At 35.5% G+C, this 72,089-nt stretch overlaps 3 protein-coding genes across 4 annotated transcripts; 2 read left to right on the top strand and 1 right to left on the bottom strand.

Moving 5' to 3' along the window:
- Positions 1-354: 354 nt before the first annotated feature.
- Positions 355-4,727, bottom strand: LOC122000872 (zinc finger MYM-type protein 1-like). The gene is made up of 5 exons (XM_042555361.1): positions 4,616-4,727; positions 1,502-2,383; positions 1,208-1,393; positions 1,002-1,087; positions 355-900 (listed from the first exon to the last, which is right to left on the bottom strand). The coding sequence occupies exons 1-5, from the start codon at positions 4,725-4,727 to the stop codon at positions 355-357; spliced, it is 1,812 nt and encodes a 603-aa protein (XP_042411295.1).
- Positions 4,728-7,437: 2,710 nt separating this feature from the next.
- LOC122027718 (ATP-dependent RNA helicase DEAH12, chloroplastic-like) lies at positions 7,438-20,643 on the top strand. Its single transcript, XM_042586723.1, has 3 exons — positions 7,438-8,457; positions 17,215-17,948; positions 20,064-20,643. The coding sequence occupies exons 1-3, from the start codon at positions 8,056-8,058 to the stop codon at positions 20,446-20,448; spliced, it is 1,521 nt and encodes a 506-aa protein (XP_042442657.1). The 5' UTR covers positions 7,438-8,055; the 3' UTR covers positions 20,449-20,643.
- Positions 20,644-23,872: 3,229 nt separating this feature from the next.
- LOC122027726 (glycerol-3-phosphate acyltransferase 9-like) lies at positions 23,873-36,258 on the top strand. Of its 2 annotated transcripts, none has more exons than XM_042586735.1 (13): positions 23,873-24,104; positions 24,336-24,455; positions 24,544-24,601; positions 25,292-25,410; positions 27,920-28,019; positions 29,197-29,292; positions 29,372-29,468; positions 29,558-29,645; positions 29,725-29,821; positions 35,067-35,152; positions 35,271-35,390; positions 35,487-35,585; positions 35,946-36,258. In XM_042586735.1, the coding sequence occupies exons 2-13, from the start codon at positions 24,349-24,351 to the stop codon at positions 35,992-35,994; spliced, it is 1,116 nt and encodes a 371-aa protein (XP_042442669.1). In that variant the 5' UTR covers positions 23,873-24,104; positions 24,336-24,348; the 3' UTR covers positions 35,995-36,258. The 2 variants fall into 2 exon arrangements, with proteins under 2 accessions (XP_042442669.1, XP_042442677.1); XM_042586743.1 differs by lacking the exon at positions 23,873-24,104 and adding an exon at positions 24,112-24,165.
- Positions 36,259-72,089: the final 35,831 nt, after the last annotated feature.

Raw genomic sequence — 72,089 nt, forward strand, 5'->3', positions numbered from 1 at the left:
CCCCAAGCGAGCGGAAGACTCGGTCTAAGGCGAACGGAGCCGGAGCAGAAGACCTCGGCTGAAAAAGTCATCGGGGTTGACTTTCCCAGCCGGGGCGCCTGGAACCCTTTAGGGCGCTCGAAGTTGACTTTTTGACCAGATTACGTCAATTGCGATCTGAACGTTGGTGCAGTGGCGGATCTAGGAATTTAATCATGGAGGGGCGGCCGCGATTTGAGCATGACGAATTTTTTTTAACAGTTAATAACTTCTATGTAATTAAAAAACAATTTAAATAACTTGGCATACAAGAGAAAAAGATATAATATTATGAAAAAAACTCATACAATAATATTAAAATATTAAAGCAGTTTACTAACGAATACATAACAATTGCATTCTTCGAGACTCCATGTTCTGAAAACGCTGTAAAATTAGCTCATTGTCGACAGTATTAAAAACATCTTTCTCGATATAGACTACTAAACTATCATTCATCCATTCATCTCCAATCCTGTTTCGCAAATCTATTTTGACAATATTCATTGCCGAAAACACTCTTTCAACGGTTGTAGTAGCAACTGGAATAAGTAAGGCTAGCTCAATCATCCGATAAACCAAAGGAAACACACGGTTCTTCATTATTTCAATCATTTTCTTTGCAAGAGCTCCCAAATCTGAAATGCCTTCAAATCGTTCATCTGATCTGACGTTATCAATATATGTTTCAAGCTCTTGTTCAACCAACATACGCTCATTCCAAGAAAAATCATCCTCATAAAAATGAGCCAGACGCACTAACTTTTGTGCATCAAATCTAGAGAACGAGTTCCTAGGATCAAGGCATGACATATTAATCAACAAATCTGTAGTTGTTTCAGAAAAACGGCTATCCATCTCCTGTAGAATAATATCGATAACCTACAATTTAAAAATCAAACAACAAAAGTAAAAATTAATAAATATGCTACTGTTTAAAAGAATTTAATTGACGGTAAACAAAAAAAGAATTATGAAATTACCTCACAAAAGATTTCAACATGGTAGTAGTGATACAAATTAACATTTTTTCCATCTCTCTTCAAACGACTACGGCTATTGATGTTATCTGTCATATTAATTATTTCAATGGAATGAGTGTTACAAAACTTCTTCACATCCTCAAGTAAAATATCTCATCCAGAATCTCTCAACTTTTGCAATTTGCATTTCACATTATTGATCAAACGCATCACATTCACAATATTTTGATCTTTCTCTTGTAGAACGGTTGACAAATGATTTGTGATTGCCAATATACGTTTCATCAATAGTAGAATAAACACAAATTCATACCTCTCCATTCTTTCAACCAAAGTTCTACTTAAACCCTTAGAAGAACGATCACTATCATCAATCAAATTTTGAAGAACCTCTATAACAGATGGCCACATTTGTTCAATATGACATAAAGTTGAATGATGAGACCCTCATCGTGTATCTCCAGGTCTAGCTAGACTAGTTTCTTGGTTTAGTCCTCTACCAGAACTAATCTCTCCTCTTTCAAGAAATTTAACTTTTCTGTCATGTTCAAGTTGTCGAAGTTTGTCGGCCCTTTTGCAAGATGATGTAGATGTATTCACAATCGAACCAACAATCCACATGAAATCACAAACATATTGATTTGCTTGAGCAATAGCTACAACCACTAGCTGGAGTTGATGAGCAAAACAATGAACATACAATGCATACGGATTTTCTTTCATTATCAGTGACTTTAATCCATTAAATTCTCCAGACATATTTGAAGCACCATCATATCCTTGACCCCTCAATCTCGCCACTGACAAACCATACTTAGCAAATAAAGAGTCGATTGCCTCCTTCAAACAAGCAGCTGTAGTTGTTGCAACATGAACTACAGCCATAAATCGTTCAATCACCTCTCCATATTTGTTCACATATCTAATAATAACTGCCATTTGCTCTTTTACTGAACAGTCACGAGCCTCATCAAGTAGTAAAGTGAACCACCTATCTCCAAGATCAGCTAGAATAGCATTTGTGGTCTCAACTGCACAAGCATGCACCAATTGCTTCTGAATTTTTGGGGCAATCATTTGATTATTTCCAGGTGCATTCATTCCAACAACTGCCGCAACTTCTGGACACTCTGAGCTATACCATTTGAGCAATTCTAAAAAATTTCCTCTATTGGATGATGTCGAAGACTCATCATGCCCCCGAAAAGGCAATCCTTGTAACAACAAAAATCGAATTACTTTTAAAATGGAAGTCAAGCGTTTGCGATAAGCAACTTCAAGCTCATGTTTCCTCGATGAAAATGAATACTCCACACTTTGTCTTTGATTCTTGAAACCTTCAAATTGTATTCTTGCCTCATTGTGCGCACTACCAACTCCACCTACATGCTCATTGAATTTTTCAATTGCTTTTTTCCAATTTATGAAACCAGATCTTGTAAACACATCATCTCCTCCAAACCCTATATTACTAGGTCTAAAAAGATAACACCAGAAACAAAAGGCTGCATCCTTTGAAACACTATACTCCAACCAATCACGGTCTTTAAACCAAATCTCTCTGAAACATCTATTGTCTTTACCCATTTTTTTTCTTGGAAAATTATAGCCTCGAGGTTGACAAGGGCCCATAGCAACATATTCTTTTCGAATACGATCTCTAGCACCAACATCATACTCTTCAATCAATTTTCGTAAACCAGGATCAGCAACAATTTCTACTTCACTATTCAGGTTTTCAATATTTTCAAATAAAATTTGCGGAGGAGGAGGAGGTGGTGGTAGTTGTGGTGCAGGAGTAGATTTGTCATCCAGAACACTAGACGATTCAATTGAACTCCTAGGCCTCTTTGCAAAATATTTCAACATTTTCTACAAATTATAATGTATGGGAAAAAATTATCAATATAAAATGATGTAAACAATTTAACAATAACACAATTAAATTATTTAATATCATTCGACACAATTCTTTTAAAAAATAAAATTAATTTAACATAAATTATCAATATTCACAAATTACAATTAACTAACAACTAATAAAAAAACTAATTACATATTTAGAGTTTATACAAAAACTAAATTACAAATTATCCAACCATTAAATATAAAAAATTTAAATTTTTAATTATCCAATAATCAAATATAAAAAACAACTAAGCATTTAAACAATCAAAATTTTAACTTGTTAATTGTATCATACATTGTAATCAAGAAACAATCAAACAATTATTAATAAAATAAAATAAAATCTACTTACCTGAATGAAGGCTGAAGGCGTTTGGACTTTGGCGCAAGTAAGAAGATGGATCAGAAAGGGTTCCTCTTTTGTCGGCACTCGGCAGAGAGAAAAAGGCGCAAGAATATGGATCTGGAAAGGTTTCTCCTTTGATCGGCACTCGGCAGAGAGAAAAAAAGTTTTGGGCGCAGGGCTTTCAGTTTCAACTTTGCCGCTTTGATCGGCGCTCGGCGGAGAGAAAAAACAAAGGGCAAATCGCAAATCATAAGCTTCTGTGAGAGATAAATAAAAACATCAAAAATATAAAAAATAAATTGAGGAAACGTGTCAACATGACAACATGCTTCACAATTAACAAAACGGAGGAGAGAAATAAAAATATTAAAAATAAAACCTTTATATATGGAATTATGGAAACGTGTCAACATGGACGTGGACCACGTGGTTCACAATTAAAAAAAAAGGAATCGGCTTTGACTCTTCGTTTTCTTCGCTAATCGCTCGACGGCCGACGCTCGTGTTTTTTCTCCGGCTGGCGGCTGCTGCGGCCTACCGCCTGCTTGTGAAGAGTTTCTTACCTCCCCTGCTCCCCAATTTTTTTTTCTCCGCAGGTAAGGGGGGGCGACCGCCGACGCCGCCCCCCCCCCCGGTAAATCCGCCCCTGCGTTGGGGGATAAAGTTTTATCACCCCAGGGTGCCCGGAACTCCTTCGGGGCGTCCCGACCAAGATTATAAATACAGCCTTGGTCCAAAAGCTTTTCATCAATCAGAACTCAAGCAATTCTTTCAACACTTGTGTATTTCGTCTATAGTTTAGCTTCTTTTTTTGCGCTTCATTGTTGTATGAGACTTCTTCGCCTGAAGGAGTTTTTAGTGTGATCATCTTCCTTGGATTAACAACCTCCCCGGTTGTAACCAAGTCAATCTCGGTGTGCCTCGTCTTTTCTGATTTACTTTCTGTTTAGTTAATTTATGCAAGTGTTAGTTTAAGAGTTCAAGAAGGGTTGAGGTTTTATTTTTAGGCTATTCAACCCCCCTTCTAGCCGGCCGCAACGGTCCAACAAATACAAACGGAAACACTGTTTCTGTCAGGAAAACTTATTATAAAAATTTAATTTCCGTTGGAAAATATTACTACGAAATTTAGATTTCGTCGGTGTATACTGATGAAATCTAAATTGTGACGGTAAAATCATTTCCGACCCTTACAAACTATTTTTCATTGTAATTTCATCACTAAACTATTGCATCGATGGAATTACGATTGATTATTCTGTCGATAATTTCTTTTTTTTAGTGTCGAGTCCATTGAGCTTCTTATCAAGTCCAATGCAATAACCCAATCTTAAAAAAATACCTTAATCTCAACCTCAACTCTTAACTCCACTAAGCTCCTTGTTGAGCTCCAATGCACCAATTCCATCCAATTCAAGTTGGACGCAATAAGCTCCATAAGCTTTAGCATCAAATACCCAATCGAAGCACATCCTTGCACACATTTGATGCACACATCAAAAAACACATAAAACATCTAATTATCTATATTGTTAATACATAAAAGATATGATAAGATACTGAATAGGGGTGGCAAGTTTGAAGGCCCGACAAGGGTTGATGACATAGGTCAACCTCATTGGAACTCAACATAATTTAGGAGTGACGCATGCTAAAGTTATGCGGTCACCATTAAAAAAATGAAAAATAATAATAATAAAAAGTAGATTTACATTTTTAACTAAATATAGAGTAGACTACACATATCAAATCAAACATATAATAAGATCCATTTGCTTGAAATAAAATAAATTCACCAATATAAAATACTTACCATAAAAATATTTTTCTTTATTTAGCATGATACAATAAATACATGCCTTCCTTTTAATTGTTTTTAAAGAGAGTCCTTTTGAGTTTTGACTAAGAATCCTTTTACCTATTGCCAATATAAATATTTTCCACCTATTAAATGGGCTTAGTTGTGTTATATTATAAATGAAGTAGGTCTTGATTAGGACAAGATGAATTGCCGTCATCCTCATTTCCACTAAAAGTCTCAAATTGTTTTTATCAATTAAAAAAAAGTTTTTCCACGGTTTCTCAAACGTTAAAAAAAAGTATCTCAAAGAATATATTTTCCTTGAAATTTCCAAACCAACAAGTTTAATTATTTTTCCAAATTGATAATCCTTTCATAATTTTCAACTTTGAATTAAAAAACATCATGTGCTAATTTTAAATTTATTCAAAGCTTCCTCAAACTCAAATGAAGTTGGATAATAACCCGAAATGTTGTTGACCAAATCCAAACTATATATATACACACGGACGTGCAAAATTAATATCCTGCTATACTCTTTCCTTCGCTCTGTACGCAATTGAGGCACGTCGAATCTTTTCGAATCGATTTGGCAGCAATTTTTTTTTTTTTGTTTGTTTAACTTTTTTAAAGCAGATTTTACGGTTAGAGTTCAAGGATTAGATTATAGTGTTGAAATAAGGATTTAGTATTTAGAGTATAGTATTTTAGGATGCATAATTTTTAATTTTTTTTAGTTTAAGATTTAGAATTTAGGATTTAAAATTTAAAAAATTTAATATTTTAAATAATAAAAAAAGGAATGCTTGAGATGTTTGATGCCAAAAGTCACGCGGGACCTTACACAACATACTCTATGCATATTTGAATTTTTTTTTTATACTATAACCCCTTAAATCCTAAAAATAAAATTTTATTGGCACAATCGGAAGCTTAAAAAAGTAAATAAATAAAATTAAAAATTTTATATATGATCTTGATACAATGCTCCGTGCGTGATGTTCATGGTCATGGACGACTGAGTTACTTGTGGTTAAGTCATTTAGAATTTTACTTTTAAAATTTGGAGGTTGGATTATAGTATTAAGTACAAATAAAAATTTAAAATAAAAAAAATTAGGTGCTCACGAGATATGTAGGATAAAGTGTACAAGATCATAAATATATATATATATATATATATATATATACACGAGGTGTTCTGCCACTCACCTCGTATGTGTGTCAACCTACACATGCTGCCCACGTGGCTGCGTTCGATCAACAATGACACATGGGCAACATCTTTTAGTTGTGCAAGGGGCATGGATAGAGTGGTGGGCAGCAAGACACCACCTCCCCTCTCCCTCTCTCTATATATAATTGTGAACAACATTCAACGTGGATGGTTTGACGTGACTAAAAATATTTTTTTATTCTTTTATTTGCATGTAATTCTCTTTCATTTCTTACATGCAAGTCTCTCTCCTACATGCAAGGTGATATTGAGCTTTAAAGACCAACACCAATGTTGATTTAAAACCAGCATCAGGCAACATTAGATGGGTATTGGTCTTACAGACTAGCACCAGTGTTAGTACTGGTCTTTAAAGACCGACACCAACACTAGTTTGAAACCAGCACCAACGTGATGCTAATTTACGCAAATCAACACCAACATGGTACTGATTTACATAAATCAACACTAACGTGGTGCTGGTTTGTAGTTTTATACACATTAGTGTTGGTTTGCGCAAACAATCATCAACATGTGTAAATCAACATGACATTGGTGTTGATTTAAAGTTTTTACAAACAAGCACTAACATGTGCAAACTAGTACTAGTACAAATCAGTATCAACAATGTACAAATCAGTGTTAACACAAACTAGCACTAATATATTAGATCGGAAGATTACTCTTCATAAAAAAAAAATATTTTTTTTTCTTTTACATGAAATGTTTAATTTTATATATGCTTAGTTAATTGATGTGTTAAGCATGTGCCTTACAAAATATTATTTCTTGTCATCGTACTAAATTATCCACATCAATAAAATTTAGATTTATTTTAGTTTACTTTTATGCATAAATTAATCAAGCCACTTCCTTTTTTTAAACTACCACTTCCCACGTCCTCATCAAATAAATAAGAAAAAAATTCCCTTGCGCACCCTGATATTTTTGTATTTTAAGAAACCTCCCTTGATTTTAAATTATTATGTTTTCATTCTTAATTGTTAGATCATTAGCCAGTAATTAACTCTAATAACAAGAGTTAAAAATTTAAGGTGTATTTTGTGATTCAAAAATTTTAGGGACATTTAAAAAAAAGGAATTGCCTGAGAGCCGAAATGAAATGTTCTTATTGAATAATTGCTTCAGTTTTAGCTTTAACGCCAACCTCGCATTAATGATTCCTTTGCCTCTTCTCCTCTTTCTCCTGCCGCTCGTTGCTGTTGCTTCCGTGCTTAGCCTCGCCTCCGCTTCCATCGGCACCTGCGATTCCGCCCAATTGACAAAGGAGGAACCAAGGATCCTTAACGGGGTTGTACAATTTAGGTTTCTAGTCTTCTTTTCTCAGTACTTTTGCTCAGATTCAGAGGCTCTTTTGTCCTTAGATGTGATTTTGGGGTCGCCTCGTGGTCGGGAGGATTCTGATTTAGGGTTCCGGTTATAGTACTTACGGTCAGCAGAGCGTGCCGCTTTTATTCCTATTGCAGGGCTCTTTCTTGTCGATTTCTGCCGTGGAAGCTCTGTGATGGGGCTGTTGTTTTGCTAAAGTTGATTTGGATGAATAAATTCAGACGGCCAATTTGAAAGTTTGATTTTTTTTCCCCCTATATTGGTATTGATTTGAAGAAAGGGGCCGACAAATTGAAACGTCCAATTTCCTTTTATTCTCGGGTTTTTAAATGCATATGATGAGAGGTTTGATCATACTTTAGTTTTTTTGTCGTGGAAGTACGATATTCTTTTTTTGGAACTTCGAAAGGGTCGTAACTAACCTAATTCGGCAATGGAGATCGTGAATTGCGTTGAACATGGCTTGCTGGGTAATCCAGACGCGGAAGATGAATTTCGAAGCTGTTGTACAGAAGAAGAAGAAGAGTGGCAGGATACTGAGGAATCTCTAGCCGAAGGTTCTAATGATGATCTCGAAGAGTTTTCATTAAGAATGTTTTTTAAGGGTGTATCCACCTCAGATACTCAGGGTAAAGGATCTAGGGCTGCTGGAATTGGAGTGGTGATGGAAAGATCTGCTGGAATTTCCTTAATTAAAGTGCAGAAGAAGCTTGACTTTTATGTAGAGGATTTGGTAGCTGAGCACTTGGCGTTGATGGACGGGATATCAGCAGCACTCCGAAATGGCACTAGAAAGCTCTATGCGTTCACTGATTCCGAAGAACTGTATTCTCAGGTAAGGAATATTCTAATCAGGAAGGTAAAAATTTGTTGTTGACTGCATCTATATAGCATGTTGTATCTATTGGTATTAGCTGACCTGACTAAAATTTAAGGTATAATAACCTATGCTGTCAGCGAAATGTGTATCAGACTATTTTAACACATTGCATCATGACAAGTTCTTTATATATTGTAGTTCTCCTTATGTTTATGCTGGATGAATTGGTTTAAGCTTTTTCATTTTCTTGTTTGATCCCTTTTGTGACAGATAGCCCAATACACCTGTTATTTCCTTTTTTGCTTTATTAGCCATTTTATAGAATTTTTTTTATAACTGTTTTTTATCTGGCAAAATGTATCTTCTGTTGGGATATGCCCGATGCGGTGTGTGCTAAAACACGTTTCGTAAACATGCACAGCGGAAGACTTAACGATAAATAAACTAATTTATTATTTCACACACACCACACGCATGTAAGATATAATTGTATAGATAAGATCATAAAACAAAACGAAATCGAATAACTATTATTCTAGGTGTACCTTACGAATGACTTGTAACGAGAAGGGCATCAATCTTTTGCCACATTATCGAACCTCGCCTCTATTAGTATCCACGCCGAGCTCTTTAAGACAACTCCAAGAGAATAAGCTTCGCCTTCGGAATGTACTAGCCACGAGCAAAGGAGAAAAATCAAAACGAGGAAGAAGAAGCAAAAGGAAGATCTTCCACCTTTGGGTGGCTCATGGCAACAAGAGGAGAACCTCTTGTTGTGGCCGACAATAAGAGAGAGGGAGAGGGAGAGAGAGGTATTGGGTTTAAGTTTTCAAAACCTAATCAAGCCAATAATGAATTGTCTATTAATTCTCTTTTAACTATATCAATATATAGTCCTTTTTAATGAGTTAAATTAAAAAACTAAATCCAACCTATTATGCCTTAACCAAAAATTAGCCCATTAATCCTTTGGTTTGGTTTACAATTAAATCAAGTTGGTTCATGACTAAACCAAATAGGGTCCAATTTTTTCATAAGAGACGTGGCCTATCTGCGCTTCCGTTCTGACAAATATTTCCATATTTGCTTATGTATGGTTCAACCAAACATTTATCTATTGATCTGAGAATCCTATTCCCTAACTTATTTTACGTTTTTTAGAGACTCATAGTGCGTGTGACCCAATAGATTCCCGATTTATTTTGGCAGTCCATAATTAACTACTTAATTATGAAACGATAATGAGTGACATCTAGTAGTACATCATGATCCCCAATTAATTGAAAAATCACAGTTATTTTCAGAACTAATTCTGAACCTTTTAGCAGCCACTATGGCTTGTTCCTTTCGCTCATCTTATACTCACTTGATTTAAGACATGATCTATGTGTCTGCCCCTACTAGGCTATCTACGTCACACCTAGCCCAAGTAATACTTTCTCGTTTTGCGGATTCAAATTACTTGTACATGTGTACAAGAGTCTCATATTCTTAACATGTGCTGCTTTGGCCAAAGACTTTGAGTAATAATCCTAACGAGTGGTCATAGGCTATATGTCCCCTCGTAAGGAGCGGTAAATCCTCTATGGGCTATCCAAAAACTTTCGGGCACTTTGACTTCTACCCAATCATCTTGGGTCCACACCTGCAAGAGATGTTTGCTTAAGTTGTCAAAGTATAAGTCTCCATGACCAAGATGACTTGTATACCTCAAGTTGAAGGAAACTTGTACTCGAGCTGCATTAAGAACTTCACAAACATATCCATATATGTAGAAAATAATATGAAGTCTTACAGCAAGTCACTCCAATGAACTAATTATCATAATTAACATTCACGTTTAACTCTCGACATCCCAATGTCTCCAACTAGTGAGAAACAACTGCTTGGCCGAACCAAGGAGTATCTCGTGCTAGTCTTATTGAATTGATGATGTACGAATGCACCAATTCAACGATTAGGGAAATTTTAATACGTTCATAATTACACATATAGAGATAATCACAAGTTGTGATCCAATAATAAATTCTCTCATGTTATGAATTGTATTATGGGCATTCAGTAAATAAGTTTAAGACTATTCAAGTATATAATATGCACTCAAATAGTGAATCTATATTTATCAAGTAAATAGTAAAACCATAAGGCGATTAACTTAAGACATATCTCAAAATCTAACACTTCCCCTTGACTTAATGTCAATCGCCACGATGTCCTAAACCATAAGCATGGACGTGACTCTCAAACTTGCTTTGTTGTAGAGCATTTGTCAAAGGATCTGCTAGGTTCCTTGCGGTGGAAATTTTCTCTAGTTGTATTTCTTTCCTACTAATGATCTCCCAGATCAGCTGATAGTGGTAAAACACGTGTTTGGATCGCTGATGAGATCTAGGTTCCTTTGCTTGCGCAATGGCTCCAGTGTTGTTGTACTAAACAGGTAATGCTTCAACTGGATGGAACCACACCAAGTTCGGTAACGAACTTCTTGATCCAAACTGCTTCTTTTGCTACTTCCGAAGCTGCAATATATTTCGCCTCATAGGTAGAATTTGTAACAGTGTCTTACTTGTAACTCTTCTAACTAACTGTGCCTCCATTTAATATGAATATGAATCCAGACTGGGATTTGAGTCATCCTTGGCCGTCTGGAAACTGGCATCCGTATACCCGCGTATAATCATATTACCATCTCCATATAACATCATATAACAAGAACATATCCTTAATTCTTCTCAAGTGGTTAAGGATTGTCTTGACAACTGTCTGATGATCTATTCTTGGATCTGACTAGTATCTGCTCGTAATACTCAGAGCATATGATACATCGGGCTTTGTACATAACATAGTATACATGATAAATCCTATTGCGGACACATAAGGTATCTTATCCATGCAATCCTCTCGTCTTTTGTGCGTGGGCATATAGACTTCGAAAGGTGAATTCCGTGTCTCATAGGTATAAAACCTTTCTTGGATTCAAACATGCTAAACCGTTTTAGCATTCTGTCTATATATGCCGACTATGAAAGACCAAGTAACTTTTTCGGTCTATCTCTATAAATTTTCATCCCTACGATGTAAGTTGTTTCTCCTATGTCTTTCATGGAGAATGTCGTGGACAATCAAACTTTAACTAACTGTAGAACTGACACATCATTTCCTATAAGTAATATGTCATCAATATATAATATTAGGAATACAACCACACTCCCACTAGCCTTTGGATACACACAAGGTTCGTCTGGATTTTGTGAAAAATTAAACGCTTTGATCGCCTCATTAAAATAGATATTTCAACACCTAGATGCTTGTTTTAGTCTGTAAATGGACTGTTGAAATTTGCATACTTTATTCTTGTTAACAGATGTGAAACCTTCGGGCTGCATCATATACACGTCCTCGAGTAGGTTTCCATTAAGGAAAATTATTTTCACATCCATTTGTCATATCTCATAATCATAATGAGTTGATATGGCTAGAAGTATCCGAATGGATTTAAGCATGACTACAGGTGAAAAAGTTTTGTTATAGTGAATGTCTTGCCTTTGACGATAGTCTTTCGCCACCAACCTTGCCTTGTAGGTAATTACATTACAGTTTTATTCTTGAAAACTCACTTGCATCCTATAAGCGTAATGCCTTTAGGTGGATCCACCAAATTTAAAACTTGGTTTTCCTACATGGAATCCATTTCTGACTTCATGGCTATAAGTCATTTGTCCTTCTCTGAACTATTCAGAGCTTCTTCGTAATCAGTAGGTTCCTCATCCTCAATGAGTAACGCATCATTTGATTCTGATCCATATCTCATGAATATTGTGTCCTAGCTGATCTACGAGGAGGTTGTGTCATAATCGGTCGTGGTTCTTGACTAGGTATCTCATTAGTGTTTATTGGAGTTTCTTGAACTTCATTAAGTTCAACTATACTTCCACTTGTTTTTTGCAAGAGAAACTCTTTCTCTAGGAATGCAACATACCTTGAAACAAAAACCTTTTCTTCTAAGGGGTGATAGAATTGGTAACCCTTAGTTTCCTTAAGATATCCAATAAATAAACACTTATCAGACTTAGCGTCCAACTTGTCTGATACAATTCTTTTCATATAAGCAGGACATCCTCATATCTTCAAATAAGATATGAGGGGTTTCGTACTAGTCCATACCTCATATAGAGTAGTTGAGATTGCCTTCATCGGGACTCTGTTTAGCAAGTAAACTACTATCATGAGTGCATAACCCCAAAAGGTTTTGGAAAGATTTGCACGATCCATCGTTGATCTAACCATGTCCAATAGGGTTCAGTTACGCCTTTCTGATACACCATTATGTTGTAGCGTATAAGGCGGAGTCCATTGAGATAATATATCATTGCCCCTTAGATAATCTTGAAACTCTGATTTAAATACTCACCACCTCGATTGAATTGAAGTATCTTAATACTTTTACTAAGTTGTTTCTCTACTTCATTTCTGAATTCTCTAAACTTTTCAAACGCTTCATACTTGTGTTTCATTAGCTACACATACCTATAACGAGAGTGATCATCAATGAAAGAAATGAAATAGCTATAACCTCCTAGTGCGCGAGTTGACATTGGTCCATATACATCGGTATGTATAAGCTCAAGTAACTCATCAACTTGTTCACCTTTTCCCAAAAAAAGGTAACTTTGTCATCTTGCCTTTTAAACCTAAATCGCATGTATCAAATATATCTAATTCAAATGATTTAAAAAAAAAAAAGGGCAGCCCGGTGCACGAAGCTCCCGCCATGCGGGGTCCCGGGGAAGGATCCATTGTACGTAGCCTTACTCTGCTTTTTGCAAGAGGCTAGGGGTGAACATTCGGTTAATTCGGTTAATTTGTTTGTATAAATTCTTTTTATTGTTATTTTAAATAAATTTAGTTAATTCGGTATTAACTAAAATAACTAATTCGGTTAATTCAATTTTAGTAAAACTTTGATTTAATTCGGTTAACCAACACTAAATCGGTTTTCGGTTAATTCGGTTAATTTATGGACCGAATTAACCGAATGCTCACCCCTAGCTGCTTCCAGAATTCGAACCCGTGACCTTTTGGTCATATGGCAACAACTTTACCGTTGCGCCAAGGCTCCCCTTTATCTAATTCAAATGATTTGAGAATTAATTTTTTTTTTGCAATTTGGACATGCGTTTCTTGCTTATATGGCCAAGGCGATAATATCATGAGTAAGAGGTTAATTGATTATCTATTTGAGCACGTTTATTGCTCATTTCGATATTGAATAAGTCACCAGATATATCTAATGTGTAGATGTCATTGCATAAAGTTCCAGTGTCATAAAGAACGTCATTCAAAGTTATATAAGAACAATTATTTTTAAAAGTCAAATGGAAATCTTTTCTATTTAAGCAAGAAATAAAAAAAATGATCTTTATTAATGTAGAAATAAAATAATAATTATCCAGTTCTAACACAAGTCCACTAGGAAGCTTTAACAAGTATGTTCCGATGACGATTGCAATAACCTTTGCTCCATTCCCAACTCACATACTTAATTCTCCTTTTACGAGTCTTCTGCTATTTCTTAGCCCCTGTATATCATTATATATACGTGAACCACACCTAATATCCAATATCAAAGTGTCTAAAAAAATAGCATGACAATCAATAACGAAAATATCTGAAGAAGATGGGGCATCAGATGCCTTATTTTTCTTCATGGACTCAAGATAAATCTTGCAGTTTCTTCGCCAGTATCTCATCTTGCCATAATGATTGCATGGACCCTTTTGTACTGGTTCTACCGTCTTAATCTTTTTGCTCTTTCCCTTAGCTGCTTCCTCTTTAAACCTTTCTCGGAGGAGTCTACTAACGTTGTAGTTTTCTGTTCACCTTTAACTGAAGGCTCTATAGTCTTGAGCATATTAATTATCTCGAGGATCGTATATTCCAAATTGTTCATCCGATAATTTATCACAAATTATGAATGATTTTTCGGCAAACTATGTAAAATTAAGTTAATACTTAACTCATGATTTATCGTAAAACCGAGTGATACTAAGAATTCTATGTAGCCGTTCATCTTTAATACAAATTGTATTGCAGACGAACCCTTCTGTATCTTTGAGCAAAAGAGAAGCTTGGAGACCTCGAACCTTTCGGATTTAGCTTGCTCATCAAACAACTCACGAAGACATATCAACCCGTTAATCATGAGATTGCATATCCATAGTTTGAACATATTTAATTTCAAGTTGAGCTTGACTTTGGCCAACAACTCAAACAAGAACTTAAACTCTGGTTCTTACCATATTAACGGAAGGTATAGGTTTTAATATTGTGCAAGGGATTTGATTTCATCTACATCATGCAAATATTCTATCTAGATGACATTATACGCATGACATAAATGATGATATGACACATTGCACGCATGACATAGATGATGATATGACATATAGCACGCATCGCACATACGACAATATTTAATCACATTGCATCCATAACAAAATCTAATCATGTCATAATTAATGCATCTACATGACATACAATATGACATGGACATGGCATAAATTTAAATATGTTATAATTCTATTTTGGAAATAAAAATATGTTATAATTCTATTTTGAAAATAAAAAATATATTATAAATCTGATTTTAATAAATAAGATTTATCTAATCAAATTAGGAAATCAATTTCCAAATTTAATTAACATATCTCATCTATAATCTTTCTATCAATAAAAAATCTTTAATTATTTTAAAAACAAATTTTCAAATTAATTTCCTAGCCATTTAGGAAATAAAAAATTAATATTTCTTAATTTATTATAGAATAATTTAAATCTGGATTTTTTAATGATTTTCCAAATCTTTTCAAATTTGGTGTTTCCTAATAATTTAGGAAACATTCCCAAAATTGAATATTTTAATAAATCCGAAAATTCCAGAAAAGACAATATCCATAATTTAATTTAGAATATCTCAAATTTGGTTTTTTAAAGAATTTTAGAATTTTTTCAAATTTGGTATTACTTAACAAATTAGAAAAATATCCAAAAATAGAATATTTCTTAAAATTTCAAAAAATTTTAGAAATGATAATTTCTAAATTAACAGAATATTTCTAAATTTAATTTTCGAAAATTATTTCAAAAACTTTCCAAAAGTGGAATTTTCTAAAAATTTAGGAAACTTTCAAAAATAAAAAATTCTTTATAATTCCAAAAAAAAACTCCAAAATTAATTACAATACTAATTACGCACCGTAAAATAATTTTACGATCATGTTGACGCACTATCGGGATCTGATACTACTGTTGGGATATGTCCGATGCGGTGTGTGCTAAAATACATTTCATAAATATATACAGCGAACTTAACGATAAATAAACTAATTTATTATATCACACACACCACACGCATGCAAGATACAATCGCGCAGATAAAATCATAAAACAAAACGAAATCAAATAACAATTATTCTAGGTATACCTTATGGATGACTTGTAACGAGAAGGACATCAACCTTCTATGACGTTATCAAACCTTACCTCTATTTATTTGTATCCATGCCGAGCTCTTTAAGACAACTCTAAGAAAACAAACTTCGCCTTCGGAAGGGACTAACCATGAGCGAAGGAGAAAGATCAAGAAGAGAAAAAAGAAGCAAAAGGAAGATCTTCTTCCTTTGGTGGCTCACGGCAACAAGAGGAGAACTTCTTGTTATTCCTGGTTTATCTTGGCTGTCCATAATTAACTACTTAATTATGGAACGATCATGAGTGACACCTATTAGTACATCATGATTCTCAATTAACCGAAAAATCACAGTTGATCTCAGAACTAATTTTGAACCCTTCAGCAGCTACGGTGAGTCGTGGCTCGTTCCTTTCACTCATCTTATACCCACTTAGTTCATGACATGATATATATGTTTGCCCCCACTAGGCTGACTACGTCACACCTAGCCCAAGTAATACTTCCTCGTTATGCGGATTCAAATTACTCGTACATGTGTACAAGAGTCTTATGTTCTTAACATGTACTGTTTTGACCAAAGACATTGAGTAATAATCCTAACGAGTGACCATAGGGTATACGTCTTCTCGCAAGGAGCGGTGGATTCTCTATGGGTTATCCAAAAGTCTTCAGGCACTTCAACTTATACTAAATCATCTCGGGTCCACACTTCCAAGAGGATGCTTACTTAAGATGTCAAAGTATAAGTCTCCATGACCAAGATGACTTGTATACCTTAAGTCGAAGGAAACTTGCACTTGAGCTGTAGTAGGAATTTCACAGACATATCTATATATATGTAGAAAATCATATGAAGTCTTACAGCAAGTCACTCTAATGAATTAATTACCATAACTAGCATCCACGTTTAACTCTTGACTTCCCAATGTCTCCAGCTAGTGAGAAACAACTGCTTGGATGAACCAAGGAGTATAACCTATACTAGTCTTACAGAATTGATGATGTCCGAATGCACCAATTCGACGAATAGGGAAATTCCAATACATTCATAATTGCACATGTAGAGATAATTACAAGTTGTGATCCAATAACAAATTCTCTTATGTTATGAATTGTATTGCGGATATTCAGTAAATGAGTTTAAGACTATTCAAACATATAATATGCACTCAAATAGTGAATCTATATTTATCAAATAAATAGTAAAATTAAAATTATAAGGCAATTGCCTTAGGACATTTTCAAAATCTAACATCTTCTTGGTGAGATTGTTGACTTTGATTATTTGATTTCTTTAACAGATTGCAGAAACAGAAATTCTTGGCCACCAACTTTTAATAGCAGCTCTAGGACACAGGATCCTAGAGCTGGCTGAGAAGCTTGAAGACTTTGATTTACAGCTGGTTTCAAGTTATGAATTAGAGAGGCCATTGCGCTTGGCCAGAGAAGCAATTGGTGACTGGTCAGCTGACATTTGTCCCATGTGTTGTGAGGAGAAGGAAAGTTCAAAGATGATAAAGTTGAATTGTTCCCATAAAATTTGTCCTGATTGCATGATCATGTATGCTGTCCGTGAATTGCAGTGCTCAAAGGTTCCTATAAAGTGCCCTCAAATAAAATGCAGATATTTGATTTCAGCCAGTGAATGCAAGTCATTTCTCCCATCTGCTAGATATGAATTACTATGGACAGGCATGATTGATGCTCAGAATTTAGATGCATTCTTTTGCCCTTTCAATAATTGCTCAGGAGTGCTCCATCCTGGTCATTGTTTGTCCTCTACAGCAAGTTCTTCAACTCAATCAGATATCAACCGCATTCAGTGCCCAGAGTGTCAGAGAGAGATGTGTATTGGCTGTCGCGTTCCCTGGCATTCCTTGATGACATGTGAGGATTATCAGAACCTAACAGCATCTGAAGGAGCTGCAAGGGATATTTGTTTTACTGACTTCGCAGAAGACACTAGGCACAGGCGCTGCCAGCAGTGTAGACAAATGATTGAACACACAGATGAGGGTTATCATGTGACCTGCTGGTATATCGGCTATGCTTTCTGATTGAATTTACTTTCTTAGATAAGTAAAATTGGATTTCCAAAGTTTATGTTTCTTGATTGCTTTACAGAACCGTGCATTTATCAGGGGGAAGAGGTAGATACATTTTGGCATTTTAACTAGTTACATGGTTTCTCTTTGCCCACATGACTATCCACACATAATTCTATCTTTCACACGCCATGACCTTATAGTTAGTTTGTACAGGTGCCATAAAGGGAGTCAGGGACAATTTATCCCAAACATTAGACGAATCTCTTTGAAATTTACTTCCCCTTAATTTCATTCCTATACTTGATTCAAGCCCATTGAATTTTTCTCAGAAATTTACTTCCCCTTAAATTCAGTCCTATCCACCATGAAAGAATACTTTTGTCTGCAAGCTTGTTACTTATGGAGAATCATCAAAGTGAGTATTTAAAGAAAAACATAATATATCTCACATTGTACACGTGATAAGGATAGTTACTTTCACAACCTAACTGGCCTGAACGCATGTTTACTGTTTCTATGCTCTTTTCTGGTACTGAAAATTTAAGTTTGCAAAGAATATTGGACTGAGCAAGCTCATACAGGTCTGCCTTTCATTGACTGCCTCTAATTACCAGTCTACTAATAGGGATTAAAATTGTGTTTAGGTAATTTTTTCTAATGTAGTTCAGCTAAAGTTTTTAATAGTCCACACTCATTTTCATGGATACATAAATGCAAAATAATATAGAAATGAACTTCATAATGATTGTTGCATAATCCCAAGGACCAAAGACATACTTGTGAAAGGAACATAGGTAGTTTTTTGATAAAGTTTCATATGCGGGCTTTATATCTGACAAAAAAGATAAATTTCATCATTTCTAACTTTTAAGTTGGACATCTCTTAAATTTGAAATATTCAAGGCAGTATCTACTCAGAGGTAAGGAGCTAAATTGGAGAGGGATTGGAGAGGGAGGGAGAGGGAAAGGATGAGGAGCAGCTGCCTATTTGGATGAAACCATTGAGAGAAGAGAACTATGGAGGGTTTCCTCGCTTTTCTTTTTCTTCAAAATTGGTCTCTCCAAATATAGATATGCATTGGAGGGAGAGGAAAAAGGAATTATAAAGGATCAATTACCATTTCTTCAATCACTAACCATTGATCACCACTAGACGTCAAACCATTGTTGGATCATTATTGGCCGTCATTAAACCATCAATGGTATTACTGCTGGCTATTACTGATTGCAATATTGGTCATTGATAGACCGTCATTGGCTATCAGATTCGACTGCTAAAACACAGTTTGCCACTAGATCTCATTGTTGCCCGATGTCGAGTATCTCATGGCTGAACCACAATGACTGCCGAATCATTGCCGACCATTGTCAGACCATGGCCGGATGTCAACCAGTGTCACCTTTCCAAATTGAGTGGAGAAGAGGTTGAATAAGAAGGGTGAATTTTTTTATATCTTTTCCTTAGCCTCGTTCCCTTCCAAGTAGACAACTTGTGATTATTCCTCTTCTCCTTCCCTCTTAGTAGACTTGATTTAATCTCAAGCCCAATTTAACCTTTGGTGCATCAAGAGATATCGACGTTTGAAATGGAAACTTTAGAGTTGTTTCCATGTTATTTGTCGTAATTTTTCAGGTCTTTTGTCATTTCATTTAGCAGCATAACCTGCAAATATTGATTCCTTTCCATGTTTTTCTCCCTGTTCCTTGTAAACATTCCTCTATGGAATTGCACACTCCGTGTCGAATCCTCAGGCCTTTCTTAATTCATCTGAGATGCCATTCAGGCTGAGCCAACAATGGCTCAAATCGGGTCCTGTTGTGCTCGACCTAGCCATGTTTTCAGGCCCATGCTGAACGTCTGTTTTCTGCCTGCTCTGGCCAGAAAATGTCCTACTTGTGCTTTTCTATGTGTATTTTTTCCTATGCCTTTGTAGTTTAAATAGCATTACTATCTTGAATAGCCTAAACTTACATGTGGAGAGGTTGAATTATAGTGACAACCATATCATTTTTCTGGTTTTGATACTTTTGTGATGCAGATTAACCCTTTTTTGACACGCTATGAAGGCGATCATCTAAAATTTTATGTTTTTAACTGTCAGGTGTGGACACGAGTTCTGCTACATGTGTAGCACTGAATACCAGAATGGCATTCAGACCTGTCACTGTGCCTTTTGGGGTGAGAATAATCCTGAGCCTTCTGTGACTCCTTCGAACGATGGATCACAACTCTGGCCATGGGAGCCTTTAAATTCCCTGCCAGCGCTTACAGATGAATACTCCGAGCAAGAAAGAGCACAGTTAGCTCTTGTACAAAGTTTTCTCTCCGTTGGAATTGACCTAAGTGAACTCCACCACTCTCCGCAATCGCCTCCTCGATGTTCCGATTCTGACACGGACACTGTTAAAGACCTCCACCAGCTCCCCTGGCTTGAGAGGTTCGTATCCGTGATTAGTGACAGCTACCATGAGGATTTTGTTCAGTGAATTCAGTTAAGTAACCCCATTGGGAACTTTACTAATAAATGATAGCATGCCATAAAGATATAGTGTTTGCATCATTTGGGATTTAAAATTCTAGAATTCTAATAACTATTCTCTTATTCTTAAAGGGAAAATTGTAGCAGAAACTGTGTGAAAGTTTGACGAATTTTTTACCCTTATCAGAGACTATTTCGCTAATTTCAAATAGGGATTCTTTGATTGCTCATTGCCTCTTCCACTTTCAAGCATGGTTTTCTCAAGTAAAAGAATTTGTTCGTTTATTAGGGTTTGTGGTTTCTTTGCATTTTACATTTTCTTATATAATCTTTTATTGTGGTTCAAAATTTATGGGTTATGAAATCAATGCTTGAGAGGCATTTTATTCGTCAGTTAGTAACTTGGTTAGTTTAAGTTAGCGAACTAATAACGAGATAAATTTAGCAATAATAAAATGGTGCTTCTATTTATCACGTCAGTCATTTTAATAGGTAAAAATCAAAATGAGTTATGTTTTTTATTAGAATCTTCAAAAAGCGTCCCATCCCGTTGGGCTCATCAATGTTGACCAGTGTTAAGAAGCGTGTACATTATCAAACTATTGAACGGTAGTTATTAAAACACAGTTTTATTATTATTGATTAAAATTGAAATTGAAATTGAAATTGAAATTGAAATACTATTATTATATAATGTTGATTAGAGATAATCAGATATGAAGTATGTAATTATGAATTATAATTGTTATAACATAGTTTATTAATGTTGATAAAAATTGAAATGTCTATATGGAGCAACTATGAGCTATATTTTTTATAATACAGTTTATCTATATCCTTCAAATCGAAGGGTTAGGGAATTATTACAATAGTATCAAAGGATTATTTTAGGAATAAAAAATAAAAAATAAAAAATAAAAATGAAATGCATTTTTCTATGATTCAACTAAAAAGGACGTTGTTTTGAATTTATTCCCCCGATTTTAATTATCTTAGATGATATAAACTGAGGAGGTGGGTCGCCTCAGCTCCACCACGTGTCAGCTCGGTGTTATTGGTTGGGTAAGGGGAGAAGGGTTGTGTGCATTTTCGGCATCTTAAAATTGTTAAGAGTTTTAAAAATACATAAATTTTGGGGGTGTCAAATGTATTTTATCTAGATCTTTCTAGTCGTTGAGCTCAGATTGAGTGTATTTAAATTTATTTAATAAGATAATCAAATTAATTTAAAAAATTTTAAAATAATTATTTAAATTTAAATTTAATTTATTTTTTTTTATATAAATTTAATTTAATTTAAGGAGCTTGATTTATTTAAATGTTAAACTTTTAATTAAGTTTAATTTGAATTTGATTTATTTAGATATTATTAAAATTTTAATTCAGCTTAATTTAAGCTTGATTAAGAGGGTGTTTGGCTAAACTTATTAAAAACAGCTTATAAGCTCGTACAATTTATAAGTGATTTTAAGAGCTTATAAGTTGTTAAGTATTATTTTAAAAATAAGTTGTTAAAGTGTTTGGGTGAACTTATTACAATCAACTTAAAGATATTGATGTATTTGGTATTATAAGATCTTTTTATTAATAAAATTACCAAAAGGGGTATAATATGTGGGTGCAGCGGAGACCGGCAAGAGGGGGGTGAATTGCTGTAAACAAAAAAATAAACTACCCTCTTCGGATTTCAACTCAGAACAAATGCAGTAGTAAAATAATAGAGACAGAAAATAAAAGCAGAAACAAAATTTTAACCTGGTTACAACTAAGAGGGTTGTTAATCTAGGGCAGTGAAAAGCGCACTAAGAAAATTCTCTTTTGCTGAAGGCGGAGAAGCCTTTTATACTCTAATTGCTCAGAACTACTGCTAGGAATTGCTTACAGAGTTGAATGTAGAAGTTGTTCTGAATTCCTAGCTCTAGGGGGCTTTAAATAGCCTCTAGAAATCTGATCTCGATGGTCCAAGGCGCCTCCAATAGGGGTCCAAGGCGCCTCCAAGAGGTGAGTAGATAAAACTTTATCCGCGGCTTGAAACGGTCACTTTGACCTGTTGAAGGCGCCTTCAACAAGGTTGAAGGCGCCTTCAAGCTGGAGGCGCCTCCAAGCTGGCAGCTCCAATTCCAGCTTGGTTTCTTCAGCTTCCGACGCTCTGTTCTTTTGGGTGATTGCAGCCAACCGGAATAGGGCTCACCCGAACCCAATTCCCGGCCTTCTCCTCGAGCAGCCTTCCGTCTCGGCTTAACGTCCCTTGAACGCCGCGCTCGCTCTTCACGCCCACCGGAGTACTCTTCCGCAGCTCTCTCGTCCTTCAGATGCACCGAGCCCGTTGGCTCCCTTCTTGTGCCGTCCTTCTCGCTAGCTGCGTCTTCCGCTCGACTTCCTGTGTTCCTAAGCTCCTGCACACTCAGACACAGGGATCAAACACAGCAGGACCTAACCAACTTGGTTGATCACATCAAAACTACCACGGGGTTCAACATAATACTATTAATAGAGAGTTTTGAGATTTTTATTAATAGAGGGTTTTGAGCGAATTTCTACATCGAGGAAGAGAAAATTAAAAAGAGGCGTTTGCGGAGAAGATGACACAACGTTGGAAGAAAAGTCGGCGGAGATAAAAAGATATTAGACTTATAAAAATTTATGGAGGATAAGATGAGGATTTATGAAATTATATAACGATATTTTAGAGAAATAAATTATTAAAATAAGATCTTTTTTAAAAAAGTAGGGTCTTCCATACTTTTTTAAAAACAGCTTATAAGCTCCAAAACAACTTATTTTGACAGTTTATAAGTTGTTTGAAAAAAAATTTATCAAACAAATTTAAAAAGCTTATAAGCTCCAAAACAACTTATAAGCTCAGCCAAACACCCTCTAAATGAGTAAAACAGAACCAAGTAGAGGTTTTATTTATTTATGTTTTCAAGCTCAATTTATTTAATTATTTAAAATATTTATATTTTTAAATTTATTTGATTAGTTAATAAGTTTGATATTATAATTTTTTTGTTTATCTGTTTATTTATTTATAAGTTTGATAAAAAAATTATTAATGAATATGATTTATAAATTTTATTTATGAATATTAATAGCAAACAATTCACAATCATATATTGTTCCATTTATTTATTTAATTTAATAAATCAGTTGAAATTATTTATTTAAATAATTATATATATATATATATATATTTTAAACTAAATACCAATTTTATCCAGTGGAATGATAATACTTAAAAAAATATAAAAGCAAAATGTGAATAGTGGAACTATACGAGGCATTTTGACAAATATTATCCGGTAAAATAGAAACAATAAAACTAAAGGCGTATATTGAAAAACAAATAAAACTCAGACGACCAATCAACACAACTTTTACGATTAAGATGGCCCACATTGTGGCCAAGATATTTACCAAATACGTAGCAGGTAGTAGGTTGGGTGGAGATATCGAATTGAGACGAATTCGTTCCTTCCTTCGCTTGCCTACGAATCGGCTAATCTTTCCCCTTTCTCTTACTTCATCGAAGGCCGGAGACGAGCTCCTCCCCGAGGATTCACCGCCACCTCGGAATTCCAGTACGCCCCCCCGAAGCCAGTTCGTTGGTGGTTGTTGGTCCTTGCCTGCGCAGAAAGCATTTTTCTTCTTCCAGTAATCAAGGTTTCCATTTTTCCTTTCAGTTTCTCTTTGGGTAGATTGTGTTCGACGAAGAACGGAAGAGGTAAACAGGAACAATAGAGCGTAGATTTTGAGATCCTATGATTCACAAATTATACTCTTCTTGCTAGCAAAAGATAGCAGTTTGGATTTCAAAGTGTTTTCAGAGAGACGGATGAATCCCATCATTGTTGTAAATTTAGCAAATTTCGATGTGTGGGTTTTCATTTGCAGAAGTTTGGACGCTATGGCTGGATTGAAATCTTCACGTTCGGAAACTGACCTTGATCGCCCCAACATTGAGGAGTACCTTACGATGGAGACAATTCGTGAAGCTCCAAAGAAGCTTCATTTGTACTCTTCTCCTCTCAATTATGTCGTTTTTATTATTTTTTTAGAATTCTTGGGGCTATGCTTGCTGGAATATACTTTCTTCGCTCAGGTCTGACCTTTTAGATATTTCCCCTACCCTCACGGAAGCTGCGGGCGCCATTGTGGATGTGAGTCTCTCTCTCTCTCTCTCACACACACACACACACACACACACACACACACTTTCTCTCAATCTTGATGGATCTTTGGAGCTTTTTAACGTAACAACACTAATTTAAGGTTTTGAACTGAAATGACGTTTGACATTTCTTTTATAGTCTTTTGGTGACCATGCAACTTTTCATGGATAATTAACTTTTCTAATTTCATATTGCATGCTAGAAACTCAGGATAGATCATGATAGACGAGTTAGTATCATCTGACTGACAAAGTTATGCTAGCATTGCGTCTTTGTGTATCATGCTGTGATGTTGTTGGGATAAATTGTTTTGGTAAATCCTTTATTCTTTTCTCATTGAAATTTTCTCGCGGTATGAAAATAAAAGGTCATTGGATATGAGTGGTTGATGTCCTGGTGCTTGGTAAAATCACATATGATTTTCAAAAGCTTAATCCCATTTCTTCTTGTTCAGGATTTGGACTTCATAAATAAGAAATTTATTTATCCTATATCATTGGACGTTGAATATACTGGCCATTTGACTTTGCATGATGTATCACATTGTTTCAGCAAGTTTTCTTATTTTTATCAGACTTGTGATGGCTTGTTGAATGGATTAGCTTACTCTATGATATCTACATGCTTTATGTTTTTTTACTTTGATATTGAAATTTAGTTTTCTTTCTCGAGCCACAGGACTCTTTCACACGCTGCTTTAAGTCAAATCCTCCAGAACCCTGGAATTGGAATATCTATTTGTTTCCATTGTGGTGCCTGGGAGTAGTTGTACGATACGGGATTCTCTTTCCAGTAAGGTCTGAATTATTTGTAATTTGATTTGGCAAAAAGCCATTATGAGATGCAGCCCTACTATTCACCGTATGATTTGCATGGTTATGCATAACTAAATTCCTATATAAGTTGAGTAAACTCTTTCAGGTAACTATACTTTATCCACATCCACAGCACACTTTGTATTAGTGTGCGTTGGCAACCTTCTGATATGCTCAGCAGTGGCTTATGCATTATGCTCAAGTATAATTCAGATCACTTTGGCCAATGAGTCACTTGAGTTTGCTACTTGAACAGAAAAAATAATTGTGAAAGTCTAGTTAAATTGCAGTTGTTCTGCATGTTGGTTGATGTTATAATTTAAGTGGCCACTGTCAAATTGGAAGTGCAACCCTTGTTCTATTGTGAGAGTGTTGTTTCCTTTGCATGAAAAAAGGTATATTTAATCATAAGTTCATAACATGTACCAAATCAAATGACTGATGTTGCTGTGGTGGTCACTTAGCAACTAGGTTACCACCAAGGCATCTATAACATAATGAACTGATTGATATACCAGTTATTATGTTTTATTTTAACTCAGTTTTGTGGTTATTGGACTTAACCGATAATACTTTTTGTCAGATTCACAAGTCATACCCCTTTCACTATGGAACAAGATCACACTGTAGTTTTATTATAGTAACAGAATGACATTTTCCACAATCATGTGTCATGCACTTCTTTTATTTTATATCATGCAAGTGGAAAAGGTGAAGAAATTACTTATCGTTCAAGAATTTATGTTGTAGAACATATATAATACACACTAGAGATCCTGTAATGAACATCAGTTTGAGTTTGCCCTTGATTGCTTGATGGGGATGGGGAGGGTCAGAATTGGATATTTGCTTGTTAAGGAAATCAGATATTGATTGGCTTGACTTCGCAGTGGGGTCAGTTCGGTCTTAGGCTAGTTCTCATATACATGAAGTTTGCAAGTATAGTAATCTGAGAAATGAAACGTGGGGTAGTTCTCATATACTTGAGATAACCCTCTAAGGTTATATTTGTAATGTATGGGAGAGATGGCAAATTGTGAACCTCGTACATGGATTAGATACGCCATGAGTGACTTTCTATGCCTTTACTTTTAGTACAATTAGTTGTCATGCTGTAGCTGGTTGATTTCTTGCATTTAATTGTTGATTTACATTTGACAAGGATTAGACAGCTTACTCTTGTCTTTCAACATGTTATGATTGTCAATGTTAGGTTGCCAATTGATGGTTGTACAAATGTTTGCCCATTTTTTCTCGAGCTGCAGTAATGTCTAACCGCCTGCTCAATGCCACATAATATCTTCAACATATTAATTTTTCTAACGTCATCGAAATTAATGTACAAAACTACCTCTTTGAATTTAAAGATATTTGTCTTTTGCATGGCTTATTCTCTTAGGGGCATTGCCTGTTTGATTCTAATGAAAATGGTTAATTTTTTTGGCATATAGCTCCATATGATACTAAGCTGGTATGGAGCCAGCAATATGTAAATACTAGGCTGGTTCTTGAGCCTGCAATGTCTCTCATTTAATCTTGTTTGCATATATTATGAGGCTAGGTCATTAGGCCAACAATATGTTTCATGTATTTGTGTTTCCATATAATGCTATGTGGGTATTTGCGGCAGTAATGTGTCTCATGTTTCCACTATTCTTATATGTGAATCTTGCTAATAGATGCTACTGATGCTTCTTACACTAGGTACTATCATCTGCAGTTAGCCTTTTTAATTTTGATTCAAAAGAACAATTAAGCAGAATCAGTTAATTAGATCAGATGCTACACATAGCCTTGTTTCTTTGGAGAGATGATAAATTAAAAAGGCTGGATATGTAGAAACAATGGAAATATGGATTGGAGGGATGGAAAGAAAATTATTCTTTCAATTGTCTCCTTGAACGAATGCAAATGAGGAAAGATTATTCTTTTCTATAATCAATAGGTGTTGATTTACTTTCTGATATTAGATGTGATGACTTTCAAAGGATGCATGCTTAAATTCATCTCGTTGGATAATTATCTTCCCTCTTTATTTGTCAAAGGAAACTAGAGAAAGATGATCAATTCTTTGACTTATCTCTGATTCCCAATCCATTATCTCTCGCTCCCAATCCATCATTTGATATACAGTTATATACCTTCAAAAAAACACCGATATTGCTACTGGGACATAATGAAAATACATCAGTTCTAATTTCAGGAAGCTGGGCTATCTAGTTGGTCTAGGTGTGTGTGTATATATCATTTTATTGCCTTTATTTAGGATTGAGGTGTGTTCTCTTAGTTTGATTTTTCCTCCTGATATAAATCAGCATATATATAGAAATTTGTTGAATATTTATCGTCTGCTTGATGGTGTAATGCCCTTGCACAGCCTCTTGACTTCACATTTTGAAGAAAACATTAGTCTTCTGAATATTTGGTGTTCCATAAGTAACTTTAGTTGGCTCATCTTTTTCTTCAATCTAATGTCTTGTATGCTTTGTAGAGTTGGAGTTTTGGCTCTGGGATGGATAGTGTTCTTTGCAGCCTTCCTTCCAGTACATTTCCTAATAAGAGGACATGATAAATGGAGACGCAAAATCGAGGTGCACTTCTTGTGGTACCTACATTTATCAATTTGATAGTCTAATATCTTCTCTAAGAATAACATAGCATATAAGTAAATTTTTTTATGAATACCTATCTTGGGCAATATATCTTAAATTAACCTAATCTATTCTACATCATTTTGTCTGTTTTTGGATCTTTGGTTATTTTAATACTTTCAAATTCGCATTTTGGTCACCATGAAGCTTATTTGTTATTTATTTCACTATTCCATTCTTTCTGAATTTGTTGGTATGTTCTTATACTTTATATTCAGTATGTTGATGTATGAATTATGCCTCACATTATATGCATTAGCTGTTCTATGTGTTATGGAAATCCAGAACAAGTGTTTTTTTTCTTTTTTGTTGATTTTGGATTGTGCACTTCCTTTTCCTATATGAAAATCTGGTAATTTGTGGAATAAATCCATGGATTGATATATTGCAGGGAGGAAGAAAATAACTTTAGATATAATGCTAGAAATTGAGGAGTTTGCTGTCTATCATTAGGAATAAAACATTGCCAAGCTTCACTTGGATGATGTCGCTGATTGAATCATGAAAATGATGAAGCTAAAGGGTGGTCCTATACCAAAGAGAAGTAGAAGTAAAATAGAAATGCGAAATTGTGTTCTTATCTTCTGGCTTCTACGTTTTCTCCTTCCTTTTTGTTAAGATGTGTTGGTCACATTGAGAAGGCACTTATATCGACCAAAATTCCTCAGATCAAACAGTTTAGTGAGCCTGATAAAATGGCATTTCGTGATCAATTCTTAGCAATGTTTAATGGGTTGCCAGTTTTAGTGGAGGTTGATTGATTGTAAAAGTTTGTTATCCAGTAATTTAATTTGTTTAATTTGGCAGTCCCACACCACAGTGTTTTGATGAGAAGCAGACCTGTTTGCTTTTGATGTTCATATATGGAGTTATGTCATGTATTTTGATATTCTGTGAATGTTAAAAATCAATGATACCAATGCTACGTGAGGCACTTTACCCTGTTACTCTTTTTCTTACAACAGTTTTATCTAGAAGGATGCAATTTAAGTAATAATTGGATCAGCCCAAACACTTAATTCTTAACTGATGTTTTCCCACTATCTTAGCTTTCCTATCCTTAGATACTGTGTCCATTCAGTATGTGCTGATCTCTGTTTATGGTATCTGTGCACAGAGGAAACTGGTTGAAATGATGTGCAGTGTTTTTGTTGCTTCATGGACAGGAGTGATCAAATACCATGGACCTCGTCCAAGCATACGTCCCCAGCAGGTTCTTCATGTTCTTTAAAATCTTATAGAGGGTAGTTTCATATTCTTTTTTAATGGATAATTAGTGCATTATTTAACAGGTATTTGTTGCCAATCACACTTCTATGATTGATTTCATCATCTTAGAGCAGATGACAGCATTTGCTGTTATCATGCAGAAACATCCTGGTTGGGTTGGTGAGGTTCTACATTGTTTTTTTACATGGCCCTTATTTGTTCTATCAACTGGTTTATGAGTATCAATAGATGCTTAAATTGGTGCATAGGGTTTATCCAGAAGACCATTTTAGAAAGTGTGGGTTGTATCTGGTTCAATCGCACCGAAGTGAAAGATCGTGAAGTTGTTGCTAGGAAGTAAAATTTCTCTTCTGATGACACATTGAGTGAGTTCTGGTTTACTTGTTTGGTTGTTGATCTCTCTCTGAATTTCTAGGATAAGGGAACACACTCAAGGAGTTGACAACAACCCTCTTCTCATATTCCCCGAAGGAACTTGTGTAAACAACCATTACACTGTTATGTTCAAGAAGGTTAGTATTCAGTTAATAATCCTCCATTTTATATGAATATGATGTCTCCACTTGCTTAGATATGGAGATACACAACCTTGATTCTCTATGCAAAACTTTATTTTCCTCTTGCACTGGAACTTTGACACATTCACATGTTTGACTTAAATGATTAGTAATAGTCTTGCTGTGACCAACTCATCATTTATTTACATGCCTCGTCATCTTAGAGTTGTTAATCTTGGTAATATATTTGGTGATTGAAGTTAACTTCTTATACCCTTTATGTATTGTACCATTCCATAGATGGATACATGTTTCAGCAGTAAAAACAAGTTACCTATGAGCTGGCTATGATTGTCCTTGTTACACAACAGAAATGACCAACAGAATCTTGTAATCCCTTTTACATGATTTCTTTTGGTCCCATATATGTTATTATTTATATAAAAGAGTCGGAAAGGAAGGGATTAACTAGGTGGCACTTTAAGATTGAATTAGTCTAATCTCAATTATTTAAAGTTTCAACTCTATAATCTGATAGCTAGAAGAATTCCATTATAATCATATATCTTTGTAAATTATTGAGAAATTATATTTGGTGAATTACAAAACAGGAGTTTCTTTCAGCAGATGTTTAGGAACAATGTGATTATGTCTTCTTTAGTTGGAGATGAGCTGGCTAAGAGAAGACTGTAAATTAGCCAAGCTGAGTTGAGATTGATTGTGTTCTCAGTTTATTTTTTTTTTTATTGACTTCTTCAACTTTGCTTTTAAAAAAATTTGTCGAGCTCTAACCAAGCTCGGGTTTCTCCAAGCTTGACTTAACATATTGTTGTATTTTTTAATATAGTTGTTATAATATGAAATCTTAACTCTGCTCATGAAAACCAATCATGACTAGTTCCAAGTCCGAATAAAGGAGGGTTGTATTAGGTTGTCAGTCAACGTTAAATTATGACAAATGTTCAATGAATGGATTTATTAAACTATTGCGCCAATGCTAGGTTGTTTCACGGAAAGAGTGCGTTGCAGGTCCGACTGTAACATCTTGATAAGGACTGCTACATCTCTAGAACTCGCGTATAGTGCTAAATATGCAAGAGTTTGTGTTGCAGGGTCCGACTATAACGTATCAGCAATGACTGTTACATCTCAATGAGAACTTGGATATAGTATTAAATAAGTAAGAATTCTCACACCATAGGTTAGATAAGAACAAATATTATAGGAAAACTAATAGCCTAAGATTTGGAACATAGGAACCCTCACCGGTAAATCAATGGAGGTAGTAGATGCGATGATTAGAAGAAAAATTAGTATTTTGTGTGTACAAGAGACAAAATGGGTAGTGAGAAGGCAAAGATAACAGAGAACTCGGGTTTTAAGTTATGGTACACAGGAAAGAATAAAACAAGAAATGGAGTCGGTATTATTGTAGATAATTCGTTAAAGGATGAAGTTGTAGGAGTAGTTAGAAAAGAGGATAACTCTTAAGATAATAGTGGTGAAAAAACTATGAACATAATTAGCATATATGAACCACAAGTAGGATTAGATGAATCTACCAAATTAAGGTTTTGGGACAACCTAGATGAAATATTATAGAACATTCCGCTAAATGAATTGATTTTAATAGGAGGTGATCTAAATGAGCATGTTGGAGTGAAAATGAGGAATATGAAAGAGTACATGAGTGTTATGAGTTTGAAATTAGAAATGAAGAAGGGAAAATTATATTGGATTTTGTGATAGCATATGACTTTATATTATATTAGCTAATACGTTTGTTTAAGAAAAGAGAAGAATACTTGGTCACGTTCAAAAGTGGAAATAATAAATCACAAATTGACTTTCTTATGGTTAAGAAGAGGGATAGAAAGATTTGTAAAGATTGCAAAGTTAACCCCGGAGAAAGCTTAACTACTCAACATAAGTTAGTAGTGTTGGATATATACCTCAAGTATAGTATCAATAGAAAGAAATACATACGACTCCTAAAATTAAGTTGTGAAAGTTAAAGGATGAGAAGCAAATTTGAGGAGAAGGTAGGAGTACAAGTATTAGGTGAAATATACGGTGATTCTAATAGGACATGGGATAAGATAACGTCAAAGTTAAAAATAGTAGCTAAGAGTGTACTCGGTGAGTCAAAGGGACATGCACCACTAAGGAATTTTGGTGGTGAAATGAGAAAGTGATGAAAAACAAAAAGCTGATAAGAAAGTTTATATTTGTAAGAATGAGAAAAATTTAAGAAAATATAGAATAGCTAAGAAAGAGGCTAAGAAAGTAATGCATGAAGCAAAAAATGAAACTTTTGAACTATCATATCAAAAATTATATACAAAAGAATAGGAAAGAGATATTTATAGAATAGCTAAAGCGAGAGAAAAAAAGACAAGAGATCTTATCCAAATAAAATGTATTATAGATGAATGTAATAGGGTACTAGTAAATGATGGAGAAATAAAAGAGAGGTTGAAGAGGTATTTTTATCAATTTTTTAATGAAGGTTTAGGCGACCAACTTAACTTAGGTAATTTAAGTAAGTCAAATGAGTATAGAAATTTAAATTTTTATCGTAGAATTTAAACTTCAGAAGTAGAACAAATTTTAAATGAGATGTACAATGGAAAAATCATTTGACCAGATGATATTCCGATAGAGGTATGAAAGTGCCTAGGGTAACATGATATTAAATACAAAAAAAATACCTGATTAATGGAGGGTAAGTACTCTAGTTCCCTTATACAAGAACAAAGGGGACATACAAAAGTGTGCAAACTATGGAAGTATTAAACTAATGAGTCATACCATGAAATTGTAGGAAAGAGTAATAAGAAAAAGATTAAGGAAGAAAACTACGGTGATCAAAAATTAATTTGGGTTTATGTCTAGAAGGTCGACAATAGAAGTTATACATCTTCTTAGACAACTAATTGAAAAATATCAGGAACAAAAGCAAGATCTACATTATATTCATTAGCTTAGACAAAACTTATGATAAAGTCCCAAAGAAATTATATGGAGAATTCTAGCAAAGAGAGGCGTTAGCGTAACATATATTGAACTAATTACAATTATGTATGAGGATATAACCACCAGAGTAATTCAGGTGGAGTAACTGAATTATTTCAAATAAAGATAGGATTATATCAAGGATCATCTCTAATTCCCAATCTTTTTACGCTAATTATGGACGAACTCATTGCACACATTCAAGATATAGTACCATGGTGCATGTTGTTTGTAGATGATATTATTTGGTAGATGAAACATGTGAAGGAGTAAATGCTAAGCTAGAATCTCGACGGGAAACACTAGAAGGGAAAGGTTTTAGACTTAGCAGAATAAAAACAGAATTATGAAATTTAAGTTTAGAAATATTAGACGTAATAAGACAATTGTTAAGATAGGAGATGATGTATAACCTGGAACTGAGAACTTTAAATATTTAAGATTATTTTTGCAAAACGATTAAAGGATTGAGAGAGATGTTTTACATAGAATACAAGCAGGATGATTAAAAAGGAGGAGAGCGTCGGTGTTTTATGTGATTGTAAAGTACCTCTAAAACTTAGGGTATGTTTGGTTGGGGGTTATCCTTGATAACTTTGATTATCCATCTAAGGTTATCAACGAAAATCCTGTTTGGTTTAGGTAATCGATGATTCCCGAGTAATGTTCCATGCCCGACATGTCAACAAAAGGGGCATGCAACCCGAAATCGGAAAACCTCGGAAAATTGAGATTTTTCTTGATTCCGGGGTTAACAAAATTTGTTTACCCAAAATACCCTCGAATAAAAGAAAAATGTGATAAAAAAGAAAAATATAAAGGAAAAAATAAAAAATAAAAAAATAAAAAATAAAAAATGTAAAAAACATTTGAATTTTTTTTAAAAATTTAAAAAATATAAAAAATGTAAAAAAATTAAAAAATAATTAAAAAATGGGGAAAAATAAAAAAACACAAAAAATAGAAAAACGTAAAAAAATTTAAAAAAACATAAAAATAATAAAAAGCGTAAATTTTTTTAAAAATATATAAAAATAGAAAAAATTTAAAAATTAAAAAGCATAAAAAAATTAAAAAACTTAATTTTTTTTAAAAAATAAAAAAATGGAAAAAAACGAAAAGAAATAAAAAAAATAAAAAGAAAAAATGTGAAAAATAAAAAATAAAAAATAAAAAAACGTAGAGTTTAAAAGATATATATGGTTGGTTTTGTAACTAAGGGTAATATAGTAAAATATTAAATTAGGTTATCCATTAAAACTTTCATACAAACAAGTTTTTGTTGCATTACCTAGGTTGAACCAAACAACAAGTTTTTATTCCACATAACCAAGGTTATATATGATAACTTGAACCAAATGCACCATTAAAGGTAAGTTCTACAAAATCGCAGTTAGACCTGTTATATTATATGGAGTTGAATGTTGGGCTATAACTCGAGTACACATTAGCATAAGATGAGAGTTATAAAGATGAGGATGTTAAGGTGGATGTGTGGACATACGAGGATGGACAGAATAAGAAATGAGAGCATTAGAGAGAAAGTTGGATAGACACGTTTAAGATGGTACGAACATGTATTTAGACGACCAATAAATACTCCAGTTCAGTGATATGAAAGTACGACAAACACGTACATTAAACGATGAAATGAAGATAAAAAATACTTGATTAGCAATAATAAAATAAGATAAAATTTAAAATTTAAGATATTAAAAACAATAAACATAAATAAATCATATGATAAAAATGCAAACATATTATGTCTTCTATATGTTTGAATGAAAAATCTACATAAACAAGATTATAATCGAGCTTGAGAGAAGCTGAAAAACAAACTTGTTTCTCATTCATTCATGAGTTTTGTTGAAGAATATGCCAACAAGCTGACTTCCCTAGTGTTCAAGCTCTTTACTTTAAATATGCTTTTATATTGAATGAACCTAATGAGCTCTTATTGAGCTAATTATCAAGATTTTTCACCAATATCCTATTCACTTATCTAATCAGAGTCATTAGGTTACTCCCTATTGTTAGTTAAAAATATAGTTAGGATATTCTGTTCATGCACTTTCAATTGTAACTCTAAAAGTTTGTTCTGTGCTTCTTTTTTTCATTCTCGAAGAATACCACCTCTCCTTACATAACTTTGTCTTTAATGTTCTTGCGTTCTTAATGTTTTCAATTACCTAACTAGCATACAATTTATTTTTGTTGACAATCTACCTTTATGATCCATTTTCAGGGTGCTTTTGAACTTGGTTGTGCTGTGTGTCCTGTAGCAATCAAGTACAACAAGATTTTTGTGGATGCCTTTTGGAACAGCAAAAAGTAATAAATCTTCTTGTGATATCATTTCCGCTTTTATATCGTCGTTGCATAATTAAAATGGAAAATCTGCATGTATCACTATCCTGATGTTTTGCAAGTTGTGATCATCTTTAAACAGGCAGTCTTTTACAACGCACTTAGCACAGCTTATGACATCATGGGCTGTTGTCTGCGATGTGTGGTACTTGGAACCTCAGTACATACGACCCGGCGAGACTCCTATCGAGTTTGCTGAAAGGTAAAGTTTATTTTCTGATTATTCATTAGCTGAAATAATTTCATCCTATTCCAACTCAAGTAGTTTTTCTGCCTTTTGATTGATCTTACGTAAAAGGGTTCGAGACATGATCTCTGTTCGGGCTGGTCTCAAAAAGGTTCCATGGGATGGCTATCTGAAGTACTTCCGCCCTAGTCCTAAGCTCACAGAACGCAAGTATGAATACTCTTGGGTTTTAAAATTTCAATGAAATTGTCTTTCTAATTTCTATAAGCTTACACTTGGAGTAAACCTATGGATGGCAATTATAGAATTATTTTGAGTTAATCAGCATAATAAAATACCAAAATCATACTATTTCACCTAGAGATCAAAACTCTGGCACAAAACCATCCTTTACACTTGGATTCAAAGTGGATAGTGACTATGAATTGGAAATACCTCTAGAAGACATCTTTTTTTGGCAGCTGTTAACTCAATTCATCTTCATCTTTTAGAATTTTTATGTTCATCATTTATCTACCTTACATTTTGGTTTATTTGCAGTTTTTTTTAACTCACGCTCTCAATTTGCAGGCAACAGATTTTTGCAGAATCTGTGCTACAGCGTTTGGAGGAAAAATAAAATACCTTTGTAAATTTACTCTTTGGTGTCTATGTTTATAGCGACTTCAACTTGGAAAACTCTTGCCCTCTACTTCTCCAAATTCCATCAATTCTTTGATAGTAAAGACCATTGAGATGGCTATTAGAGATTATTGGTAAGTATTAGTTTAGGTAATATCAGGTCTTGGCATAGATAATGTCAAGCAAATGGCAACATGTTTGGGCAAATAATGGGTTGACTAAGATGCATATTGAATCAATCAAATTCAAATTGGTTGCTAAATGTTCCTCGACAGTTTGTTTATGTTCTTTCATACAGCACTACTTAACAAATGTTGGTCTCTCTCGTTTTACTTCACTTCAAAAGGAGACTTCAAAGATCAAATGGTGAGGTTGCATTTTGAGATTTGCAGAGATCTCTGGTTTGATTTGAGTTCTTTGAATGCCCACTTAAGTACACCAAATTGTGCGGTTTGGTTTCCAATTTGATCCGTCAATGCGGGTCATTTGAACTATTGTTTCAAAATCCACCCCCGAACAGGATGCTGGCAACTGATGAGTTGTGAGTGAACCTCTGCTCCCAGTTGACGAGACACTTGCAGTTGCTGCTATAGTTGATGGCAGCAACAACTGTACTTGTCGAGCTGCAGTTGGCCTCGATGGTTTTCCTCCTTCAGTGGCTCTGCCGACAGCACATTGGAATCGCTCCGCCAAGGTGAGAGTAGAGCAGGGCCGTCTGAAAATTTCTTCTAAGGTCTTAATAGTTTTTAAAAAATAGATTTTTTATAAACTATTATTAGAGATATTTAATTTTATTAGTAAAATTTAAAAGGACAATTTATACCTCGCAGAAAAATTATTTTCACAATTAAAAGCAATCACTAACTAGGTCTTACCAATATCTTTATCTTATAAAAAAGCACACTTTTTTATTAACAAAATTTAAAATATAAAAATTCGTTTAGGCTAAACTTTGAAGCATAATTTATTAAAAATAATATATTTATCTAATCAATATTTTTAAATTAAATAAATAAAATTAAATTTCATCAATAATATGTTAAAAATACTAATTAATTTGTTGAGAAATAAATTATAATAATTTCAATAATATATATTTTAATTGTTATTTAATTTTTTTTATCAATAAATTTTAAGTTCGATAAAGAAAAATTTGAACGCAACAGTAAAATTATTGTTGGTACTGTGTATAATAAATCCTTCATTGAAATTTTACATTGTCGAGAGTTTTATGGATTGAGTTCGTTTTATCAATTTTAAATTGGATAAATTATAAATCAAATTTATTATTCTAAATATGGGTTTAACTTTTAAAAGTATTTTTATAAAAAAATATAAGTACAACGCATAAATATATTTAGGGGGTGTTTGGTTTAGGGGAATAGGAGTGGAGAATGAGAATGAGAATCATTGATTGTCATTGTTAATGTTTGAATTATAGGAATAGGAATAGGAATAGGAATAAGGGAATTAATCCTTGAAATTGGGTAATAACTCATTCCCATGTACCTCCCCTTCAATGAGCCATTACCCTATTTTCATCAATCAAAATATTCTCATATTCCAAAAATACCCTTGACCTAAAACTAAAATTTTCTCCCTTAATATCAAATATCAAAATTTATTTATTTATTTTTTCTTCATATCACTTCTCTCTCCTTGTTCTCTCTCATCATATTTTCTCTCTTATCATTTTATTACACACTTTCTCTCTCCTATCACACTCTCTTTCCTTTTTTTTCTCATTACATTTTCTCTCTCCTCAATCTCTTCCATCACACTCTCTTCTTTCTTTTTTCCATCATACTTTCTCTCTCTTCAATCTCTCCCATCACACTCTCTTTTCTCTTTTTTTTTCTCATCACACTTTCGCTCTCATCACACTTTCTCTCTCCTCAATCTCTCTTGTCACACTCCCTCCTTTTTTTTCCTCAACACACTTTCTCTCTCATCATCTCTCCCATCACACTCACTGTTCTCTTTTTTCTCATTACACTTTCTCTCTCATCATACTTTCTCTCTCCTCAATCTCTCTCATCGCACACTCTCTCTCTCCCTCATTTTTTTCTCATTACATTTTCTATCTCTTCATCCTCTCCCATCATAATTTCTCTCACATCATATTTTATCTCTCATCTGTTAGTACCGAAATTGAGCTAGAGGGGGGGGGGGGGGGGGAATAGCTCTTCGCGCTTCTCGTGTGCTTGGCGTTGCTTGTTTCTGCAAGATGTGCAGCGGAAATACAAGAAACAAAAACAAATACGCTAACACTTGGGATTTTACTTGGTATCTACCTCACAAGAGGTGACTAGTCCAAGGATCCACGCACACACACACACCTCCACTATGAAACACTCCTTTTCGGTAACTACCGAAGGCGGAGAAGCCCTACAAGACTCTCAATACAAGAAGAAAGGAAAGGGAAACAAAATACAAGCACAAAGCTTACAATGAGTACAGAAAACCCTAATCCTAGATTCTCTTCTTGCCTTTGATCCGCCTCTTGACTTGGAAAGCTTCCAAGATCCTTCAAGAACTGGCGATCTGAGCTTTGAGAGCGTTGTGGAGGAGCTGGCGAGAGATCTGAGATGAAACAGTGAAGGGATACCGCAGCCATCGCACGCTTGCAGCTCAAATACGACGCAACGGTCGAATCCCGATCGATTCGAAAGCTCCCAATCGATCGGGGAGGCTTTGGATCGATCCATGAATCGATCTAGAGCGCCTTTGTGCTCTGGGAAAAACGCCTGGATCGATCCACGGATCGATCCAGCGCTTATCGCGCGAACCAGCATCGTCCCAATCGATTGGGACCTCTGGATCGATCCACTGATCGATCCAGAGGCTCTCTGTTCGCTGAGAAAGGCCTGGATCGATCCACTGATCGATCTAGCTCCTGGATCAATCTACTGATCAATCCAGCTCTTGGTTTTTGCCCAAAACCAAGTCCCAAGCCTCTCAAACCAACATCCGGTCAACCTTGACCTATTGGTACATCATGCCTAGCATCTGGTTACTTCCTTGACCTGCTAGGACTCCCCACCAAGTGTCCGGTCAATCCCTTTGACCCACTTGGACTTTTCTCTTCGTACCAAGTATCCGGTCACTCCTTTGACCTACTTGGACTTCCACCAGATGTCTGGTCAACCTTGACCCATCTGGATTTCCTCATGCCAAGTATCCAGTCAATCCTTTGACCTACTTGGACTTTCCCCAGATGTCTGGTCAACCTTGACCCATCTGGATTTCCTCATGCCAAGTATCCAGTCAATCCTTTGACCTACTTGGACTTCCCAACACCAGATGTCCGATCATCCTTGATCCATCTGAATTTTCCCTTGCCTGGCTTCACTCACCAAGGCTTTCACCTAGCTCCACTCACTAGGATTTTCTATCTGCCTAGCTTCACTCACTAGGACTTTCACCTGGCTTCACTCACCAGGATTTCCTTCTGCCTAGCTTCACTCACTAGGACTTTCACCTGGCTTCACTCACCAGAATTTCCTTCTGCCTAGCTTCACTCACTAGGACTTCCTTTTGCCTAGCTTCACTCACTAGGACTTTCACCTGGCTTCACTCACCAGGATTTCTTTCTGCCTAGCCTTCCAGTCAGGTATCCGGTCACTCTTGACATACTTTACTCTTCTTCAATCAAACTGATCAATGCCTGATCAGAATCTCCCCATATGAACAACTGCACCTGCATTGTCCATGTGTCTACATGTATTGTCAAACATCGAAACTATGACCAAGACTCAAGCTTGGTCAACTCAGTCAATCTTGACCTAAGGGATATTGCACCAACATCATCATGCTCTCTTCTATCACACTCTCTTTTCTCATTTTCTCTCATCACACTTTCTCTCTTTTCATTCTTTCTCATCACATTTTCTCTCTCATCATACTTTCTCTCTCATCATTCTCTTTCATCATATTTTTCTCTCACATTCATCTTTCTCTCACATCTAATTTTTTTCTCTTATTTTCCTTTAAGGGTAAAAAAAGAAATATTAATTTATTCCGATAGAAAGTATGCAACTAACCAAACATTGCTTTTAAGAGTGATATCTATGCTCATACCCATTCTCATTCCATAATACAATGATTTCCATTCCGATTCCGATTCCCATGCTCATACCAAACGCCCCCTGAATTTGTTACGGACTTATTAATCGGTTTTAGTTAAATAAAATATAAGATATGACTTGAAATTTGAAATAGAATTTTAAATGAATTTGAGATGAAATTGTAAATTTTTATAAACAAAAATAAATAAAAATTCTAAACCGAATTTGAAACAATATAATTTTGATAAAAAATTCATTTAAAATTTAATAAAACATTAAGATGGAAAAAAAATTATTTCAAATATAATAGGGATTATATTTCTAACGCTAAATGATAATTTGACATTTTTTTAAAAAATAAAACTTAGTATTTTTTTTTAGCTTACAAGTTGGGATGATAATGTTAAACTTCTTTTAAGTTTTCAAATTTAAGTCTTATGTAAGCTATCGTGCTTATCATAGTCAATTTATGCAAGCTATTGTGCTTATCATAGTCCATTGAACTTATTCTTTTGACTTAATTACCTAATTATTGGACTTAATAAAGCTAATGATGTTGAATTACCTAACAATTAGCAGAGTTAAAATGTACAAAACAGTTAATAGTTTCTAATGCTTATTCGTCCTAAGAAGATGAAGGATAATAATTTAATCATCACTTTTCTCATAAACATGATAGGAACAATTGATGTTTAAGGTACTATTATCTGTTATATATATCAAAATATATATATATATATATATATATATATATATATATATATATATATATATATATATATATATATATATATATATATATATATATATATATATCAATAAAAAGTCAATCATTAATTGATTGACTTAGGTATAATTGTATCATATTTATCAATAAAAAGTAATATTTTGGTTATTATATTTATCTCATATTCGTGCTACCTAAATAAATATAATAATACCTTAGAATAGTAGGTTCTAGTCTACAACATATCAATTTTTGAATTGATTGTCGAAAGTTGTCAACATATATAGATAACACTATTCTTAATTATTCCTACTCAAGTATTAATATACAAGAACAATATTAATACGCTGAGACTAACATGTAGGTCAATTGATGACTTATTCTCACAAGTCAAGGATATAAGATATCAAGTTAACACATGAGTATATATTAGAGAATCTATATTGAATTGACTCGCCATGAGAAGTTTTATGGATCATTATATGAGTGTCATAAATATTCTCATAGTGACTATTAGTATAAATAGTCCTATGACTTGAAGTCACTACGGTACCCTACATAAGAGGTAGTGTACTTTAGTATCGATAAATATCACTTGTAACAAGCTAGACTACAAAATTATTCACTAGGTATGTAATAAGCTAAGATGAGGGATGTGAGTAAAATAGATGTGATTTGTCCCTTTTATATAATGGAAGAGATATCTCTGGGCCTCTTGATTGAGTAGGACTACTAAAATGCATGACCATGCTCAAGTAAGTCAATATGAGATATTAAGCTTATTTGGTTTAGTGATTCTACTTAGAGATTGAGAAACACATAAATTAATTAGAGGATAACACAGTCTGTGTCTCATAAATAAATTTAAATATCTAGAATAAAATGACTGAGCTATACAAGATAATGGTCACGGACAGTGATCTTGTCTGAAATCGATGGAGATAGTATGCTAGGTGTGTGGCTCTGATGTTGACTCTGTGAAGACTCCGACTCAGCAAAAAGTGACTCTGAGTGATCTTGCGTATCAAAGGAATGTTAGTGGCCGAGCTAGGGCAGAAGTCCTCTGTTAAATTTTAAGGGATGTCCTAAGACAATCGCCTTATGATTTTTACTATTTATTTGATAAATATAAATTTACTATTTGAGTACATATTATATGTTTGAATAGTCTTAAACTCATTTACTGAATCTCCACGATATAATTCATAGCATGAGAGAATTTGTGATTGGATCACAACTTGTGATTATCTATACATGTGAAATTATGAACGTATTGGAATTTCCCTAGTCATCAAATTAGTTCATTCGGATATCATCAATTCTAAAAGACTAGCACTGGTTATACTCCTTGGTTCGACCAAGTAGTTGTTTCTCACTAGCTGGAGACATTGAGGTGTCGAGTGTTAAATGTGGATGCTAGTTATGGTAATTAGTTCATTGGACTGACCTACTATAAGACTTCATATGATGATCTACAAACATATATATATCTGTGAAGTTCTTACTACAGCTAGAGTGTAAGTTCCCATCTACTTGAGGTATACAAGTCATCTTGGTCATGCAAAACTTCTACTTTGACATCTTAAGTAAGCATCTCTTGGAGGTGTGAACCTAAGATAATTGGATATAAGTCAGAGTGCCCAAATGTATTTGGATAGCCCACAGAGGATTCATCGCTCCTTGCAAGGAGATATATACCCTATGACCATTTACTAGGATTATTACTCAAAGTCTTTGGCCAAAACATCACATGTTAAAAGTATGAGATTCTTGTACATATGTACGAGTAATTTGAATCCGATAATGAGAAAGTATTACTTGGGCTAGGTAGTTAGCCTAGTGGGGGCAGACACATAGAACATATTCTGAACCAAGTAGCTATAAGATGAGTGAAACCAATGAGGAATGACTCATTGTAGCTGCTATAGGGTTCAAAATTAGTTCTGAGATCAACTATGATTTTTTGATTAACTGGGAATCATGATGTATTACTAGGTGTCACTCATGATCGTTCCATAATTAAATAGTTAATTATAGATGGTCAAGATAAACTAGGAACCTATTGGATCACACGCACTATGAGTATCTAAAAGATGTAAAATAAGTTAGAGATAGGATTCTCATATCAAGAGATAAATATTTGGTTGGGTCATACATAAGATAAATATGGAAATATTTGTCGGAACGAAAGTGCGGATGGGCCACATCTCTTATAAAAGAGTTGGACCCAATTTGGTTTAGCCATAAACTAACTTGATTTAGTTGTGAACTAAACCAAGGGGTTAATGAGCTGATTTTTTGTTAAGGTATAATGGATTAGATTTGTCTTTTTAATCCAACTCATTAAAAAGTACTATATATTGATATGATTAAGAGATAATTAGTTGTGAACTCATTATTGGCTTGATTATATTTTGGAAACTTAAACCCTAATACCTCTCTCTCTCCCTCTCTCTTGCCGCCGACTACAACAAGAAGTTCTCCTCTTGTTGCCGTGAGCCACCTAAAAGAAGAAAATCTTCCTTTTGCTTCTTCTCCTTCTTCTTGATCCTTCTCATTTGCTCAAGGCTAGTACCTTCCGAAGGCAAAGCTTGTTCTCTTGGAGTTGTCTTGAAGAGATCAGCATGGATACGAATAGAGGCGAGGTTCGATAACGTCACAAAAGGTTAATGCCCTTCTCATTACAAGTCATCTGTAAGGTATACCTAGAATAATTATTATTCGATTTCTTTTGTTTTATGATCTTATTTGCACTAGTATATCTTACATGTATGTGATATGTGTGATGTAATAAATTATTTTATTTATTGGTAAGTCTTCCACTGTGCATATTTACGAAACATATTTTTATCACACACCATATTGGGTATATCCCATCAGTGGTATTAGAGTCCAATCGTATTTTGACATGATCGTAAAATTATTTTATAATTTGTAATTAGTGTTATAATTAATTTAGGATTTTTTTGAATTATTAAGAATTTTTATTTTTTTAGAAGTTTCCGAAATTATTAGGAAATTTCACTTTTAGAAAGTTTCTGAAATAATTTTAGAAAAATTAATTTAGAAATATTCTATTAATTTAGAAATGATCATTTCTGAAATTTTTAGAATTTTAAGAAATATTCTATGTTTAGAAAATTTCATAATTTGTTAGGAATTTGGAAACATTATAAAATTATTAAAAAATATAGATTTAATATATTTTGAATTAAATTATAGAAATTATCTTTTTTAAAAAAATTTAGATTTATTAAAATATTCTATTTTTAGAATTTTTTTTTAAATTGTTAAGAAAAAATAAAGTTTAGAAAGATTTGGAAAATCATAAAAAAATCCAGATTTAAAATATTTTATAATAACTTTAAAATTATTAATTATTTATTTCCTATATTACTAAGAAATTAATTTAGAAATTTGTTTTGAAATAATTAAAGACTTATTGATAGAAGATTATAGATGAGATATGTTAATTAAATTTGGAAATTAATTTCCTAATTTAATTAAATAAATCTTGATTTATTAAAATCAAATTTATAATATATTTTTATTTTTAAAATAGAATTATATATATTTAAATTTATGTCATGTTCATACCATATTGCAAGGTATGTAGATGTATTAATTAGGACATGATTAGATTTTACCATGTGTATGATGTGATTAGATCTTACCGTATATGTGATGTGTGATGCTATGTCATGCATGCGATGTGTCATATCATCATCTAAGTCATGCATGCGATGTGTCATGTCATAATTTATGTCATACATATAATGTCATGTAGATAAAATATTTACATGATGTAGATGAGACCAAATCCCTTATACAATATTAAAATCTACAACTTCCGTTAATATGATAAGAATCAGAGTTTAAGTTCTTTTTTAAGTTATTGGCCAAAGTTAAGCTAAACTTAAAATTAAATATATTCAAACTATGGAGATGCAATCTCATGATTAACAGATTGATTTTAAACTTGAAGCGTTAATTTATTGTGCCAAAGTCATGATCAATGTGTATAGAGGTAAAGTTAGGTGATATACATTTGATATATACTTGTTAATGTGTTAACAACCAGATGTTTATGCAAAAATTAATCAGTTGCTAGCATAATGAGATAGTTACATATAAGCGATATGCAATTCGTAAACTTGTTACCTATGACTATATCTAAAAATGGCTTGTTGGTCAAAGTTAAGGTTGTTTTTATCTATGGTAGATATTAATCCACTTGGAAAAAACTTACAATCTCTTAAATTCAAAATAAGGGTATTTGAATTTCATAAATAAGAGGGCTTCTATTACATGTAATGTAAGATATGACAAATTAAATGATAAGTGTTATAGGAGAAATAACCCTATTCAATTTTTTAGAAATTTTTCTAAATTTAAACGGAGATCATATGACACATTTTAAGGGGTACAGTTATTAGGCTAAGAGAAAACCTGTTTGGAATATCTATTTATTTGGGAGTTGATTGATTTAATTAAAACTAAGGTTGGAATTATTAACCTAAATATAAATATACTAGACCTAGGTTTATTTCATTTATTCATGATCCATTTCTTCTCTTCTTCTTCCCGATTCTCATTGTCGATGCCTTATACTCCACCCGTCTTTGCTCACGATGCTGCTCGATATTCGATCACCAATCGATTGTTGGCCACCATTGTCCTGAAGCTGTCTCATCAATTGGACCGCTGGGCCAGCTAGAAGGGGGGTTGAATAGCCTACCAAAATAAAACTACAACTCTTCTCGAACTCTTAAACTAACACTTGCATAAAAATAATAGCAGAAAGTAAAATCAAAAAAGATGAGGCACATCAGGATTTACTTGGTTACAACTGGGGAGGTTGTTAATTCAAGGAAGAAGTCGCACTACTATCTCCTTCAGGTGGAGAAGCCTCTTACAATAATGAATCGCATAAAAAGAAGTTAAACTACAGACGAAGTACACAAGTGTTGAAAGAATTGCTTGAGTTCTGATTGTTGAAAAGCTTCTAGATCAAGACTATATTTATAGCCTTGGTCGGGGTGTCCCGAAGGGGTTCTGGACGCCCTGGGGGGGATAAAACTTTATCCTCCAATGTTCAGATTGTGATTGACGTGATCTGGTCAAAAAGCCACTTCCGGGCGCTCGGACGGTCCATGCGCTTGGAATGGATCCGAGCGCCCGGACTACTAAGTCAACCAGGTTGACTTTTGGGTCCGGGCCTTCTGCTCCGATGCTGCTTGTCCCGGTCGTGGTCTTCAACTCCGGATCCGCTCGCTTGGGTGATCTCGTCTATCCGGAAAATGGCTCACCCGAACCCAACTCCCGGCCTTCTCGAGCAGGCTTCCGTTCCGGCTTCTCATCCCTCGGAATCGCCACGTGCTTCCTTCTTGTCCGCCAGTGTACTCATCCGCAGTCTTCGTCCCTCAGTCGCACCCCTTGCCGACCTTCTCACTAGCTGCGTCTCTTTCTCCTCGAGCAATCTTCCGCTCCGGCTTCTCGTCCCTCGGAAGCACCGCACGCTTCCTTCTTGTTCGCCGGTGTACTCTTACACAACACCTCGTCTCTCGGACGCACCGCGTGCCATCCTTCTCGCTGGCTACGTCTTCCGCTCAACTACCTATGCTCCTAAGTTCTTGTTAGAAATACACATGACCTAACTTAACTTGTTGATCACACCAAAATAACCTTGGGGTTCCAACAATCTCCCCCTTTTTGATGTGAGCAATCCAATTTAAGTTAGGAAAAAAATAGACATAAAAATAAACTAACTAAATTTGCAATTAAGTGCAAAAAGATAGAAAAATTAGTCTACCTCCTCCTAAACTACTTATACTTTTCCTTCTCCCCTTTGATCACATAAAAAAATGGGGTTTGCAAGAAAAAAAATCTAAGGGTTAAAACTTACAAAATTTTGAAAATAATTTTTTAGAAAGCATTTCGCAGTTAAAAATTTCAAAATAAATTCTTTTTAGAAAATTTCTAAGTTTTTTTCAATCAATAAAACTTTTAAAAAAATTAAGTTTTTTTGCAAAAAATTATTTTTGAGAATTTCTCAACCATAAAAAATTTCTAAATTTTTTTAAAGTATTTTTGAAAATTTTTCTAATCAAGAATTTGAGTAAAAATTTCTAGTTTCAGAGGAACTTTTAACTTAGGCAAAAATAAAAATTTTTAAGAATTTTTCTAAAAATTTCCTAAACATAAGAATATTTTTGAAAGAAAAAAAATGTTTGAAAACTTTTTAAAGCATTATTTAATTCTAATTTTAATGTTGTAACGACCACCCTTCTTACTATACTATACTACTCTCTAAAGATGACCGTTACTTAACTACTAACTCTACTTAACCGGTATGATCGAAACCACGAGGAATCCCTACCGAAAAATTTCGACAGAATCTCCCCTGTACCGGTGACCATAAACAAATACATACACAGTATACACAGCTACAGGCGGATGGAACATATATCAAATAACTCATGCAGTAAATAATCCAAAACAAAAGAGAACTATACCAAAAATCATCACACAAGATCACAATTCATCTACTATGTCCTAATAACATCAAGATAACATATACCATCCCGAATACTTCTAACATAGCAAAAGGAAAAGAAAACTAATGGAAACTCCTTTCTAGTCCCAAGGCTTCCATAGTCCAACATCACACACCATCCATCACGCATCCTCCTTGTTCTTTATACTTTAGCTTTTCCTTTATTTGCGGTAGGAGGAAAAATAAATCTATAAGTGAAACGCTTAGTAAGTACTAATCTATCTCACAAAAACTCGAAAATGCATACGATGCAAAGGATGCTAAAACTGAAGTGCTAAAAAGAAAAGCTACACATGCTCATCTATAGTAAAGCACTAAAATAATCTGCATACTCATGATATAAGAATAAATCTGCATACTCATGATATAAGAATAAATCTACATACTCATGATATAAGAATCAATCTGCATGCTGGAAATAAAGCTAATCATGCTCAAATCACTCATAAGGAAAGCATATGAAAACTAATACTGTATGCTTAGCATTATAAGAGCTGAACTTTACTGGTTCTAAACATAGATGATACTTGTTTCATTTACTTATAGCCTTATACTTGAAATTAAGATTTAACTTTCTTCTTCTCTTTCTTGGGCCCAGGCTTAGTACCATCTTATGCGCGCTCTCTAATAGTGACTGAGATAGTGAGCCTCCAGTCCTATGAGGATAAATACCTCGGTCTTACCAGGGCCAAGACCTCGGAATTGGTCACCTGGATTTGTTTAACGACAACCACGGAAGTCGGGTACTAGCCTCTTTAAAAGATTTACTTGTTATCTTTTCTTCTTTAGATCTTGGTCTTTTCTTACTTATAGCTTCTCATAATCCTCAAAAGGTTTAATGGATCACATAAACACTTCCACCAAAATTCATGGCTATTCCTACTCATCTAATAGCAAGTAAAATACAAACTGCATGCTTAAATAACAAAGGTTATTCATGTTCAGAAACATGGAAATCCAAGGCTAAAATACCAAACTTAAAACTAATCATGTGCATGGAATTTAGCAAAGAAGAACTAAGCTACAATGCAAAATTCTGCATACAAAGAGATCTAACTACACTAAAATTCTGCACTAAAATTCTGCTCATGATATTCTAATAGCAAAGGAAACTAGAAAATATTCCCGTGCATATTTACATACTAAAAAGAGAAAACTGTTCATGCTTATTAGTTTAGCAAGAGAATAAATCTACACTTCTACTACGAGCTGTTCATGCCCAGTTACTAGCAACTAAACAAAAGAAATTCTAGTTGCATACTAAGAAAACTATTCGTGCCCCTTTCATGGCACAAACCTGTACTGTACAGCAGCTCCAAAGAGGGTTGTTCTAAGCTTCAAATGAAGCTGTTCATACTAATATAGAAACTACTCTAAACAATAACATAGTTGGGGACATACACAGTTTTTATTGTGGCTAATTCCACAATTTATAGTACTAACTAGAGCATTAAACAAATTATGGAACATGTAAGAAAGAGTTAAACTAGCATGTTCAATTGGGAGGAACAAAAATGAACAGAAATCAAATCTACATTTGCTTAAGGAATCTAAACTAAAACATAAACGAATATGCACTTGCTTAAAGGACCACTTATTTGAACACATGGCTATTTCCCTAGCTACCATTCTGCACAGTAAATCCGAAACAAAGGAATCAAGCTTGCTGAATTGAAACCTAAGGAATCAACTTACTGAATTGAAGCATAAGAAATCAAGCTTGCTAAATTGAGGCATAATAGATCAAGCTTGCTGAATTGAAACCTAAGTAATCAAACTTGCTTATTATCAGAATTAAGAAGCCTAACTATTTGCCAAACCCAATGAAACCTAATCCAATCAAAACCCCTTCTTTCTTCTTTGATTCACAGCAGCAAGCACAACCAACCGGCTGCACAATATGATCTGAAAGCAGAGAAAGCAAGGAAACTCATGCAAGCTTCGGAAATAAGAAACTTAGAAAATAAGGAAACGAAACCCTAAGTCCGGAGCAACTCCTACCACAGGTGAGTAGTACTTACAATCGACGGAAAGAGATCTAGGGTTTAGAGAAGGTGAATATCTCAGCGATCCCTTCCTATCCGCGTGTTCTCCTTGATGAGGAGACCACGAATCCGTAAACGGCTCCCGAAAAGAAGTCCTTGCCGGCCGCCGAAAGTGGAACCCTAACGTTGGCTTCGGTTTCGCCCAAGCAAAAGTGGCCGTCGCATGCAGAAGAGAAGAGGAGAAGAGGTTTAATTGAGAGAAAATTTCCTCTCCTTAACTTATCCTTTAATACCAAGGTTTATTTTCGGTTTCTAAAATATCACTTAACTACTATTGGTTTCGGTTTTCTTCAAGAAAACAATCGCTTGATCACTTGGTCAGCCTGGACAGGTAAAGGCTTAGCTGAGTCGGAGGTCGTTAGTTCGAACCTTGCCTCAACCCCTTATTTTGGTATTTCTGTTTCCTTTTATGGCTTAAGGTTAATTCTGACTTAAGATCAATTGAGTTCCTATTTGCTCACGAAATACTTGCATAACACTTGGTCATCTTGCCTCGCTTAAGGCTTATGACTTGTCTGAGGTCTACGGATCGAACCTCGGCTGGAGATTTTTTTTTTTCAACTTTTTCCTCTTGGTAAAAATACCAAACGAACTCCAAATGTTGCATAAAAATACTCTAAAAATTTCTAAAAATCTCTAGAATATTTTAAAAGCATTTCCAAATATTTTTAAGGGCATTTAGAACTTGAAATAGGGAAAATTGGGTCGTTACAAATGTTTTACCAGAAAGTTAATTAAATATTTTATTTCAATATTTTGGCTTCCAAGTCGTGGCAAGACATTAGGCCTTCTTGGTTATTAGAGCAACAACCACTTCCTTAGACAAAGCCTCATAAAAAATTCACTATTTAATTTTCTTACTAAAAGCGCTAAATCTGATTAAAAATTCAATTTAAACATGACTTTGGAACCCAATAAAGGTTCCAGCCTACTGGATTAACTAGGAATTTCTTAGGGACATATTTTTTTGAAATATTTCTAATCTGTCCCTTGTGATATCTAAAATACCAATTTAAATTATTAAATCTTCTAAAATTTGTATTAGATGAGCATGCACGGTTTTTCAAGTTTTCTACTTGAATTTCCAGATTTACATTTTCTAATTTCAATTTTTCATTTTCTAATTTTGATTTGTCTAAATCTTCTAGAGGATAAGATTTAGCTAGTATTACTTTTAAGTTTTTATTTTCTTTTTCTAATTTGCAGCAATATTTTGTAAATAATTTAACGAATTTAAAGAGTTTATAGGGAGGAAGAGATTCTACCTGACTTACCTTGTTGATCTCGTTATCCGGGTCGAACCTCGGCTGGAGCTTTTTTTTTTTTTTTTTCAACTTCTTCCTCTTGGTAACAATTAGGAATGACAATTTTCCCCGCGGGTTTGGGGCTCCGCGGGGAAAACCCGAAATGGGGATGGGGATCCCCGATTCTTCAGGGATGGGGCGGGTTTGGGGCGGGTATGGGAATACTATCCCCATCCCCGAACCCACCCCGAATATTATTATTATTAATATTAATAAATAATAATATGATTTTTTTAAAAAGTATTAATAATAGTATTAATATTAATATTAAAATTTTTGAAAATATTATTAATAATAATATTATTAATATTGATATTAATATTAATATTATCAATTGACCCAAACAAACCACAGATACTAGAATAGCTCATTCCAAGTCAGATTACATGTATTAATATTAATATTAATATTGATGATAATATTGGTATTAATACATGGCAGTTAAACTTTCACCTCCATGGATTGCAATTGATGATACAGTGGCTACCATTTTGGTGTTTCTGTGTCTGTGATTTGTTTGGGTTAATATTCTACTGTTTCTGGTGTCTGTGGTTTGTTTGGGTCAATTTGGAAATGGGGCGGGGATGGGGAATCCCCGAACCCGTGGGTTCGGGTTCGGGGAATCCCCGAACCCGAAAAAATAAGAATGGGGCGGGGATGTGAATGACAAACCCGCCCCTGCCTCGCCCCATTGCCATCCCTAGTAAAAATATCAAACGAACTCCAAATATTGCATAAAAATACTCTAAAAATTTCTAAAAATCTCTAGAATATTTTAAAAGCATTTCCAAATATTTTTAAGGACATTTAGAACTTGAAATAGGGAAAATTGGGTCGTTACAAATGTTTTACCAGAAAGTTAATTAAACATTTTATTTCAATATTTTGGCTTCCAGGTCGTGGCAAGACATTAGACCTTCTTGGTTATTAGAGCAACAACCACTTCCTTAGACAAAGCCTCATAACTATTTAATTTTCTTACTAAAAGCGCTAAATCTGATTAAAAATTCAATTTAAACATGACTTTGGAACCCAATAAAGGTTCCAGCCTACTGGATTAACTAGGAATTTCTTAGGGACATATTTCTTTGAAATATTTCTAATCTGTCCCTTGTGATATCTAAAATACCAATTTAAATTATTAAATCTTCTAAAATTTGTATTAGATGAGCATGCACGGTTTTTCAAGTTTTCTACTTGAATTTTCAGATTTACATTTTCTAATTTCAATTTTTCATTTTCTAATTTTGATTTGTCTAAATCTTCTAGAGGATAAGATTTAGCTAGTATTACTTTTAAGTTTTTATTTTTTTTTCTAATTTGCAGCAATCTTTTGTAAATAATTTAACGAATTTAAAGAGTTTATAGGGAGGAAGAGATTCTACCTGACTTACCTTGTCGATCTCGTTATCCGTGTCTCCCCTTGAACTGCTGCTTTCTTTCGACGTAGCTCCCCCTTCATCAATGCTCATTTCGAAAGAGCTTGAATCGCAGTTGTCGTCTTGATGACTCGCCGTTAATGCGAGCCCGGAGAATGCCTCGACTTCCGATTCAGACGACGTATCGTCCCACATCGCCTTTAAGACCTTGCATTTTTGGACAGGCTTCTTACCATTATCCTTGTCCTTGTTCTTTAGCTTGGGGCAGTTGTCCTTGACGTGCCCTTCTTCGTCGTAGTGGTAGCAGCAGATCATCCTTTTCTTTTTACCCTGCGGATAGTTAGAGGTTCTAGATTTACAAAGTTTTTTAAACCGTCTTACCATCATTACCATTTCCTCATCGTCGAGAGAAGACTCTGACTCAGGTTTGTCTCTCGATGCTTTGAGGGCGACGTTGTGTTTGGGCTCCTTCAAACCTGCACATCTTGATTCGTGCACTTTAAATGTCAAGAATAATTCTTATAATGTAAGTTTTTCTAAATCTTTTGAAATATAAACGGCATCTACTAGTGATGCCCATTTTTAATTTCTTGGAAAAGAATTTAACGTGTACCTTAGCGAATCTCGGTTACTTACCTTTTCTCCGAGATTCGACAGTTTGGTGATGATTTCTTTAATTCTTGAGTGTAGATGTGCAACTGTCTTGTCTTCCCCAAGTCGCAAGCTGATGAGCTGATTACGAAGTAGATCCCATCTAGCTAGCTTGGCTTCGGATGTTCCTTCGTGCAGCTCAAGGAACTTCTCCCAAAGTTCCTTTGCCGAGTCGTAGTTCCCGATTTGGTTGACTTCCTGTGGCGGGAGAACACTTAGCAGATGGTACTCTGCTTTGTCGTTCGCCACGTAGTCGGCCTGCTCCTTTTTCATCCATTGATATTTTTCTTTGCCCTCTAGAACTACAAAACTAAATTCCATTATTAGAATTAACTCAAAATATGTTGTAAAAAATATCCGCATTCATTTTTTCCATGTAGCAAAATCCCCTTCGAACTTCAGTGGATAGATGCTTGGTCTGACCATCGTCTTTGCTTTGATCAGTGGTTAGTCCTCCTGAAGCGCCTTGGCTCTAATACCACTTGTTGGACCACTGGGCCGGCTAGAAGAGGGTTTGAATAGACTGCCAAAATAAAACTACAACCCTTCTCAAACTCTTAAACTAACAGTTGCATAAAAATAATAGCAGAAAGTAAATCAGAAAAGACGAGACACACCGAGATTTACTTGGTTATAACCGGGGAGGTTGTTAATCCAAGGAAAAAGTCACACTACTATCTCCTTCAAGCAGAGAAGCCTCTTACAACAATGAAGTGCACAAAAAGAAGCTAAACTATAGGTGAAGTACACAAGTGTTGAAAGAATTGCTTGAATTCTGATTGTTGAAAAGCTTCTAGACCAAGGCTATATTTAGAGCCTTGGTCGGGGTGCCCCGAAGGGGTTTCGGGCGCCCTGGGGGGATAAAACTTTATCCCCCAATGTTCAGATCACGATTGACGCGATCTGGTCAAAAAGTCACTTCAGGGCGCCCGGACCACTAAGTCAACTAGGTTGACTTTCAGGTCCGGGCCTTCTGCTCTGGTGATGCTTGTCTTGGTCCGGGTCTTCAACTCCAGATCTGCTCGCTTGGGTGATCTCGTCCATCCAGAAAAGGGCTCACCCGAACCCAACTCCCGACCTTCTCGAGCAGGCTTCCGCTCTGGCTTCTCGTCCCTGAGAATCTCCACGTGCTTCCTTCTCGTCCGCTAGCGTACTCATTCGCAGTCTTTGTCCCTCGGTCACACCCCGTGTCGACCTTCTCGCTAGTTGCGTCTCTTGCTCCTCGAGTAGCCTTCTGCTCCGGCTTTTTGTCCCTCGGAACCACTGCGCGCTTCCTTCTCGTCCGCTGGTGTACTCTTCCGCAGCGCCTCATCCCTCGAACGCACCGCGTGTGGTCCTTCTCGCTAGTTGCGTCTTCCGCTTGACTACCTATGCTACTAAGCTCCTGTACACTTAGACACAAGGTTAGAAACACATAGGACCTAACTTAACTTGTTGATCACACCAAAACAACCTTAGGGTTCCAACATCATCGACTTCTCCCTCAAGCCGCACACACAGGGTTATCTTTGGCCAAGAGCAAGGAAGTGTTGCCATGCCAGATCCATGACTTTTCCTTGATCTACCATCTTCGACGCCTGAGCACCACCTGAGTGCCTCTCACGAAGCTTCTACACGCGCTGCTTGATCACTCTGATCGTCGGCCCCACTGCACTATTGATTTATCATTGATCGAGAGGAAGGGATTTCAAACTTGAGTTTTGACTCTCGTCTCCATACCTAAGTGTCACAACTCTGTCCAGTTGATTTCTCCCCTTCGACCACCCATCTCTACCTCAAGGGCCAGCACTGGGCCTCACTTCCTAGTCCTGCAAGAAGATTCCAACCTAAACCTCCCATACATTGTGGTTCCTGCTTGCAATCAAGGATCGATTGAAGGTAGATTGTTTAGCTTATGGTGGTAGATTAAGATTTGAGAATAATGATCAGATCCTAAGGTTGGCAGTGTTTTAGGGTACTCGTGTGGAGATCAGCGACTCCACTTTGCTCCGACCACTGCTTCCTATAGCAACCTCCTCCGGAGTGAGTCAAGTGGCTATGCTACGTATTTACGTGAGCTTTGGATAGATTTATGTCTGAATTTAAATCCATATTGATTGGTGATGTGGTTGGTATTGTTAATCTAATTTGATTATGGATTTAATTGGTGGTTATGAGTAGTTAAGTTGGTATTGATTAATCTAAAGGAAGATTGATTTAGTTGAGTTGATTAATCTATACTTGGTTGATGATCTTGGATTGATTTTGATTTGTAAGAAATTTAGAATTGGGTAAGTTGTGATGGATATCAGATTATACAGAATTGATTTCATTTCTATATTGGATTCGTTAATTAGTTGATGTTGATTAATGGATGGATTCGGTGAGTATGTGGATAATCCATTATTAATTGGATTTGTTGGATTGTTAGTTTGTCTTTCTTGGATTAAATTTAGGCATGTAAAAGAAGAATTTGAATCAGTTTAGATTGATTAATGGTTGATACATTGATTATTAGATCCTTAGTTTTATCTTGTATCCTGTATTTGTAGGATTCGAGTTGGATGTGATCTTTTGGACTTGTTGAAGATGGTTGACACAATCTATATATAAAGGCGGGTATTTCTTCCTGGGCCTCTTTAGTTCATTGAACTTAGTACATGGGTGTTTTGACTGATGGATTATATTACTTTACCTTAAATTTGTTCATTTGTTATCCTACTTGATACTTATCTGCTTAACATTAGAGATAATCTAGTTGCTTCATATACAGTCTTGGCTTTAGATATCTATACTCTGTTATGTATACACATATAGAGTATATACTATAGGGGGATGTCTTGCTGATTGAGTTATCATGCTGATTATACATATAATGTTGAGTGTACAAATGATTAGTACATACTTAGGAGTTACGATGTTGACTGTTCATTTATATATTGTGTATGTACATATGTCTGGTGTTTACTATTAGAGGAACTATGTTGATTGTATCTATATTATATATATATGTGTTTGATGTGTACTATTGGAGAAATTATGTTGATAATGTCTATGTTGGTGATCTTATGTGTCTGGTGTGATATTGAAGGTATCATGTTGATTATACCTACGTTGTAGGATGTGTACGTGTTTGGTGTTGCTACTTATTATATTTGTTATTTAATTAGTAGACACCAGTTGGATCGGCCCATACATATAGATATAGGTATTGGATAAATCATTGTATTGGATGTATTTATGATGATTAAAATGTTGCATTGATGATGATCATGTTGGTATCATGATTATTTACATCATATTTATCATTGACTGCATGCTAACAACTATTGTCTCCCTTATGGTGTGAGAGAGTAGTAAGGCATTTTTAATTGCCCATTCGACCGCTGTGGGAAAGTGGTAGTTAGGAGTGGAGCTAGTCCTGCCGTGTTCACTTGATCGCTCAGTGTTATACTCTGTCTGCCTCAGCCACTCGAGAGTAGTTGTAACGACCCAAATTTCCTCATTTTGAGCTCCAAAAATAATTCAAAAATATTTTGAAATGCTATAAAAAAATTCTAGAGATTTTTAGAGTATTTTTACACAATTTTTGGAATTCGTTTGGTATTTTTTGCCAAGAGGAAGAAGTAAAAAAAATATATATGTTGAAGCCGGGTTTTGAACCCAAGATCACGGGCCCGAACTGAGTCTTAACGAACTCAGCCCAACCAACTGGTCTACGAGTATTTTGTTAATCAAGAAGGGAATAAAATGTATATAAGGTAGAAGTTAGTAACAGAGAATAAGAGGAAAAAGGGGTGTAGCGAGAATTGAACCTGCAATCTGTGGCTTCGAGCAAAACCCGCCTGACTGGCTGCGCCCGCGGGCTATGTTAACCTAAGAGGGAGAGAAAAATATTTAAGGTATAGTAATTAATAAAAATCTTAGTTATAAGAAAAGGTTTAAGTTTTTCCCGAACCCTAAACTTTTCTCACCTGAACCTCTCTTCTCCTCCACGCGACGACGCTTCTTTCTGGCGGAAACGCAGCAGCAGCTAGGGTTCCTTCCTCAAGCGGCCGGCGAAGGTTTTTCCGGCCGATCTTCACTCAACCGTGACCCCCTCGTCAAGGAGAACACGCGGATAGGAAGGGATCGCCGAGATCTTCATTGCCGAAAACCCTAGAAGCCTTTTCCCTTCTCGGTTATAAGTCTAAGAACAGTGACGTAAGTTGCTTACTCACCTACGGTAAGAGTAGCTATCGAGTTTTTGCTTTACTTGTTGTTTTCTGTGATGAATGCCGTAAGGGGCTTGTTGTGAGGTTGTTGCCGTGGGTCCCAAAAGGGAATGAAGAAGGGAAACAGATTGTATTGCTTTGAATTGTAGTTTGAATTTGGTAGGGTGTCCATGTGATTTTTAATCATACCGGTTAAGTAGAGTTAGTAGTTAAGTAACGGTCATCCTTAGAGAGTAGTAGTAGTAAGAAGGGTGGTTGTTACAGTTGGTATCAGAGCAGATCCCATTCTCCAGCATCACACATCAGCACCATCCTTGCCGTCTTCAAGAAAGAAAGTATTTAATTTTCTTTTATGCTTTCTTTATTATTTGCAGTATAGAGTATCTGCTTATATGTGCTTAGGAAAGAAGAAAATTCATGTTTTAATTTTCTATGTTTTGATACATATGCTTAGAAAGAATAGAGACAATTTTAGTTTTGTTTCTCTTATATTCATATATACATAAGTATGTTTAGAAAGGATAGAGAAGATATCAGGTATTATTCTTGGCATAACTAGATGTTAAGATAGATGACAAGACAGTGGGGAGTCAGAAGCCCCAGTTAAGTAATTAGAACTAGAAGGACAATGATAACAAGAAAAGACCCAAGCAGAAAGACGTTCGGATAGTCTGTGAATATCCAGAGGTATTTCTAGAAGAGCTACCTGGACTATCTCCCAACAGAGAAGTAAAGTTTGAAATTGAGTTGTTTCCTGACACCAGCCTAATTTCAAAAGCTCCGTATTGAATTTCTCTAGCAGAGCTAAGAGAGTTACAAGAATAAATTCAGGAGCTACTTGACAAGGATTTCATCCGCCCTAGTCATTCATCCCGGGGAGCTCCAGAGTTGTTCATTAAGGAGAAAGACAGATCTATGCGGATGTGCATAGATTTTAGAGCACTAAGCAAAGTGGCAGTTAGGGACTAGTACCCTCTTCCCAGAATAGATAATCTATTTGATTAGCTAAAGAGGGCAATAGTGTTCTCTAAAATAGATCTGCATTCTAGGAACCATCAGTTGAAAGTGAAAGGAGAATGAAGAGTCCAGAACAGTTTCCAGTATCCGATATGGACACTACGAAGTTGTAGTCATGCCATTTGGTGTGACCAGTGCACCTATGGTCTCCAGAGACTTTATTACAGGCCTTCGAAGGACCACTAATGGATATGATTCGATATGAATGATAGAGGACCGAGAAGTTAAGAGACTAGGGAACAAAGAGTACCATTAGTGAAAGTTATTTAAAACAGAAGCATGAGGAAATTATTTAGGAGCGTAAGGACAGTATGAGACAGAGAGATCTAGAATTATTCTAAATTCGAGGATGAACTTTTTATAAGGTGTGGGGAATTATAACGACCCAAATTTCCTCATTTTGAGCTCCAAAAATAATTCAAAAATATTTTGAAATGCTATAGAAAAATTCTAGAGATTTTTAGGAATTTTTAGAGTATTTTTACACAATTTTTGGAGTTCGTTTGGTATTTTTACCAAGAGGAAGAAGTAAAAAACAAATAATAATAATATATGTTGAAGCCAGGTTTTGAACCCAAGATCACGGGCCCTAACCCGAGTCTTAACGAACTCAGCCCAACCAGCTGGTCTGCGAGTATTTTATTAATCAAGAAGGGAATAAAATGTATATAAGGTAGAAGTTAGTAACAGAGAATAAAAGGAAAAAGGGGTGCAGCGAGAATCGAACCTGCAATCTGTGGCTTCGAGCAAAACCCGCCTGACCGGCTGCGCCCGCGGGCTGTGTTAATCTAAGAGGGAGAGAAAAATATTTAAGGTATAGTAATTAATAAAAATCTTAGTTATAAGAAAAGGTTTAAGTTTTTCCCGAACCCTAAACTTTTCTCACCCGAACCTCTCTTCTCCTCCACGCGACGACGCTTCTTTCTGGCGGAAATGCAGCAGCAGCTATGGTTCCTTCCTCAGGCGGCCGGCGAAGGTTTTTTCGGCCGATCTTCACTCAACCGTGACCCCCTCGCTAAGGAGAACACGCGGATAGGAAGGGATCATCGAAATCTTCACTGCTGAAAACCCTAGAAGCCTCTTCCCTTCTCGGTTGTAAGTCTAAGAACAGCGAGGTAAGTTGCTTACTCACCTACGGTAAGAGTAGCTATCGAGTTTTTGCTTTACTTGTTGTTTTCTATGATGAATGCTGTAAGGGGCTTGTTGTGAGGTTGTTGTCGTGGGTCCCAAAAGGGAACGAAGAAGGGAAACAGATTGTATTGCTTTGAATTGCAGTTTGAATTCGGTAGGGTTTCCATGTGATTTTTAATCATACCGGTTAAGTAGAGTTAGTAGTTAAGTAACGGTCATCCTTAGAGAGTAATAGTAGTAAGAAGGGTGGTCGTTACAGTAGTAAAGTAGTCAAGGGACTAGAGAGTGAGTAGTCAAGGACCCTGATCCTATGTAGTTAAAAAACTACTTAGCGAGCTGTCAGCCTCGACCACTCTATAGCGGTAGTTGGAGGGTAGTATAGTTATCACGGATCCAGCCTCTCAGCTATACAGAGGTCATGGTTTTACGAGAGGTGGTCGGGAGTAACCATGATGCATGCATGGATATGCATATGATGCACGGTGCATCTTTTAGAGATATATCTACATTTGCTTGTGATTGTTGTATTTACTTGAGATATGATTATTGCATATAGTTGTCATGCTTCATACATGTTCTTTGTCATACATGTATATCCTGTCAATTATGTTGCTTAGGTGTTATGAACATATCTGTTGCTGATCCCTAGTGAGTTTACTAATCACTATACTGTATCTATCAGTTCTAGATTGGGCATGTACATTTCTTATGCTGATTATAACTATATGTATTCATTATACCAGTTATGTTTAGGTGCATTGATTATGTCAGTATGATCATGTTCTTATTTCCCTACTGAGACTGTATACTTTGATATTCATATTTTATATAGACCATGCACCATCTTGTCTATTACCCGCTGAGTCACCCGCACTCACTACCTCATTTGTACCTTTATATTTTTAGGTAGCGTGTAGAGGATTGTGGAATTGCTTGGAGTATCCTATTTTCTGATTCCACATAATATCAAAGGACAGTTTACTTTTGTTGTTATGCTTTACTTGCATTACTTGATTTTCCTTATGTACCAATACGATATTTCCACAATACACTAGGAAATTCATCGACCCAACTTCCTCCTAGATGATCGAGCCGTGTTTTGAGTCCTTTGATGATTTCTCTGTTGGTGGCTTCTGCCTGTACATTGCTTTGGGGGTAAGCCATAGAAGTAAAAGCTTATTGAATGTTATAGCTTGAGCACCACTCTTGGATCTTTTGCCCTTGAAATTGTCTTTCGTTATCCGAGACTAGCTTATAAGCAATACCGAACTGGCACAATATTTTACCATAGGAATTTGATGATCATTTGCTCGGTTCTCTTGGCTAGCTCTCAGTTATCTTGGTCAATGCTTCGACTTCCACCCACTTGGAAAAATAATTCATAGCTACTAGGAGAAAGTTTCTCTGGCCAAACACTATTGGAAAGGACTATACAATATCCATATCCCATTGGTCAAATGGGTCGGAAACCATTGAGGTTTTCAATAGCTCTGTGGGTCGATGCGGAATGTTTTGATATTTTTGACATGACAAACAAGTTGATATAAGCCAAGCTGAGTCCACTTACAGAGTGGGCCAAAAATACCCAGCTAATAGAATCTTCCGAGCGAGTGACCGGCCACCCGGATGGCTTCCACACGAAGCTTGATGACCTTCTTATAGAATGTACTGTATGTCATCCAATCCGGCACATTTGAGCAGAGGACAAGAGAAGGCTCTCTTGTATAAGTGATCTCCTACTAATGTGAACCGACCTGCTCTTTTCCTTATCATACATGCTTGCTTCCAATCAGCTGGAAAAATTCCTTGTTGAAGGAACGAAACTAAAGGCGCTCGCCAATCACTTTGTATTTCTTCTTCATCTTGTCGCTCAATAACATTTGCACAACCGACTTATCCAGTGTCCAGGGGCTCAAGGAACTAGCCAACTTGCTATTTCATTCGCATACTAATTTTCCAATCGGGGAATTTTTTGTATCACCGCCTCTTGAAATCCTGCTTTCAACTTCGCAAATACTTCTGCATACAACCTCAACTAATCATTATTTATTTCAAAATTGCTGAATAATTGTTGCACTGCTAGCTGAGAATCCAAGTAGATCAAGACTCGGGAAGCTCTTGTTGGTTGCTACTCAGAAAACCTAGAGGTTCCACTGTATAAAAATTTTGTACAAAAGTCTGAACCTTTTCCTAGCTACCATGTGTTCTTTTAAATTAAATTTTAGATCGCCTGCGGAACTTAACACGTTTGATCCAAAACATAATCTATTTGTTCTTTTAGGTTTAGACTTGGATCTCCTGTGGAACTTAACACGTTCGATCCAAATCACCTAAGTTATTAATTCCATTAAATATTAATTTCCATAATTGGTTCCCAGTACTGACGTGGCGAGGCACATGACCTTCTTGGATATGGGAACAACCACCACCGACTAGACAAAACCTTTTATGGAAAGCTAATATTTAATTTCCTAAAATAACTTTAGGTTAAACAAAAGGAACAATCAAATCACAAGGAAAAGAAGAAAACATAAGAACACTACATCGAAAATAAATTCGAAATACTAGAATCGTAAGCCTCTTGTATTTGGTATTATTTCCAAAAATAACTAGTATGATGCGGAAAGGAAAAATTACTAGTTATACCTTTTAGAAAGACCTCTTGATCTTCTACCGTATTTCTCTTCTAACCTCGGATGTTGTGTGGGCAACGATCTTTCGAGATGAGAAACCACCAATGCACCTTCTTCTCTTCCTAGCTAGGTTCGGCCAAAACAAAAGAGCTTCACTAAGGATGAAGAACAAACCACCAACCAAGCTCCAAGGGACACAAGCTTTCTCTCCTTCTTCTTCTTCTTCTCCAAGTAGTATCCGACCACCACAAGAGCTCCAAGCCAAGGAGAGTTTCGGCCACCACAAAGAGGAAGAGGGGAAGAAAGGATGGCCGGCCACACCAACGAATAAGAGAGGGAGAAAAATAATAGAGGTTGTGTCTCATGAAGGCACCCCAATCCCCTCTTTTATATTCGTTAGCCTTGGTAAATTAGGAAATTTAATTACAATAAAATTTTCTTAATTTTCCTTGACATGAATTAATTGAGAAAAATAAAATAAAATTTCCCAATTAATCTTGTAATGGCCGGCCACATCATAGAGAAACAAATTAGACAAGTTTCAATCAACAAATTAAAACTTCCTTATTTGTCTTTGGAAATTTTAAAATTAAAATTTCTCTTCAAAATCTCTTCATGGTTGATAAAAATAAATTTCCATAATTTTAATTTTCAACATGTGAATAATTTTACAAAGAGAAAATAAAATATCTTTCCAATCTACAAATAAGGAAAGAGATCTAATCTCTTTCTTTAATCTTTTGTAGATGCTTTTAAGAGAGATATTTAATTTTAATTATCTCCAATAAATTATATCTTCCACATAAGAAAAATTAAAATTAAAATTCTTTTTAATTTTATTAAGGTCGTCCCCCTTTAGCTTGGGTTCAAGCTTAGGGCCGGCCACCCATAAACCATGCTTAGGCCGGCCCTAGCTTGATTCCAAGCTAGCTTGGCCGACCCCCTTTAGGTGGGTATAGGTTGGTATAGTACTCTATAAATAAGAGGCTACGATAGGGACCGAGAGGAAAAATTGATTTTGGTCTCCCGATAAAATTAAGCATCCCGTGTTCGCCCCGAACACACAACTTAATTTTATCAATAATAATTCATTCCACTAGAGAACTATTATTGAACTACCGCACCAATCCCAAATTACATTTTTGGCCTCCTTCTTATTATTAGTGTGTTAGTCTCCCTGTGTTTAAGATATCGAATGTCCACTAATTAAGTGAGTTACTAACAACTCATTTAATTAATATCTTAGTCCAAGAGTAGTACCACTCAACCTTATCATCATGTCGGACTAAGTCCACCTGCAGGGTTTAACATGACAATCCTTATGAGCTCCTCTTGGTGATCTTGGGATCAAAGTAATAAGGGATCGCAAGAAAAGAATGTTGTGTCTGTCCCAAGCTTCATATATAGATACAATCCTTGCTCGTTTTAGCATGCAGGATTCCAAGAAAGGTTTCTTACCTTTTAGGCATGGAATAGCTCTATCTAAAGAGATGTCTCCAAAGACATCAAAGGAGATAGAAGACATGAAAGCAGTTCCTTATGCTTCGGCTGTAGGAAGCCTTATGTATGCAATGCTATGTATGAGACCTGATATATGTTTTGCCGTGGGCATGGTCAGCAGATATCAGAGTAACCCTAGACAAGGACATTGGACTGCAGTAAAGCATATATTAAAGTACCTGAGAAGGACTAGAGATTATATGCTAGTTTACCAAGCAGACGATTTGCTCCCTGTGGGTTACACGGATTCAGATTTCCAATCAGATAGGGACAACAGTAGGTCTACATCAGGCTATGTGTTTACTTTAGGAGGTGGAGCCATTTCATAGAGGAGTGTTAAGCAGAAATGCGTTTCAGACTCAACCATGGAAGCTGAGTATGTAGCAGCCTCTGAGGCAGCTAAAGAAGCAGTATGGCTCAGGAACTTTCTAATGGACTTAGATGTGATTCTTGATTTGCCCAAAATCATCACAATTTATTGTGATAATAGCGGTGCAGTTGCAAACTCGAAGGAACCACGAGCTCATAAGGCAAGTAAACATATAGAGCGCAAGTACCACCTAATACAAGATATTGTGAAGCGAGGAGAAGTTGTCATCGCCAAGATTGCATCAGCGGATAACCTGGCAGATCCTTTCACTAAGGCCCTTTCGGCGAAAGCTTTCGATCGACATGTGGAGGGAATGAGAATCAGATGTATGGTAGAAGATATGACAGCTTAGTCATTAGTATAAGTGGGAGATTGTTGGAGTGTATACTGAAAGCCTAAGCTTTTGTAAACATTTGTTTTGAATAAAGAATCACATTTGGTCAAATTATCTACATTTGTTTGTAGTTGTTCAATTAATTTATATTGTAGATAACATAGTATGTGGTGTCACATGCAGAAGATGATGTTATCAGTACCTTATAAATTATAAACAGTAGCTCACGACCAAAATGGAAAGGAACAAACCATTAGAAGGTCGTAGTGTAATTAGGTATTAGTTTATCTTGACTATATAATTACACTAGTACACTTAGAGTATATTGAGTAGGACCATTTGAGGTCGTTTCTTTTATACTAACTTTATAAAGGAACAAAGACCTCAGTTATTATGGAAGTGTGTGCTCTTAATCCTAATATAATAACAAGCACATATATTTGATATTTATTTCTTTAATTTATCAATGGGTGAGATTTAGTTCGATGAATCAATAAGCCCGATAAGTTGGGAAATGATATCACTTATAGTGTGTGTTGTTGATTATAGAAGGAAACTGTGTCCTAGAGATACTAGGTTGATAATGTCCTAGAATGTGTGCACACTCTCCTAAGTCCTTCATATCAAATTGTTTGGACAACCATACCCTTACGTCTGATAATACCTTGACATTGTTGCCAATTAACAAAATATCATCTACGTATAGTACAAGAAATACCGCCACATTTTCGTTACACTTCTTATATACACAAGACTCATCCGGACTTTGAATAAATCCATATGACTGGATTACTTCATTAAACCGGATGTTCCAAGACCTTGAAGCTAGCTTCAGTCCATAAATGGACCGATTGAGCTTACACACTAGATGCTCTTTGCCTTTTTCAATGAACCCCCTTCTGGTTGCTTCATATGGATGTTCTTTTCAAGACTTCCATTAAGGAAAGCTGTCTTGACATCCATTTGCCAAATCTCATAATCCATATGAGCAGCAATGGATAAGAGTATCCGAATAGACTTAAGCATGGCTACCGGTGAAAAGGTTTCCTCATAATCGATTCCCTCTTTCTGAGTGTACCCTTTCGCAACAAGCCTAGCTTTGAAGGTTTCTACCTTCCCGTTTATCCCTCTTTTTCTTTTGTAGATCCACTTGCATCCAACGGCTTTTACACGATCAAGTGGTTCTACAAGCTCCCAGACCTTATTAGAGTACATAGACTCTATTTCAGAATTCATCGCCTTTTGCCAAGATGCTGCATCTATATCTTGGAGTGCTTCGTCATATGTTCGGGGATCAGGTTCATGTTTTCCCGGGATCAAGTCCGAAGACTCTCCCAAAAGCATGAATCTCTCAGGTTGCCTTACAACCCTCCCACTACGACGAGGCACTGTCTGCGGTTGTGTATCATGTGTGACACGTGTTGCAGTCTCTTGTGGTACTTCATCTTGTACTGTTGGTACTAAGATAGACGTGTCCTCTCTTAGTTCTTCTAAAACAACTTTACTACTGGGCTTGTGATCCATTATATAGTCTTCTTCTAAAAACTGGGCATTGGTGCTAACATTGACCTTCTAGTCTTTAGGACTATAAAATAAACCACCTTTCGTTCCTCTGGGATATCCTATAAACACGCAAACTTCTGTATGAGATTCTAACTTATCAGCATATGGTTTCAGCACATGTGCTGGACTACCCCAAATCCGAATATATCTTAGACTGGGTTTTCGCCCATTCCACAATTCTGTGGGAGTAGAAGAAACTGATTTAGAAGGTACTAAGTTCAGAACGTATACTGCTGTTTCCAGAGCATATCCCCAAAACGAATTTGGTAATTCTGAATAACTCATCATCGATCTAACCATCTCCATAAGAGTCCTATTCCTTCGTTCTGCTACACCATTCTGTTGGGGTGTTCCAGGTGCAGACAATTGGGATTGAATCCTGACCTCTGATAAGTAATTCCTAAACTCTCCTAAGAGGTATTCGCCACCACGATCAGATCGTAGTGTCTTGATACTTTTACCTAGTCGTTTCTCCACATCAGCCTTGTATTCTTTGAACTTATCAAAGCACTCGGACTTGCGGTGCATTAGGTATATGTATCCGTATCTTGAATAATCATCTACAAAAGAGACAAAATATTCAAAACCACCTCTTGTCTAGATAGACATAGGACCACACAAATCAGAATGAACCAATTCTAACACTTCTTTGGCTCTATACCCCTTGGCCTTGAAAGGCCTCTTCGTCATTTTACCTTCCAAGCAAGATTCACAAGTTGGAAAAATTTTCAACTCTAATGAACGCAAAAGCCCATCGGCTATAAGCCTCTGAATCCTACTTAAGTTAATATGACCAAGCCTTAGATGCCAAAGATATGTTTGGTTCATTTCCGAAGGTTCTTTTCTCTTATTAGAGTTAGAAGATGAGTTATAAATTTTCATGTTTTTCTTTGTGGGAGAAATTAGATTTAAAATATACAAATTACCAACTAATGCACCAGAACAGATAATCACTTTATTTCTCTTAATAATTACATCGTTACTAAAAGAAACTGAATATCCATCTAAAAACAGTTTAGAAACTGAAATTAAATTCTTTCTAAAACTGGGTACATAAAGACAATTTCTTAAAACCAAATTTCTATTTCTACTAAAAGATAAGTAGACGTCTCCCACTGCAACAGCCGCCACCTTAGTAGCATTGCCCATGTAGACGGTAATCTCTCCTTCAGTTAGTCGTCGGGTTTCCTGGAACCCCTGCAAGGAATTACAGACATGATCAGTGGCTCCCGTATCTACACACCAGGTGCTGGTAGATAACACCACTAAACATGTTTCAACAACTATAGCATGAGATATACCTTTGTTGTTCTGATTCCTACGAGGACAGTCCGCCTTCCAATGCCCTGACTGCTTGCAGATGAAGCACTTGCCCTTCGGCTTCTTCACTCTAGCTTTAAATCCTGTACTCTGAGATTTATTCACTTTCTTTGCTGACCTAGCTTGTTTCTTCTTCTTCTTTCCTCTCGGTTTAGAAGTAGAACCATTTTCAGCATAGTGAATTTGAGAATTGTGACGAAATAATCCTTCTATTGCTTGAAGTTCTGTCAGTAGTTCCGCTAATGAATAAATCCTTTTATTCATATTATAATTCAGGCGGAATTGCTCAAAACTTCTAGGTAGCATTTGGAGGATCATATCGATCTGGGTTTCCCCATCAATTTCTCCTCCAAGGATCTGTATCTCGTTTAGATAAGCCATCATCTTTAGGATATGATCCCTCACAGGAGTACCCTCCTGCATGGTGGTTGTCATTATCTTTCTCATGGCTTCTTGCCTAGAAGTCCTATCCTGATGGCCAAAGAGTTCCTTGAGATTATTTATAATATCATAAGCTGTTGGTAAATCTTGATGCTGATGTTGCAATACATTTGACATTGAAGCCAAAATGTAACACCGCACCATCTCATCTGCTTTTACCTATTTCCTATGATATTCAATCTCCTCTTGGGTAGATTCACCAGTAGGTGCTTCAGGACAAGGCTCAGTCAGTACAAATTTATAGCTTTCAGCAGTAAGAACAATGTCCAGGTTCCTTTTCCAATCTATGTAATTAGGTCCAGTAAGTCTATTCTGTTGAAGTATGATGGACAGTGGGTTGAAAGTCATCCTAAGAATCACAAATAACTTTTGGTCAGAACTCTAAATTTAGAATAATATTGATTCCTCAAACAATACTATTTTAAATTAACTAACACCTCAAGACAACGTGAATTTTGTATGCCACGATAGTGTGGACGTATACAAATTCAACATTTGTAAAAGGAGGGTTTTAACCCATTAATTTTATTATCTTGTCAACCTAACTTTTTGACAAATAAAATTAATAGTTGGTGTCTTTAGTCACACAAATAACAGCAGTGACTCCGACGGGGAGGATACTATTAGATGTGCCTAAGTGTATACCATTACTTGACACTAAGTCCATTAATAAGATTATGCCCCTTCCGATGGAGAAGATCACACGCTCTTAATTAACTTCCTATAGTCATCCAAAATGGAAGTCTGTTCTAGTGATCCACAAACAAGCTCATCCGATATGGAGGAAGGCACTCAGAGCCAACGCGCAAGCTTGTTTGCATCACTTACAAACCAGTAATGGAGACCATGGGATTTACATAAAAATCTCTCTCCCACTTAGTTATTTATAAATGAGGAATTTTAACTATGCTAGCCTACTAAACATGTATACTAACATGCACACACAACACAATATAAAAGCAATAAATAGAAAATCTAATTTTCAACTATTATGGCTTTTATCTATAGTTGTCCTCCGTGTGTTGTCATCCTAAGCTACTGCCATATTTGGCCACCGCCATCGGGTCTAGCTGTCACATCCATCTTGCTCCTTGTTCCGCTGCACCTCTGGTCCTCAGAAGGTTCCACGCTTTGCAAGATTCGATCCGCGACATAAATAGAATTTTACAATTTTGATCCTATATTCCATAAAAGGAATGTACATATATCTAGATAAAAAATAAAATCCTAATAAAACTAAATACAGCTCCTGCTGTATTTTATAATACAATCATGCACACACATATAAATGCCCTTGACATGTCCAAGGGTCCAATCACACACATAAAACTATAAGCCATAATAGTTGGATCCTGCATCCACAAAGTTAGCACATCCTACTATTATCCTACCTAAATTATGTATGACATGTGCATAATAAAACTAATACCAAATACACAGAGGCAAAACCCTAGCTCTGATACCAATTGTTGGTTGCTACTCAGAAAACCTAGAGGTTCCACTGTACAAAAATTTTGTACAAAGGTCTGAACCTTTTCCTAGCTACCATGTGTTCTTTTAAATTAAATTTTGGATCGCTTGCGGAACTTAACACGTTTGATCCAAAACTTAATCTATTTGTTCTTTTGGGTTTAGACTTGGATCTCCTGCGGAACTTAACACATTCGATCCAAATCACCTAAGTTATTAATTCCATTAAATATTAATTTCCATAATTAGTTCCCAGTACTGACGTGGCGAGGCACATGACCTTCTTGGATATGGAAACAACCACCATCGACTAGACAAAACCTTTTATGGAAAGCTAATATTTAATTTCCTAAAATAACTTTAGGTTAACCAAAAGGAACAATCAAATCACAAGGAAAAGAAGAAAACATAAGAACACTACATCGAAAATAAATTCGAAATACTAGAATCGTAAGCCTCTTGTATTTGGTATTTTTTCCAAAAATAACTAGTATGATGCGGAAAGGAAAAATTACTAGTTATACCTTTTAGAAAGACCTCTTGATCTTCTACCGTATTTCTCTTCTAACTTCGGATGTTGTGTAGGCAACGATCTTCCGAGATGAGAAACCACCAATGCACCTTCTTCTCCTCCTAGCTAGGTTCGGCCAAAACAAAAGAGCTTCACCAAGGATGAAGAACAAACCACCAACCAAGCTCCAAGGGACACAAGCTTTCTCTCCTTCTTCTTCTTCTTCTCCAAGTAGTATCCGGCCACCACAAGAGCTCCAAGCCAAGGAGAGTTTCGACCACCACAAAGAGGAAGAGGGGAAGAAAGGATGGCTGGCCACACCAAGGAATAAGAGAGGGAGAAAAATAATAGAGGTTGTGTCTCATGAAGACACCCCAACCCTCTCTTTTATATTCCTTAGCCTTGGTAAATTAGGAAATTTAATTATAATAAAATTTCCTTAATTTTCCTTAACATGAATTAATTGAGAAAAATAAAATAAAATTTCCCAATTAATCTTGTAATGGCCGGCCACATCATAGAGAAACAAATTAGACAAGTTTCAATCAACAAATTAAAACTTCCTTATTTGTCTTTGGAAATTTTAAAATTAAAATTTCTCTTCATAATCCCATCATGGTTGATAAAAAGAAATTTCCATAATTTTAATTTTCAACATGTGAATAATTTTACAAAGAGAAAATAAAATATCTTTCCAATCTATAAATAAGGAAAGAGATCTAATCTCTTTCTTTAATCTTTTGTAGATCCTTTTAAGAGAGATATTTAATTTTAATTCTATCCAATAAATTATATCTTCCACATAAGAAAAATTAAAATTAAAATTATTTTTAATTTTATTAAGGCCGACCCCCTTTAGCTTGGGTACAAGCTTAGGGCCGACCACCCATAAACCATGCTTATGCCGGCCCTAGCTTGATTCCAAGCTAGCTTGGCCGACCCCCTTTAGGTGGGTATAGAAGGTGGGTATAGTACTCTATAAATAAGAGGCTACGATAGGGACCGAGAGGAAGAATTGGTTTTGGTCTCCTGATAAAATTAAGCATCCCGTGTTCGCCCCGAACACACAACTTAATTTTATCAATAATAATTCCTTCCACTAGAGAACTATTATTGAACTACCGCACCAATCCCAAATTACATTTTTGGGCTCCTTCTTATTATGAGTGTGTTAATCTCCCTGTGTTTAAGATATCAAATGTCCACTAATTAAGTGAGTTACTGACAACTCATTTAATTAATATCTTAGTTCAAGAGTAGTACCACTCAACCTTATCATTATGTCAGACTAAGTCCACCTGCAGGGTTTAACATGACAATCCTTATGAGCTCCTCTTGGGGACATTATCAACCTAGTATCTCTAGGATACAGTTTCCTTCTATAATCAACAACACACACTATAAGTGATATCATTTCCCAACTTATCGGGCTTATTGATTCATCGAACTAAATCTCACCCATTGATAAATTAAAGAAATAAATATCAAATATATGTGCTTATTATTATATTAGGATTAAGAGCACACACTTCCATAATAACTGAGGTCTTTGTTCCTTTATAAAGTTAGTATAAAAGAAACAACCTCAAATGGTCCTACTCAATACACTCTAAGTGTACTAGTGTAATTATATAGTTAAGATAAACTAATACCTAATTACACTACGACCTTCTAATGGTTTGTTCCTTTCCATTTTAGTCGTGAGCTACTGTTTATAATTTATAAGGTACTGATAACATCATCTTCTGCATGTGACACCACATACTATGTTATTTACAATATAAATTAATTGAACAACTACAATGTAGATAATTTGACCAAATGTGATTCTTTACTCAAAACAAATGTTTATAAAAGCTTAGGCTTTCTGTATACACTCCAACAGCTCTCACATGTTTTGCCGCTTGCAGATCCGCTATTAGTGTCTTATACTCTGCTTCAATTTTAGTGGCCCAATACTCAAGCCGAATAGACAATTATAATCTATCTTCTCACGGTGATATCGTAAGGATCAAAACTCCACTACCTTGGCGAGTGTACGATCTGTCCACATAAATTTTCCAAGTCTCATCTAGCTCGGGGCCTTGTATTTTCGTCACAAAGTCAACTAAGGCTTGAGATTTGATAACCAATCAGGGTTGGTACTATATGTCATATTCACTTAGTTCAGTGGTCCATTTGATCAATCTTCCCAACTTTTCTAGATTGATGAGCACTCAGTCTAAGGTACTGTTCATCAATACAATTATAGGATGAGAAAAAAAATAAGGGCGTAACCTCTAAGCGGCTAAGACCAGCTCATACTCCAACTTCTCGAGAGCAATGTAGCGATATTCAGTGTCTTTTAATAAATGGCTTAAGAAATACACAGGTTGTTATTCCTTGCTGACCTCTCATACCAACATCGATCCAACAACCCTTTTAGTGGTGGACAAGTATACCCAAAGCGACTCACCATCCGTAGGCTTTGCAAGTAGAGGTAGAGAAGATAAATAATTCTTAAGCTCTGCCAACGCCTTATCACACTCAATGTCTCACTAGAACTCTGTGGCTTAGTGAAATATCTTAAAGAATGTTAAACTCCGATCGGACGATGTCGAGATGAATCAGCACAAAGCCATGATTCATCCGGTTAGGCATTGTGCTTCCTTTAAATTATGTTGCGGGGGCATGTTTTAGAGAGCCTTCACTTTACTCGAGTTGTCTTCAATTCCCCACCCTGTTATGATGTAACCGAGGAAACGTCCACTCCTAGCCCCAAATAAGAATTTGTTGGGGTTTAGCTTGAGTATGTACTTCCTCAGGGTTCAAAATGTCTCATCTATATCTGCACATAAATCAGTAACACGAAGGAATTTGATTAGTATGTCATCTACATATA

This window comes from Zingiber officinale, chromosome 1A (assembly GCF_018446385.1).
Source record: "Zingiber officinale cultivar Zhangliang chromosome 1A, Zo_v1.1, whole genome shotgun sequence".
NCBI lineage: Eukaryota > Viridiplantae > Streptophyta > Magnoliopsida > Zingiberales > Zingiberaceae > Zingiber > Zingiber officinale.

Excerpts from the sequence above, each read along its gene's own strand:
- LOC122000872 (XM_042555361.1), bottom strand. The coding sequence starts at position 4,727 with ATGTGCTTCGATTGGGTATTTGATGCTAAAGCTTATGGAGCTTATTGC. Across the intron at positions 2,384-4,615 it reads GGAGCTTAGTGGAGTTAAGA|GTGGAGTTGGTAGTGCGCAC; the intron begins GTTGAGGTTGAG and ends ATGAGCATGTAG. Across the intron at positions 1,088-1,207 it reads AAATATTGTGAATGTGATGC|ATAACATCAATAGCCGTAGT; the intron begins GTTTGATCAATA and ends TTAATATGACAG.
- LOC122027718 (XM_042586723.1), top strand. The coding sequence starts at position 8,056 with ATGGAGATCGTGAATTGCGTTGAACATGGCTTGCTGGGTAATCCAGAC. Across the intron at positions 8,458-17,214 it reads CCGAAGAACTGTATTCTCAG|ATTGCAGAAACAGAAATTCT; the intron begins GTAAGGAATATT and ends TTTCTTTAACAG. Across the intron at positions 17,949-20,063 it reads GGTTATCATGTGACCTGCTG|GTGTGGACACGAGTTCTGCT; the intron begins GTATATCGGCTA and ends TTTAACTGTCAG.
- LOC122027726 (XM_042586735.1), top strand. The coding sequence starts at position 24,349 with ATGGCTGGATTGAAATCTTCACGTTCGGAAACTGACCTTGATCGCCCC. Across the intron at positions 24,602-25,291 it reads CTGCGGGCGCCATTGTGGAT|GACTCTTTCACACGCTGCTT; the intron begins GTGAGTCTCTCT and ends CTCGAGCCACAG. Across the intron at positions 29,469-29,557 it reads GAAACATCCTGGTTGGGTTG|GGTTTATCCAGAAGACCATT; the intron begins GTGAGGTTCTAC and ends ATTGGTGCATAG.